We start from the raw sequence: 71377 nt of genomic DNA on the forward strand, positions 1-71377 counted from the left end.
CTCAACTCGACCACATGCACATATTTTACAGCACACACACTGACACACCGACTCACACACACACACACACACATGCGAACACAAAGTCACTCATACAAACGACTGGCAACCCTTTTAAAAAGTAACGGTAAACGCAACCATTTATTACATTTACCCACATGGGAGAAGCAGAGAGAAGGTCTGAGTTGAAGCGACTGAGAGTGCGAGAGAGAGAGAAAGAGAGATGGAGCGCTGGCAACAGTGAACGGGCACGAGTGCGAGCGAGAGCGCACAGGGCAGGCCAAAAGGATATGACGTTTTGCTTTTCACTTGGCAAGTGAGTGGAAATTTGTTTCATTATAATTATTTTCCACAATTGGACATATTAGTATGGTTGCGTCGACGTCGACGCCGACGGCGACGTCCATGGTGACAGCGCAGTCGCCGTAACAGCTTTATGCTGCGCGACGCCATTTTTGCAATTTAACTGTGCAAATAAACGCAGCCAAGTGAAAGAAATGTTTGCAGCCAGACACAGGACTGCGACGGAGGGCCAGCTATGTGGAGAGCGCTGGAGAAAGCGCTTCACGTCACTAGCGCTGTCCTTGTTGCACGCATTGCGCTACACGCAGCTATGCGCATGCCCAACATAACAGCGCCGTGGTGAGTTCAGGGCAACTGCCCCCGCAGTTGGGCTGCCTCGCTTCAGCTCGCTTTTGGGGTAGTTTCTTATTGATTTCGGCCATTTACTTGCCCCTAACGCCACGGCCTATGTATGCGAGCCAGGTATATAAACGGGAGCTGCGTGCTGGGAATGACAAAACATAAAGTTATAATAATTTTTCTTTCCGCTTAATTGTGCCCCTGCGCAGCAGACAGATAGCCAGTGTCAGGACATTTGTGTGCTCCATCTCAGTCTGCCTCTCTCTCTCTCGCTCTCGCATGCTGTGACCTGGCTATTGGCACTTTTAATTTGATGCTTTTATGTACCACGTTGAGATGCGCCTCGCTCCTGCTCCCGCCATTGTATTAGCTTCAGCTTTTGCTCTTCCAGTTGCTGTTTATGTATAGCTATAGCCGCTATATAGTCTGAGACCGGGTCTGGCTGAGAGCAGCTGGAGCTGGAGCTGGAGCTGTGTCCATGTGCGTGCGCGCCAGCCTTTGCCACGGCGAGAGCGTAGGAAATACAGCAATTAGAGCCATATTAACCGTAATTAAATTTAATTGTTTAATTAAGCGCGAAAAGTGAGGAAGGCATTTTGTGATTTTGCAATGGCGTCACTCGTTGCCCACTCCACACCTCTTATATATATATATATAATTATATATATATATATGTATTACATGCAATAGGTATGTCTGTGTGTTTGTTATGTGCCCAGATGTGGGTGGCTCTGTGCGTGCGTTGAGCTTTGCGTGTTTTAGCCGTCGACTGTCTCTGGCCCCGGGTCTGCCGTTTGGTGTTGATGTAACAAATAGCCATGTGATTTGATGCGACGGCTTTGATAGCCAGCCAATTAAGCATTCAAACGTTAATTTCATCAGTCGGCATTAGTTGGGTGGCTGGCTGATGGTGCTGCTGGTGCTGGTTCCAAGCCGCTGATTACTGTTGTCCGCATAATGCGCTGCACAAACTGTTCCACCTGCTTACGAACTGGCTAAGCACTAGCTTACAAAGTAATGGCAGATACTAAATCTCTAGCCACAGACATAATAAGTGTGAAGTGTTTATTATTTTAAAGGTCTCTAAATTATTTTCGTATTCATTATTTTAGTATATTCTGCAGCTTTTATAATCTGCTAACAAAAATATTGAAAAATATTGTCGACGAATTTTTAGTTTCCCCATATATATGTAATATCAGATTCTGAGTTATATAAAAATATTAAATATTTGGCATATATAATTTTAATAATTTTCTTGCTTAAACAATTTTTTATAAAAAAAAATTAAAAAGTTTTCCCATCCATAATCTACAGCAGACTCAAGATTAATGATATGTGACCAAGGCAAACATGGAAACTGAGTAGACCAGTTGATAGCAGTAGGGTTGCATCTGCTTTAGAAAGTAAAGTCCCTTATCACATGCATATTAGGATGTCCCATCTGCTTGTGGGATCTGGGGCACCCACATGCAGATCGATTAATAATGGAAATAAGCAGACTCTCATGGCGGCCATATCGCTGCATCGGGCATGTGAACGGTTTCTGGAATTCTAGAATAACTTGCAATAATGTCGTGTAAAATTAGCATCAATCAAATGCAGGTGCAGACGAGAACAAACGCTGCACGACAAACTGGCAGGCAAATCTCAAAGTAGCCTGACGGCAAGCAGATGTCAAGTGGCCCGCATGGCCGCATGGCGGCTGCGGCGGTCAGAAATGTCAACCACATCGTTGACATCTTAATAATGATGAATTAATGGGCAAACAAGTCGAATGACAACAACAATGCATACAAAAACGGGCATTTCATAATTTTCCTATTTTTCTATTAGAGGAAAATGCCATTGCGGCTTGGGAAAAACCGAAAATGTGCTCAGGAATCTATTTGGGCATTGATTGAGAGCAGCAGCATCAATTACAAGCACCCAGCGACAGCAGACAGCGACTCTCGACTGTTGGCTCTCGGGCATCCAGTTTGCGGTCGGGCCACAGCCAATGTCCGTAGCGATATCGAAGCAGCCGATGGCTGCCAACAAATTCAGAAATATCACTTAATTTTTCACATGTAGCTGTTGCAGTTGCTCTGCCAGAGGCTGTGGCAGCCAAAGGCAAGCGTTCTTCCATGGCTGCATAAATCATGCGATGCGAACATGTCAAAGGTGCAGCAAGGATTTGAATGCCCCAGCCAGCGAGTCGGGCAGTCAGCCAGTCAGCCAGTCAGGCAGTCAGCCGGAGCGAGAGATGAAAATATGAAGCCATTGTTGGGGCCGCATTTCCATATAAAATCGAAGCCAATAGCATGGCCATGGCCAAAGGGGGCGGCACGGCGTGGCCCGGCTCGGTTTGGACTGCTTCGGTTCGGCTTGGTTTTATTATGCATGCGGCTAATGTAGTCATCGTTGCGACCGGACATATGCAAACTGGCCGAGCGAAGCAAATAAGAAACCCATCAGAATTTCTCACTCCGGCCAGGCGCTACGACAAATAAATATTTTAACTCACAATAACAAAGGGCAAAGCGAGCAGCAATGGGACAACATTGGATGCAGATGCCCTGCCAAAAAGCTAAAAACCACTGAGCCCCAGCCCCGAGGGTTGTCAGAGTCAACAAAATGTTAAGTGATACGATCTCCTTTATTAAGGAAATTCTTTAGAAAGATCTAATAAAACGTTTATCAATATAATTTGGGTCTAGATGAGAGAGAGAGCTCAAGCAAAGAAAGCGCCCCTTGTTCTATATATTTAAAGGAACTTGAATAAAATGAATATAAGTACTTGATTAAACAGCCCTCGCATAGCAGCTCGCTGCTCTCTCATCGCTCCTTCTCTCTCACTCTCTCATAGAGCAGCTCAGGAGATGCGAGTGCAGCGCAGTGCAGCCGCCAAATCTGGCCATCATTTGTTTAAATATGCGCCTGCAATTCACAGTAAGAACAACAACAACAGCAAGAGGAGGCAACAGCGAGGCAACAACGACAACATTCGAAGTTGCACGTTTAACAATTCAATTTATTTGCAACATCAAAATTTAACGAACATGAAATTGCGAGAATTTTAAGATTTTCAGCAGAAACAAACGAGCGACACGATCCTGTTGACTGTCTGAATGTCTCCGGCTCCGTCTCCGTCGCAGTCACAGTTTCAGTTTCAGTTTCAGTTTTCTATAGCCCCACGCCCCACCCGCAAGCTCCTCCGGCTCCGCCGGCTCTCCTGCCCCTTATGCGATCATCATTCGGTGAGCTGTGTATTTGCTCTTGGTTTTGTTTGTCGCGCGCTTTTGTTCTTTTGTGTCTTTGTGTCGTGGGGTTTGTTTAGCTGGTTTATTTGGCCGGCCCGATCTTTGGGACTCTATGGCCATGGCTAAGCGCTTGGGCCCCGGTACTGGCTGCGGGTGCAAAGAGTCAACAATTTAGCATTCAAAGAAATATTTTAAATTAAAATTTCTGAAATTTTCGTCAATAAGCCAACGAGAAGACAATGCAACAAACATTCTGTTTCCCAAAAAAAAACCCACGGCTCTTGGATTTGCCAGGCTCTTTAAGCCTTTAAATACTTGCACATATTTGTAGCTGTTGTAGTTGCTGCAGTGGCTGATTTATTGGCCAGCAATAAGCATATACAGTGGGCACCTATAAAAGCGGCCTCTAATTGGCCAAGGATCTGCTCACAACAATCTTTGAATAAACTGCTTTCAGCCATAATTTAACGTTAAATATCAATTTCTATGCAGGGCTAACAAATTTCTTCCATGACTTAACCATTTCGATCCCACGCTCGACCTTTTCGATTTGCCATAATAACTAACGCCTTGAGGCTATATTGTTTTATAGGTCCTGCTGCTGGCTGGTGGCTGCTGCTCATCAGATTCATCAGATTCAATATTTACGTTTCTCATCATCATGAGTTTGCCATTGAATATGATTTCTTCTATTCATTTTTTGTGTTGTTTGGCTAATAGGCTAATCACACATCAAAAAGCGAGGCACAAAACAACAAACACACACAAAGAGAGAGAGAGAGAGTAAGGCAAGGATCAGGACGAATCGAAATCAACCCCTAAGTGTTGCCCATGTGAAAGTCAACAAGGCTAAGCGGATTAGCGCTTGTAACTATGACAGGCAGCAGGCGCTGAGGCAGGAGTTGGACCTGGCAGGACTTTGCCCAGGATTACAGTAACTTTCTGTAATTGCTTGTTGCTATAAGCGGCGTTGCCTGAAGCGACTTTTGGATTATTTGTGTGTGCGGCACGCGGCAAATATAAATTAACAAAGTTCGTGAGAGAACGCTACAGGGAAAGGCGCAGATCGGGTGAGAGCTGGACGCAGCCACAGCGGAATTCTCAGCTCAATTGCATATTTGACTTGGCTGAGAATTGTCAGCGCATTGATTTGCATATTTGCATGTCGTCTTGAATGCTGCTTTCCTGGCCAAGTCTGCGATCCTCGTCTGCTTGCAAATTGAAATGTCAAGCCTTCCGCTGAGCGCTTTATGACAAGCAGCTTAGCGACGTCTTTGACTTTGGCAGCGGCCCGTTGAGTGACTGATATATCTGCATAAAGCCGTCGATGTTGATGTCCATCTCGCTGTCGTTGTCGTTGTCGTTGTCGTTTTCGTTGTCGAACGTCGACGTCAACGCATCCCATCGAAACGCATCGCACACTAAATTAACATTCGCAGGCGCTTGTCGGGCAGGCAAATGTTATTGCAAATGCAAATTACCTACGCCCGAAACCAGTTGTCAGCTACCAAGGATATGAAACCGGACTGCATTCAAATCCACACTTTTAATAAGGCTCAACGCGTGCCAGGACGCCAAATGGCCATCCAGAAGCTCCATCCGCCAACACAACTTGATCCTTTTCACTGCCAGCGCTTAATTTACATAATAAAAATTTTCACTGTTTTTTTATGAGTCATTCACACACACACACATCAAGTTCACGTTCCAAGCACAGCTTGAAAAATTGCGAATTAATGTAAATCACAGCGGCAAAAATTGTTCATGGCTCCATCGCCATTTTTATGAGCTCACTGCAAAATTGACACTTCAGGCCCTAAACGCCTGCACAATAACAATAAAAAGACATTGGTAAATAAGCAATAAATAGACCTAGTTCTGCAGATACCCTGTACATTTATTTAGACAGTGTAAAGCTGATTTATCAGATATCAACTTCAAAGAAAACTTTTTGGCTTAATTGCTGAGCCCATAAAACTAATGCAAAATATGCTCCTATGCCTGCAATAAAAAAGATAGCGAATATATATCAATAGCTACAACTAGATCTTATAGCTTAAGATTATATATTAATAAACAACTTTTCATGCCCCAATAGTTGACTCTTATACCCTGTAATTTAAATCGAGTATCGCATGCCAGAGGAGAGCTGCCAGCGGCTGCCGGCGCTGCCTTCAATATGTTTCGAACATTTTTGCATGATGTCGTAAGTTGAGCCGATAAACAAAACCGACAACTCGCATCCTCAGCAAGGACAAAGCGGCCACAAGACGCAGGCAAAACTTTGTCCTTACTCATGCGCCATTTTGTTTGCTTGCGGTTGGTTGTGTGTGCCACTTGTGCCTCTTGTTGCCTTGCCTTGCCTCTATTGCCAGTTATGTAAACGGAAAATGACAAACGAATTAGTTATTGACAACAACAGGAAACAAAAAAAGTTTGCGTTCGTGCAAAATTTCCGCTGACAATTGCAAAAAACAAACAAAAAATCGAAGTCCATTTGACGTTGCAATGTTGGTTAGATGTTAACATGTGCTAATGATGCCGGATGTCAATGTGTGTGTGCGGGCGTGTGTGGGTGTCTGTCAGGTGTTGTCAGAGGCATGTGAAAATGTTGACACTTTCGTCAATAACAACGAATTATGGCTTATGAAATTACTGAAATTAGCGCATTCTCGACTCTGAACTGCTGAAAGACCTCTACAGAACTTGTTTGGTAAGGTGTCAAGTCTTACTGTGAACTGATCTTGCTGACTCAATAGACTGAGTAAAATGAAGAGTAAAGTTTGACATGATTATCTCAGTGTATGGCAGTTAAATGACTTAGTGAACTGAGACGATGTGAGTTTAACTTGCATAGAAACAGCTCGATCGACAATGAAACTTCTATTTATATGGTTTAGTAATAGAAAATAATATGAGAGCATTTGGAAAATTCCATTGCAGAAATTCCCCTTAAAACTTAGTTTAAAATACAAATTGCATTAGGTATATTTATTCAAGGTTTTTCATGCAACAAAGTTGATTTGAACTGTGATTTTAGTATCATTTCCGTATACGAATCAAATTATAGCAAGCGCCGTTAGCGTCACCAAGTCGAACTCTGTGCCCCCGTCCAAGTCACGTGTCAGCAGTCAGTCAGGCCCTTGGAAAGCGCTTGGGAACGTTGGCTGGATGTGCGCTTATGATCATTCATCAAGCTAAATGTCACTGGGACACGTTTTTTCACGTGCCTTTTGACAGGCGTTCGCCGTTTGGCATTTGCCCAGACCTTAAGCCTCTTAGGACAGGTCCTTCGGGTCAGTTTGTCGATATAGCAAAAGCCTTTAATTGTATTTAGGCGCGATTGACATTTATAGCTGATTGTTCAATTGATTGATGGCCAATTGCAGTGATTGAAGGATCTAAGAAATCATTTCCAAGTTGCTGAAACCAAGCTCTTGGCTTAAGCCTAGTTATCTAGCAGAAAAGTGATATAAAAAATCAGATTTATTACTCGATGAATCTCATTTTAGACAAATATCATATGATAGCTAAATAAATTTGAAGACGGGCCTAATCTTCAAGTATTTCCTCGGCCTGTGGCTTAAAACACAATGCGCCCACAAAGGACACCGACTTGTAATCCGCAGGAAGTACAGGACATCAAAGAGGCCTGCTGCTGCCCGCATAGCCTGCTCTGCGCCTAATTAAATATTGACAAATCAATTTGAGTTAAACGATTTGTGCGCAGCTGGCAACACGAGGGCAGAGACATTAGCGATATCCGACGAGCCGACGAGCTGGGCAAACAAAGCTGCGATTCGTTAGCGACTTGATTTCATTTTAATCGATTTCAATTCCATTCGAGTCTCGGCCATTTGAACAGCCATTTTTTCTCGCATGCCAGCCAGAACGACTGCGCAGCCAATGAAAAACCTTTTCACATGCAAATTTTCGGCAAGCAAACATCACGTAGAGCCATCATCAATAAGGCGGCAGCTGCAAGTGGAGAGTGGAGCGTGGAGAGGTGAACGTTTTGATTGCCATGCGATTGGCATGTGATTTTTATAGTACGCCCGTAGCAACTGCTTTGCATTTCATTTTGCATTTGAATTTGATTTGATAAATTTTATGCTGATTGGAAAACGCTGCTAAATGCGTCCCCAGGTGCGGCCCGGTCCGGGGCATTTAATTTGATTTCTCGCTCCACCATTATTTTCCAAGGTGGCCCATTATTGACTAGTAATGTGAACGGGGAATGCGTACAGCAATGCCAAGCACTCGGGACCCCATCAACGGCAAACAATGCTGCCTGATGAATGCATGCTGCGCATGCAGCACCATCAAATTGGCGTCCCAGGCTCAGGCATAGCCCAGGCTCTGTGGCGTCCCACAAATTGCCGTGCGCCTGATGCGCTGATGCGCTGATGTCTTCATAACACACATAGCTGGCCAACTGGCTAACTGGCTAACTGGCTGCGATGCTGTTTACCAGTCCATATACAGAGCTCAATTCGATTGCGTTTTCGTTAAATGTAAAATTTATACGCCCCACGTCAATTGTGACAGTTCACTCACTCACATTGCAGCCAGCAGCGACAGGCGATTCATTGAATGGCCAAACAGACTGAGAGCCCAAACTGGCCAGCGCATTTGTGAATATCGACCATACAGTACAGGATCGCTAAGTGGAATATCTAATGAAAAGTCTCTGCGTATATCAAAGGCTTTCTTAACAGAAGTCTTCAGTGTTGGGCAATGATAGCAGTTAGTGTGAGTGTTATCTACTGTAGCACAGCAATAGAAAGCATCTGTGGTCTTCCCTGCTTAGGCAGCATTCACTGTAGCATAGCCACACAATGCATGCATTATGACCATTCTAGTTCTTATCCTTGCCCTTGTGCTCTGTCCGGGTCTAGTCTCTCGTCTGTCCTCTGTCGTCTGTCGTCTTTTGTAGAATTTCGCATGCAAGAGGAAATTGAATTGAAATTCACAAAATATCACAAAAAAGGAGCTCGTTATGTGCGCTGCTGAGGCGCCGTCCAGCATCTTAGCCTAAGGTTTCAAAGTCAATTGCAAAAATTAGCGCAGTTCAGACACCCCTTTCAATGGCGTCGGCCTTGTTGTTGTTGTTGTTGTTGCCTGTGCCAAACTGTAAAAGTATCAAATTACACATCCGGCGGAAACAGCGTCGACGCGGCATCGGCTTGCTGTCACAGTCGCGACATCGCTGTCGTCCTGCGGCACTTTCATTTTGTTATCGGACATCCTAGCGGCAAGGCGGCATCGATTTCTGTAAAATTTTTAAGCACTGCCGTCTGCGGTTTTTGGCGCATGATACCAGTCGGAGAGCGTAATCCCCATGTGACACTCGCCCTGACAGCCAGCATATTGGGCGCGGCCGCTGATGCATTGTCCTGCGTCGCTGTCGTCCAACCACTAAATGACTATAAAGTAGCAACTTCCGCGACTGTTGCGCAAAATCATTCAATTTCCGTTCGGGCACACTCCCTGCTGCCTGCTGCCTGATAGCTGATGCCTGATGGCTGTCCACTCCGGCAGCAGCAGCGCGTGCATGTTTGCGCATCATAATCGAGGGTGTGATTTGTCCTTTTCTGCGTTTGCCTTTTTGCCAGCATCCTTATGAAACATTACCGCAATTTAGTTGCCTTTTTCGCCCTGTCCACCCGCTGACGTGCCTCCATGTCGTTGGCTGCGAAAAATTTGAATAATTTTTATTACGTGGCGCGTTATGAATTTTTGATGAGCTCTCTGTCCCACAGTGCTGCTGCTGCTGCTGTTGTTCGTGTTCTGATTGTTGTTGTTGTTGTTGTCAGAGGGCGTGTGGCCAGTTATCCTTCACTAAGCCAAGTGACAGTGGCACAATTTATTAGATTCTCAGCCTCATTGTGGGCTGCGTTGCCTTTCTTCATTTTTTCCTTTTTCTTTTTTTTATGTGTGTGTCCCCAGCACCGGCGACGGCATCGTCAGCATCAGCATCAGCAGCAGCGTCTGTGCTGCAAGTTTCCGGTACGTGCGAGTCGGTGGCAAGCTGCGTTGCAGGGTCAGGGTGAGCCGTGCTGAACTGGGCGTGCTGTGTAATAAAAGCAAATAAAATATTCTTTAATATGCGACACTCGCCGTAGTCATCCCTCGCCCTCGCCCTCGCCCTGCCGGCAGCCATCCTGTCGGACTGTGTGTGCAATTTGCATATATATTGGCTCGACAAGCATTAATATGTGTAATCCCGTAATTTTTTAATTAAATCAAATTGTTTTCTTTTTTTATTACAGCCCAGCTATCAGCCGTGTGACTTGCGCTGTGAGCGCTTTCATGCACTATATTAATAACAGATTTATCATATTGCAAAAGGCGACTTTTAGCCACATTTAATCATTGTCGAAACTATCCAATGCAAGCAGCTTTACTCTCTTTACTGTGGCTTAATGCATATTTAATAAAATTTACCTAGTCAACTGAGTACACTATGCTTGGCTCAAACACCATTATTATTTAAGACTCCCATCTAGAGTCGTGGCAGCTTAGCTTTCCCTCAGCTAAACATGAAATTTGTGGCTTGATCAGTAGTGCAGGCAGCACATGCCAAGTTTAGAGATTTTAGCTATAAATACAGAGTACTTCACTTGCAGATTTAGTTTTCTAAAAAATTGATATAAAATTGATATGATATGAAAATATCTCATAAACATGCTTCAAGTCTCTAGTTGGCCTGAGAAATCTTGCATAGATATATCGAATGTTCTTTTTTAGTCTGAGTCACTGCCTGATTTGATCAACTGTTAATCAACCTTTAAACTATTTTAATTTTATAAATAAAATCTCAGCTCTCACATTTTAACAACTGTAAACTTTATTAAAACTGATCATTCAAAATTCTTGAATTCTTGATTGAAACAGATTTGTGACTAGTTAAGCAGCCCGTATTCACGAAGCTACCCCCATCGCGAGCAGAGGCATCAGTGCCAGAGCTATCATAACTATAGCTATGCTAACTATGCGTAACTGTAATAATTTTTGGGTCTACCCATAAGCCAACGGCGTGCGTCATTGGCGTTGCCTTCCGGATTTGAAACGATTAAGTGATTCCATGCACACTGCATGATAATTGGATTAATATGCGCTGACAGCGGAACCCAGCCCAGCCCAGTCGAGACAGCCAACAGGATGATGGGCATGCAACCACCAAGGTGGGCGGCGGGAGGTGGGGTGCGGCTGGTCGGAACTGGAGAGGCGGGCAGTTGCCCTGGCTAAATGGCAAATTATAAGACTGGCGCTGTGGGAGAATGTAGGGGTTATTAAGTAGATCAAGCCAGGGCCTCGTTATCGTCAGCATCAAAATCACATATACTCGCTTTGTATGCCATATATCATGGCATCATAATCATGGGAGCGCCACTGCTGAAGGGTGGAACGAAGGCATAAACAAACTTGCCTTTGGCTTGACTTTGCCTGCGGCTACGGGTGGTTGACGTTAACCCTCAAATTGTGCTGCTAACCCTCGGCTTTTGTTGCTGTAAACCAATTTAAGCAGCCCTCTCGTGGGCGGAGAAGCATATTCCAAGTGCCATCACAATGCTTATGCTGTGAAGTCGGGATTACGATATGATGAAGTTGTATTGTATACGTAAACATTTGAATGCATGCATCCGCACCCTTTGCTGTGATTGCCTGAGCCAATTATGAACGAGACGGAAGAATTTCGATTTGAGAATATCTTAAGCAGCGCAGCTCGGCTAGCTTTGGGCTCAACAATTTGTCAGCCGAAATGTGAGCGGTAAATAAGCAAATAGCTCGGCATTTTGGTCAAACAACTGTTTGGCCACTTAGCTGTCCATTACCAAGCGCAGCCGCTGGATAAACAAATTAAATTGATTTGCTTGCCGGGCCACAGAAGCCGCTTCCGAAGTGCCTGCCCATCGTCATATTTGGCTTGGTGCTGGCGGCGGTGCGATCAAAACCAAAACCAAAAAAAAGTGAACAAACCGAAATTATTTGACAATCGATTGGAGGCTAGCGCGAGCAAAGCCGAAGCAGCTAAGTGCTGAGCCAGAGGCCCATCACTGATCAATGGCTGCCTAATTGATAAAGCAAACCGTATGAAAATTAGCGGCCAACTTAAAGAAAGAGCTCGTTTAGCCGACGATTTTCTTATGATTAATATATTTGCACAATGCCTGACTGCGATCCTACGCAGTCGAGCGCTCAATTGCCCAAAGGCGGCAACGATTTTAACACCTCCTCAGCTCGGATCAGCTGCGCGCATTAAGATGAGCTGCACAAGTGGGAAGCTGGCCAGCGTCATCTTGTTGTTGCGGCCATCTGTGTGTCTGTGTGTTGGTTGTTGGCTCCTCATTAGTGGGTCTTGCCGTACCTCATCTCAGCGTTTGAACTGGCCGCAACGCGCTCTTTAGACACTTGTTGTCTAATTACCAAAGCCACCCGCAATGGCACGTCTGGCGTTCTCTTTTGGCCAGTTGTAAGTGTGGCACTGGGTGAAATCGTCGCCGAGCCAAGCGAAAGCCAAAGTTTCTCTTCGCGCCTTCACGTTAATCGGCGCTGGCTTTGATGCTCCGGCTGCCACTACGGCTGCTGGGCTTATATCATGAATCTAACCGTTTGCTTGTTCAGCTTTTGGTCTCAGCTTGTTTTCTGGCTACGCAAAAGGTTCGATCTGGCTACGATAATGATCTGGCGCAATAAAATTGAAATGCGTCTGTTAATCGTTTCCAGATACATAATAATTTGCTGATCGAACATGCTCAACCCCAAACGATGCCCAGCCTCAGCCAATGGCGATCTGCGCTGGAGATCGCAATTCTTCTGATCTTCGCATATCGATCACTGTGCTTGGGTAACTCTGCCCAACGAACGAGATACGCAAAAATCACAGCGTTAGCTTTAAGATCGGCCCTAGACGAAGCTGGGATGCTCTTGACACTGGGCTTATAAATACATTTTTATGTGGAGCAAACAGAAGTTAAGCATATAACTATATAAAAACGAAATTTCTTCATTTAGAGAACGAGATCAACTGCATTCTGAATGCCTTAAGCAAAGGACATCAAGTCAAGTGCGATCGTTCTTTGAAAATGTAGAGCATCGAGTCCAATAAATCTTTGGCTTGGCGCATTTCTTCTTCTTGATACCGCTAAGCACAGTCAAATCGAAATGCTAAAAGAGCTATTGTTCGGGTAAAAGGGCCGCCAAAAACAAGAAGAAGAAGCAGAAGACAAACCCAAAAATGAAGACAAATTCGGACAAAGGGGCGACTGAGGAGGAGCTCAGCTTGATAAGCATCGGCGGCGCAAGCTGCGCGCGCTGATCTCAAGCGATCTGCAGCGATCCTTTTTAACGATGCCACAGCCAATATTTATGGCAGAGCTCGACATAAAAAATGTCAAACGGGCAACTTGAAGGCGAACTGCAGAGCAGCGTCTGCTTAGCTAGAAATTAGAGCAATTAGCTCTAGCCGCTGCTCTAGCCCCTGCACTTGGCGCGTCGTTCATAAAAAAGCAACTAATCAGCGTTGACGTGATGGACACAAATATATACATATACATATATACTATGCTTACATATATATATTTATATATGCAGTAAATTGAGAAAGGAAAATAAATACTTATTTAGAAAAAGAAAAAATATAAGGCTGTACTGCTGATTGCTGCTGTGACCTTTTGTGTCTGCTCTGCGGCTACTGTGGGCGTGCTGGATGCAAGTCGTAGCTTGTAAACAATTTTCATTATCAGATGATTACGTAATTTATAGAGCCAGGAGCTACCTGTGCGCGCGTTCTTGATCTGCTCGAAGCGATAACCAGCGGGCGACGAGGCATATGAACAGCTACAGCCACACACACACACACATAGTTATTCTATGCTCAGCATAAATGTCAAAGGGCATTTAATGAAGTTATTTAACGCTGCGTCCCAGACCGAGCTGAAGAGGCGGTCCCAGAGGCTACCGTTTGAGGACGAGAAACCGGGCGAAGGCGTATTGCGCCTGCGACTGCGATCAAGTCTGCTGATCATAATCTGTGGAGTTTTGGCCCGATGTCTGGTTTGCATTGGGCCAAACTGGTTGGGCAATAAAACGCTTGCTATAACGAGCAACAAAATTTGTAACGATTCAATTTAAGGCTATGTACAAGCGTCGGCAAAAGATGAAATAGGCAAATAGACGCAAGTCCCCAATGGCGCAGCACCTCCTCGCCCCTCCGCCCCCAACTAAAGCTCAAGGCAGAGCTGCAGACACGGAGCCGTTTTGTATGTTGGGCGCATGTTGAGACCCGGCAAACGGTTCAATTCAATAAAATTTATGAAGACATGACTGACAATTGTAGTCCCGACGTCGGCAACGAGCACAGGCCCAACCCAGCCCAGCCCAGTTTAGCTCAGCTCAGCTCAGCATTGCGCTGAGTTCGACGTTCGAGCTCTCATCCTTTTTAAAATAGTTTGACGCCTACTTGCCCATTGAGGGGATACCTAGCAATAGCAACAATAACAACAACTTAACAACTCAATTGAAGTAGCTTGCTCAATTTCGGACTTGACATTTGCCCGCAAATATTTCAAATTAATTAAGCGAGAAATTTGGTAGCCTGTTGCGGCGGCAATTCATAAAAGGACGAAAAGGTCCTTTCGTGTACAACAAGATGTGCACTGATTTCTTATACCTGTCGGCAGAGAATTGGGTGTGGCCGGGCCATAAATATGGCAAAGGATTTGAGCATTTTTGGCCGGTGCTACAGCTACCCCGGCCATTGATAGACTCGCTCCGATAATCGCCATATCGCAAGTGTTATCTATTGTGCCCGCTCGGAGCTCGTCGAGCCCTGTTGTGCGTGTGGGAAATTTCTGCGTCTTTTGTTGCCGCAACTCTGTCATAAAATTTCACATAAAACTAGCTGCTACGGCAGTCGACAGTTAGGTAAGGCGTTCGGGTGGTCTGCCAACTAATTCAATGTAATATTAGCTCGACAGTCTTCAAGTCTTATGATAACTAACTCGTATAATATGCAATTAGTTCCTCTTTGTACTCTTGCTTCTTCTGATAACTTTATGTTTATCAGTTTTATTGGGTATATCTGCTATGCTAAATGCCTTCTTCGATTCTAATTCGAAAAAAATATTCCTACCACATGCTTTTTATTCCGCCTTAGCTATATGAAGAGTTATTGCAATTGTCTTTGTTTTCGAGCTCAGATATTATCTAGTTATTAGAGCCTCTTCCCATACTTCTAGACCACAGACAGTATTAGATATTGCCTTGTTTCCAGACTCAACAGCTGAAGAAGAAGGCTTCTATTAACTCAGCTCATGCTGATGCTAATCATTTATGTATATATGTATATTGTTAGGGCATGCAGAAGTCTCCTACCCTTTCACTTTATAGATGGATATATGGAGAAGAAACAAGCGAGCAATATTTGTATAATCGTAGTTTGATTATTTGCATTCAATTTAGTTATGGAATATCAAAGTATTAGATTTTACTCGTCGTCCACTCTTCCGTGGTATCCTCATAGACAGGTGTTGAGGGTAATCCTGTTGTTCTGCCGCTTAGGCAGCTATTTAAGGCCTCGTATGTAGATGTCGTACTCTCGACATAGGTTCTCTCCGCGTTGTTGATGCAAACGGTCTTAGCTGAGCTAAGCTTTTGATACTGTCCCTCCATAGCAGTCTTTACTGCAGTGGCATTTGCCGAAAGGCCGTACATGGTCTTCGACTCATCAGTGCCCTTCAGATAGTATTTAAGTTAAGCTTCGTCCACTAAGTCCCGGAGTTATGTACTCACCACTTCAGCGTAGCACTCGAAGGCCTGAACGGAGCTCACTATTGAGGCGCAGTTGGCAATCCGGTTGCAGCAAGAGTTGCCCTTGTCCGCAAGCTGCTCACGTGGCTGCTGCCAGTTGGCGTTTTCTACGGCGACTTGGTTTTCGTATTGGGTGATGCACGAGTTATATTGAAGCTCGTATTGGTTCGCGATGCTGTCCAGCGCTGACTTGTAGTATGGAAAGCAGTATGGACCATTCGACGGATTCTGCGCAGTCAGCACCTCCGTCTGATGCTGCAAACGTTCGATCTTAGGTATCTTGGGTATTTCTAGTTTGGCAGCCGCCATTACGGCCAAGCCGAGGAGCACCAGTAGACAGCCAGTCGACGACATTGCAAAGTTCTAGGCAAACTTAATACAGATTTGGAAAGCCTCCGCTTTTTATAAGGCAGACGTCTGGATCTTGAGCAGCAATTAAAGCTGCGACACCTCTTTCATGTTCCCCGAATCGTCAGCCAATCTTCAAATTTTATCAGACATGCTTTTTAATTTCATATAATTAGTAGCTGTAGCCATGTTGAGTGTTTCGTTTGCTGAAATTTGTAGCCGTAATTGCTTTATAATTGATTTCAATTAATCTTGTCAAAGAAAGACTTTGCTCTTTTCTCTTATCGTTCAATTCAGCTCACGGAAGTAATCAATGATATTTTCAATTCAGGCAATTCAATTACAATTTATACATATACATATACATAAGTACAATTGTGTGAAACATTTGTGGATTATTTTTGCTTTATTTACAAATGATTTCAGCTCATCATATTCAATATGAATATTAATTTTGAGCGAGTGCAAAATATTTGTAAGCTAAAGTTATAATTTAGAACTAGACTAGGAAAATGTTTTGGTTACACAAGCCAGCCAACAGAGTTTCAATTAAACACAAAATACTTTTGTTTAAAAATATGCTGTCCAATATTTGGAAATATGAAAAACAAGAGTAATGAATTGCAATAAAAATTCATCTAAACGAAATACGTATATTAAGATGCATTCAGCAGGCAATATTCCCATAAGACTCAGCCACAGAAGAACACGCAAAGGACTCAAGAGGATGTGCCCAATCGCTTCTTCAAGTTCACTTCATCTCAATATTGAAATAAGCCCTCACCACATCCAAAAGCCTTTTTTACAAGAGCAAACATATTTAGTTTTATAACTCAGCGTTCAATAGGCTTTACTCTGGTAAAAAAAACATTTACAAATGCAAACAATAATAATAATAATTGTAATAATAATAATAATAATAATAATAAAATAAATTTTAACCTAAAAAGATTACCTGAAATTAAATTTGACGCTTCAAATTTTATTTATAAATGTCAAATAGACTCTTAACAATTACTAAGTCTTTTCAAGACACGACGAGGCGTTCGCTCCGCACTCTCCCAACTGGTCTTTTGCCATTTGAGCAGTGTCCTTACGATCACTCACTGTTCGCCCAAGCTCCGTTCTCTAATAGTCCTCTCTTCACGAATGCAGATGGCTTGCCAGCAGGCCTGAGCTACCATTGAGACCTGCTCCACACCTTAGCTAGATCAAATTTTTTATGGCAGATTGTACAATTCAAAATAAATATTTTTTATTCATAAATTTTTATTTATATATTTAAATTTATAATTTTTAAAAGTAATTAAAATCAAATCCTTTTAGCTTGAAAAATGATTTATTTCTGATAATTTCAAAAACTTGTATTCCTTAGGCTTAAAGCCTCTCAGTTGACTGTTGCGCATCAAAAGTATACTTCAAAGTGAAAACCCCTTGAATCAAATGGGTAAATAGACTCTTTTATGAATTGATATAAGAATAATGTTTGTTGAATGCATTTTTATTTAAAAATTTGATGTCATTTTCCCCTTAATCAGTAACGCTCGTTGTGTAGTATTCCAACGTCGTTGGGTACTCGGTAGTAGTATCAGTAGTTGGAGGATTGGGAATGTCATAGCCCAGAAGGCAACTATTCAATTGGCCATAGACCCGAGTCGTGTCCTCAACATAGGTCCTCTCCGCATTGTTAACGCACACGGTCTTCACAGTGTTACTCTGAACATAGTCCGCCTTGACGTTGGCAGCCAAGTTTGTAGCGTTGGCAGACAGCGCATAGAAGTTCTTCGAATCTTCGGCAGCCTGAAAGATCGATTGAATTTGATCAATGTGTAATTTTGATAATGAACAAATGTTATGCTCACCTGAGTGGAGGCGCAAGTGAAGGCTGTGTAGGAATTCGACCAGCCATTGCAGTAACTTAGAGCATCGCAGGACTGAGAGACAGTCGACTCTAGCTCCAGGCGGGCAGGTTTATAGTGATTCTCAATACTCTTGCTGCATGCTTCATAGGCTGAGATGCATTTCTCGTACGCCACCTCGTAGTTGTTCGTGATTTGGTTCAATTGAGGATTGTAGATGGTGAAGCAAGGCGTTGATTTAGCCTGATGCGATTCGGCCAGAACCAGGCTCTCGCTATGAAGCTGTCGAATATTTTCGTCGACTACCAGCGGCGCCTGCAGCCTGCGAGCCAGCACAAGGCTGGTGCTCAGACCCAGCAGAAGCACGGTTAGCTTTAGACACATCTTTACAAGGATATTGATATTGATATTGAAACGAATCGCTACGATTCGTCGCCACAGAATCACTTCTCAAATGCCCAAAATGTTGCCTCTATTTATATCTCAGACTCTTGACACTTACTCCATTATCTTTTAATTATTGATGTCGATGTGTTAACAAAGGTAGCTTCGTTTTTCTAAGTGTAAACTTTCTTATCAATGTGTTTTGTTTTTGTCCAATACACTTGAGAACTTAATTGATTACAGATGTATAAAGCAAAGCTATATCTCTCTTATACAAATGATTGACCTTACTCTGAGCTAGTCTTAGTCAGGTCAATGATATGCCAGCTCACATGAATATGTTTTGAATAGCTGAATACGTTTAACACAAGGATGTTTTTCCTCTCATCGGCTCTCATTTGCAACTTTCAGATCATAATCAAAGAGCCAAATAGCAACGACTAAATGATTTAGCATTTAAGCCCGCACACCCTAAGCTTTTCGATTATAACTATGTGAAGCCTAATTGTGCATAGTTTGTGCTAGGACTCTAAACGAGTATAACGAAGTCGATGTCATCCGTCCGCAAGATTTCTCACTTGTATTTCTCCGGTACTCATTGTTTACACGAAAAATAATCGCTCGGGTACATGGAATACCTGTTATCTTTAAGCTTCAGCAAATCAGTAAGTGAGCTGCAACCGGATGTGTTCGACTAGGAAATACCGTCACTCATCTGTATGTACACAGTAATAACTAACATATAATTTGCAGAGCTTGAAACTTGTTGTATAACAAAGGTCAACATATTCGACAGAAAAATTTGGTTTGTTTTAATATTTCAAGTTTATGTTGCATATAACATTTTAAGAAATAATTTCATTGTTATCTATGTTCATTGATATACATTTGTCACTAATTTTTCCCATTAGCCTAGGGTAACGCAACTAACCAATATCAATAAATTTGACGTTACTATAACTTGATACCACAGGCTGACGTCATCCTTAAGTATCGTCAAGTTGTCTGCCTGATAATAGAGATAACAATTTATTTGCAGCGTATAGTTCACTCAGGTTTAAGAGCTTTGAGACATAGTTGAAAAAATGTTAATAATTTGGAGAAAGCCATAGATTTTATATGATATTCTTGAACACATTTATTATGGCTTTAAGACTTTTCGGCTCTCACTTTTAAGATCTCTGCATATTTAACATAGATATTAACTGATGACTGTGTGATATAAGCTAAATGTCCAAGTGAACAAATTAACAAAATATGTTGAACGTAACGGCTGATGATCTAGTGAGCCATTGCAACTCCGATAATATAGATATATAACTACATTAGCAAACACGAACGACATTCTTGCTTCTTCTACAATATAAAAGAGGCTTATAAGGCTATAAAACTGAGTTGGTTGTGGCATAATCGAGCACTCTCGATTTAAATATTCAGAAACTAATTTTAAATACAACAATTTTGTAGCTGTTATTGAATCATGTAAGAGATTTTGGGTACATTGCGTATACTTCAGAAAGCCTTGTTGCCTCGACCACAAAGCACTCCCCTAATCCTTAATCTCAACTGCAAATTGTGAAACACTTAACAAATTTACATTTTAATATAGATTTATTGATGAAACTATTTACTTATTATTTACTTAATAATCTTCACGTAAATTTCCATAATTAATTTATCAATATTCGCAATTCAGCGCCCTGAGGTTGCTTTGGTTACTGCGCTTGATTTGGGTACTAGGGAGGATGTTGATCGTGTTGTTGTAGAGGTTGTCGAGGCTGTTGTTGGCTCGTTCAGCTCACCATCCAAGCACTTCTGCAGCTCGGAATAGGTGTTGTCGGTGCTCTCCCAAAAGACGCGCTCGGCATAGTTGACACAGAACTCAGCGATGGACTCAGCGGCGCGGTACAACTCTCTGATGATGCCACCATATTCAGCGGCATCCGACGACAGAGAGAACAGTATTTTCGAATATTCGGAGCCCTATGGCAAGAGTAGAGAGAGATAGAGGAGTTTGAGTGGGGTCAAATGCTTGGGTTTTTAAGTGAACTCACTGTCCTGGCGTAGCAGTTAAAGGCATTCAAATAATTCTCGTTGGTGTCGCACTTGAGGAGCGCATCACAGGTTTCCTTAGCGATCCTGGCACTGTTTTCTCGAGGCTCGTAGAATTTACCGTCAATTGCGTCACACTCCGCCTTGTAGGTGTCCGCACACTTGTTGTAGTCAGCCTCGTACTGATCCGAAATGGCCTTCAAGATGGGCAGGTAGCGGTTGAAGCAGTACTGCTGCAGTGCCGGATCGCCAATGCCCACTCCACTTGACTGGAGCATAAAGTCCATAAGGCTGCGATTCGCGTTGACCTGGGGCTTCAGTGGCATCAAGGCCAGAGCTGTGCCGATTGTCAGCAACAAGGGAACTGCTTTCCACAACATTATTTCTCGATGAGCTACTAATCGGAAGTGTTATGTCCAAGTGTCGCCAACTGCTTTTATTCGCCCTAAGAGAATTTCGTTTGCTTTTATACTTGTCAAAGATTCAATTTCAAGTTATCAATACGGTTCTTTTTGTGCTCTTATCAAATCGAGATATCAACTGCGATAGATTCATGCGAGGATGGCGTTGTATATATTCAGGAAATACTACAATACTCTCTTGACCAAGCCACTAAATCTGCAGCCATAAAGTTGTCGTATATTACAAATAATCTAATAATAGTTTAGCTCGGTCTGATAGTTGCACGCATGACCATTTCGCTCTTAATTTGTGCTATAAAAACACCAGATTAAACAATCACTGACGATTATAGTCCACAATGCTGACATCATTATTTTTTTTCGTACTTTCACAGTACTAGAAGGCACTACTCGATGAATTGCTGTCAAGCGGCTAGTTTCATAAAGTTTTTACTGCTTAATCTATATCTCATTTATTTATGATTTCATATTGAAGTTTTGAGCGTGTTTCTGGGTTCTCAAAATTTATCACGCACTTCCGAAATGGACTTTCAGAAAAAATATGTAGACTTATGAAATCTCTTAACAATTTAGAAGATGCTGATGAATCAGCAGCAGCCTCATCCAAACCTGAGGGTGGACTCTAAGCACAATATTCTAAACTCAACCAAAACATGTAAGTGAGCTCCTAATTGAGACCTAAATCTATAACTCGATTTTCTTATATTCATAATATAATTGCTGCTGCCGCAGCAGGCAAAGGCATCAGCATGCAACATTGTGTGGCCAACGCATTTCGCAAGAATTACTCAGCGGTCATGGCGCAGAAATCCTTGTTGGTATTCAACGTTGGCAACTGCCTGCTGACAGAGACAGACTGAAGCACAAAGTTCACCATTCTATGGGGCTTCAGTGGGAGCTTGTCCAGGACTGATATTATTACTTCTTGATGAGTTAATTAATATGGCTTGCCTGCAGTAAATATTCTTAAGGTTGGCTTTGTTGACATGCCGAAGCTTACATAATATATTGATTGATCAACTAATCGTTAAGCTCATAAAATTGTAGTAGACAATTTAGATAGATAATAGCTTATTGCAGAGTTTCCCGGCTTATCAAAATGCTTTCTGTTTCATTTAATAACAAACAGCATTTTCTTTGGCCACTTACACAAGTTCGATGGATATTATGAATTTACGGTCTGCTTTCAACTCTTAGCCTAAGCTTTCACACAAATATTTGTATTTTTTATTAAGTTTCTTTTAATTTAAAAATAATTTTTTAGCTATGATTGTTAAAAATTACGTATTGTAATTAATCCCAATTTAGCTGACCTAGTTGTAATATTTTCAGACATAGTGATATAATTTGAGTATTCGACTTGAATGAACTTTTCTATTACATATTCATAACGAGAAAAAGTAGTAAGGATAATATAATCAAACGTTAAAAAATGAACAATCTAATGCAAAATAAGAACAAGTATAAAGATATTACATATTTTATTTCATTTAACAATAATTTGCTTATAAAAACAGTTTAAATTCTGATCTATTTCACTACTTAATTAATGTGTTTAAATATTAATACATATGTATTCTGAGTTCATTTATTTCCATTTTAAGTCTTACGTCTCATTAATTGAAAAAGGCGCCAAGTAGCGCCACCTCTCGGATAGCTGGTAAAACCAAACAATATATTAACCGATATATCGATATTTTACATTGCATTGGTGTTGCTCGTTTAAAAAATCGACATTAATATCAATAAGCGACATTATTAATATCGAATCTATGTATCGATATAAATAAAGTATCAACGTCAGTCGCTGCTCGTTTGTGGTTGTTTTTTTTTTCTAATCAAAACATATATTTATTTTGCGTTATAAAAATATTACGTTTACAAGATTCAATAAGTGATTTACTTCCGGCCCATTCGGGAATTTCATTTGATGACGCACAAATCAAACAAAGCAAATTTTCGTTAAGCTGCCAAGACACACACACAGATACACGCAAAGTTAGTGCAAGAACAGGCAAAGAATCGGAAGCGAAAAATAAAAAAAAAACAAGAGGTGAAATTTAACTGGTGCGTTTTGAAATGCTTAATATTTTTACATTAGTATTAGTGAATCTTGCTGTCTTGTAAATAAAAAGAATAGGGCGTGTAAATGTTTTTGAAACTTGTATGTTTCGTTATATGCGTTTCCTCGTGTTGTCTGCCCCCTGCATGGAGCTCTCCACTGCGCACAAATAAACTCACTTAGTGGTGGGAGCCATTGTGAATTTAAAGGCATTATACGAACTGTAACTTTAAAATACCGTTGGTGACTGTCAAAAGCAATATTCAGGTTGCGATTTAAATCGTAGGTGCTTCAACTACACTCCTGCTGGACATTCAGCTGCATTGCGCTTAAGAAACTTAAAGTAAAGAAATACTCAGTTAACAAACTTCTATTTTCAACGATCTGAAAAGAAAAATTTTGCATTTCTAATTGGTCAGCGCTTAGTTGTGGTTCAGTGTGTTGTTCTGATGTAAACAATGCAACGCGCGCTTTTTGTTATTGTGCTCGTCACTAGACGTGTCGGCGCGCTCCTAAATTGTAATGTTTTACATTTGACTCTAAAATAAATGCTCTAAACACGACAACAATAACACCAAAAGCAATGTTGAGCTAACACCTACGCTGAACAGTAGCTGAAAGGCGTGTGGGCGTGCCAGTTCGGACCTGCGCTAAATTTAGCAACTGAGCCCGCGTCTTTGATAAATCGATGTGCGAGAGGAGTCGAAAGCTAACCGCGGCACCGCTAACTGCAACAACAGCAACAACACGATTAAAAGAGCGCAGCTGCATTAAGTCAAGTGTAGGCGGTTAAAGGCTCAATACGCATCCTTGATTCCGTATGATTGTGTGAGTGTGTGTGCATGTGTATGCGTGTGATATTCCGTTAATGTGTGTATGTGTGTGTGTGTCGGGTGCCCAGTTTTTATAGATTTTTTGCATGCTTCTCGGCGAATTGTTTTAACTCATTCAGGTGTCTCTCTGTCCTCTCCACAGCAAGATACGTGAAAGGCGCGACTGGACCGAAAGTAATTCCAACTAGTACACACACATTATGTTCAATAGATATGGGAGGATTCCTGGATAAGCCAAAAACAGCAAAGCACAATGAACAAGGTGAAGGCAACAAGTTGCTCTTTGGCGTTAGCTCGATGCAGGGCTGGCGCTGTGAAATGGAAGACGCGTATTATGCTGAAGCCCGCTTAGGCAATGCTTTGGAAGGTTGGAGCTTTTTTGCGGTTTTCGATGGTCATGCGGGTTGTAAGGTGTCGGAGCATTGTGCCAAGCATTTGCTGGACAGCATCATCACTACAGACGAGTTCAAGAGTGGAGATCATGTAAAGGGAATACGAACAGGTTTTCTGCGCATTGACGAGGTAATGCGACAGCTGCCGGAGTTTACCCAAGAGGAGGAGAAATGCGGCGGCACCACGGCCGTCTGTGCATTCATCAGCTCAACGCAGGTGTATATAGCCAATTGTGGAGATTCACGCGCGGTGTTGTGTCGCCAGGGTGTGCCAGTGTTTGCTACGCAGGATCACAAGCCCATTCTGCCCGAAGAGAAGGAGCGTATTCACAATGCTGGCGGCAGTGTTATGATTAAACGTGTCAATGGAACGCTTGCTGTATCTCGTGCTCTAGGCGATTACGACTTTAAGAATGTGAAGGAGAAAGGCCAGTGCGAGCAGTTGGTCTCCCCGGAACCGGAAATCTTTTGCCAAAGCCGCCAAGACACCGACGAGTTCTTAGTGCTCGCCTGTGATGGCATCTGGGATGTGATGAGCAACGAAGATGTATGCAGTTTCATATACTCCAGGCTAAAAGTGACCTCAGACCTGGTGAACATTGCCAACCAGGTGGTTGACACCTGTTTGCACAAGGTACGTCATCAGCCAATTTTTTTCATAAAATCAATATCTATATCTCTCGTTTTTCTCTGCTTGAAACTACAGGGCAGTCGTGATAACATGAGCATCATAATAATTGCTTTCCCCGGAGCACCAAAGCCAACTGAAGAAGCTAAAGAGGCTGAGCGACGGTTGGAGAAACAAATTGAGAAGATCGCAAGAGGTTGTCTAAGTCGTCTACTCTGTTTATAACTAATCGTAAACCTAACGATAGTCGTGACACAATTGTGTTTATGTATCTTTGTCGTCGATCCTCTACCCTCGACGCGTCCATCGACCTGATACAGGCGACTCAAACGAATACATTGTACCTTACGTAATTCATACAAAGATAGCCCCAACAAAACGTTGGCATAGATTAGTAGATTATAATTATACACTCTCATAAATACATACGTATATGTATTTATATAGCTAGATAGATAATTGAACAAATCGAGACCGTAATGCAAGCACACTTGCAAAAAGATGTTCCTTCCACGTGGCACTTGAAACGAAAACTCAAAAACGAAATCAAAATCAGACAAAACAATTGCTATACCCATTGCCAATACCCATTCCGATGCATACATACGTATACACTTAGGCATACATAACACTATGTATATCCTATCGATAATGCATAGCAAATAACTTTATAGCGTGTTAGTTTGTCATATCTACAACTTCCACTGGCTGTGCGTGTGGCCGAGTGACTGACCTTGTTTGAATGTGCGTGTGTGTATGTTACAGTATTATTTATTTATTTATACCTCATATGTATCAAAGTGTTTGTGTGCTACAGCAACTGCCAAAGCGTTCCAAGTGAGCAAACTCCTTGTAGCTGAACAACCAAAAACCCTGCCCAATTTGACCCAATATATCATATTCATATATATATATAGTCATGTAGTAATATCATAAGCTTATTAGCAATTATTGATAAACCTTCCCGTTGTGAACTGTAGTTGAGGCCCCGTCAGCCAGTGTAAATATGCTTGTATATAATCCAATATCAAAAAAAAAAAACCCCCATACATTGTGTTAAACAGAATACTAGAAACTAGAATACCTAACCCCAATATTTGATACAATTTTTAATATAACTCGATCAAAACCAATTAGATTAAATTATTGCCGGCAGTTTATTAACACTTTTACAAGCCAATTGAGAGCTAATAGCAAATACTCAAATTTATTACTAGAAACAACAAGTATTAGTGATCAGCTCGTGTATACCAAGACACTGAGTAGGAGCATCATCGAAATGAAATGTGCATGTAATTTCGTTTGTAGTTGAATTGAGGGAATTGATTTAGATGAATTATTGATTTAGAGCTGCGCTAGGTTCAAGCTCAAGTATTAGTCATATACATAAATATGTAGAATATTTTCTAGTTGATATACGCAATTGATCTTAGGTAGTTCGCAGTATTCATAACACCAAAGTGAATTTTGAGAAACGTCCTTACGACCATGTTCAAGTACAGACGTCAACTTTATATGTATATGTACGATGTAGACAATTACTTTGCGTAACTGATACTGATATTGTATATGGTTTACAATTAGCCTAACCCACGCTCCACAAATGATTACGATTTGTCTTGTATACCAAAAAGTAGTATTAAGTACAACCAAAGGAGAAGCTAGTCAAACCAAATGTCCAGACAAATTACTTAGTCTAGGGTAAACATATTTAATGCTGGGCCTTAGGGCATCTGTATACGTATCAGATGAACCCAAAAGAATACAAAACCAAAAAAAAAAATAAGAAAAAAGAAAAATTGTAAACCTTATGCTCACCAATTGTTGTGCTTGTTGTCAACGTAAACAGTTTACTTTAAAATTTGAATTTAGATAAATGCGATTGATGCGGCGCAGCGAAGCTAACCATAATCAGGTCGAACATCACTTCGATATGCTGAGACAATTGTACCTAAGTACTATAGCAATCATTCATAATTGAAATCGCTTGCTCACGTAGCGGCGTTTACTATAGAAAATCATAATGGAATACCCACAAAAACTAATGAAATACGTTTATTTTTTCGCTGCTAAGTCAAAATATAACTTGAAATGAAAGATTCGAAAACCAATAAACCAAAAGTGTTTGTTTGCTGTGTTGTTCAGTTTCCAGTTTCCGTTTGATAAACATTCGCTGCTTGCCACGTCCTCTCCTCCGCCAACACGCAACACAAACAAAACAACAACTCGCACGATTCATGTGATCGAAATCCAAATTAATTTCTTTTCATTTCAATTTGTTCCTTTTTTTTTTCCTTGTTTTTTTTTTTTTGCACAACGATTTCAACAATGCGCAGCATTTTCAATTTGTAAACTTTATCATTTATTTATTTAGAAAGTGATTTATGAAACCTTCTTCAGTTGTTGTTCGTTTGTTGGTTTGTTTGTTTGTTTAAAGGATCAGTCGAAACTAATGACTAATGATTTTTTTCAAGTATTCTTTCTACGAAATTTGTTAAAGTAAATTTAGGAGCGCGTTCGTTGTTCTTGTTTTATTGTCGTTAATCGCGCATCGTGCTATAAATCGTACTCTTATAATGTACACAATCAATATGAAAATGGGCGTGTCATGTCAATGCCAGAAAACAGAAAGCCAAACAAATTTTATGATGAGTGAGCATAAGGTAAGGCACATAGATCCCACAACACACAAATGAAAAAGTAAATGATATATGCATGCTCTTAAGATAAATCCAATTATTATACATGTTATCCAATCACTTTTACCATTCGATATTTTCAAATGTTTGTTGTACACTGAATGCTGTAAACAGTTTTCTCATAAACAATACCCAATGCAAAGATTATATCCAAAAGGGGGCAAGGCAGAGCACTGCCACTCTTCGTTTCTTCTTGTGTTTTTTTTAGTGTACTCCCTTTTGACCTTTTGAAGCGCCAATTTTTGCGACACCCCAATTTATTGTATTATTTAAGATTCCGACGCTAACAAATCAGGTCGATGGAATTCAAAAAACAAACATTTAGTTCTCTTGTGTTTTATCCGATAAACAAAACCACATTCTATCGACCTGAATTAATTTGCCAAGCCTCACGTTCAGTTTGTTGCTCAATTTTTGCCGGCCCTCGCTGTTGCAACATATTTCGTGTTCTATTTTTATGAATTGTAATTTTGCTTTTGCGTAGCTTTAATATGTATATAAACAATTCGTATTTAATTGTACATACAAATTTCATAAACAACAAGAGCCTTACGTATTAAGTTCGAATCAGCAAACCTTTCGCAACAGCTACTTAACTATTTGCATATTTCTGGCATTCTTACAGAGGAGATTGAGAGTAATCAGGTCACGGAGTATGTGGAGCTGTTAAAGTGTCTCCAAATCAAAGATCACATTGTAGGTCTTCCACCCGGCGGCGGCTTGCAGTCCAAGTATGTATTCCTAAATAAGCGTAATTGATCTATAGAGTGTTAATTGATTGCTTTTATTCATTTCCAGATATCACGTTATTGAGCGCACATTCAAGGAGGTGTTTCCAGAGAGTCCATGTGAAGTACGAAATATTTTCTACAACATTTAAAATCACTTGCAATTGCTGCCTTTGCTACGCATCTTGCTTATTAATGCTTATTCATTTTCATTTTGCTTTTAAGTTTTGCTGTAATTTTTTTAATTTTCTAGCTTATTGCTTAACATGCTCAGTTTCTCTTCACTTTATCTCTATGCTCTACTTTCGCATCTATCACCTGATCCAATGATCTGAAATCACAGTTGTTTATTCTAAGAATGAGGCTGCATCCCAACTAATAGTTTAACAAATCGAAAGCTCTTTACGTATTCTCTTTCTTTTATTTCTAGCTGTATGCATATGATGAGCTATGAATTTTTTAATGCTAAATATTGTTAATTTCTAAATCAACAACAACAGCAACAACAACAAAAACAACAACAACCAAAACCAATACAAACAACCATCCAACAAGAGAGCAATTGAAATTGAAATTGAAATTGAAACCCCTTAAATTCATAAACATTAACTGTAAGGCGAACGCCACTTTGTCGTTTCCGTCTCTTGGTTTTTACATAGTTAACAACCTATTGTAAGATTTACAGCACCCAAATCAAACTAAAACTAAAAAAAAAAACTAAATTAAACAGAACAGAAAATAACCATAAATCAAACAAGCGCTCTGCATGTCCGCTTGTTGCTCTACCCCCGCATGCTCATCCAAAAACAATAATAAATAAAGTAATAATAATAATCGTAATGCAAAAACTTCCATCAACTCTCTACTCCACACGCTTCATGTAAGCCCGCGCCCCAGCTGTGCTTATATTTTTGATCATTTCCCACCTGTCTCCCAACACGTAATAATTTCTTATTTTTCGTTATTCTTGCAGAGTCCAACGCATTAAATTGCAATTCAAACAGTCAACAAATGCAACAACAACAATAACAATAGAAACATACACACACACACACGCACTTACACTTACACACACACACGCACTTACACTTCCACAAACACACACACACACACACACACAAACGCCACACCAAAACCGTTTTCTACTTTGATAAAAAAAGAACATATGGAAAAACCTACTAATAATAGAAATAGCCATTATTATATAGTATATATGAAAGCCAGTCCTAAACACAACTACAAGAACCTTGTATTACATAGATCATACTTATAGAAAAGGGCGAACCTAAGCAGACCTCTCAGAGCTAAAAACGGATAACTAACAACAACGAGAAAATAAAATAAATAAATGAAATTAACTAACAGAACCGGGGTTGGCTCTAAGCTAACGCAAAAATACAAACGTTGACAGCTTTGGTCATCCAATCAAACTACCTTATTACTATATATATATATAAACTGAAGATACAGTTAGACAGTTACAACACACAAGCTATACTACCTACTACTACTACCACTCTATGTTGGCCAGCGCTCTATCAACCTATCGTTCCGTCTCCATCTCAAACAAAACATTCATACGCATACTGTTAACTCGTCTTTGTTGCCCGCCTCCGAACTGTAGAAAAAGTTCATCTGTGTAAAATTTTACCAAAAAAAAAAAAACAAAACATGAAATAAATATAAAAAACAAGTATGAAAGCTTTAGTCGTGGTGCCCGACTGCCCTGACCCCAGTCCCATCTGCGTCTTTTAATATTTTCAATAGTTTTTATCGAGTATTCGAAAAAAGCATCAACATACCAACACCGCCGCTTCACAATTAAAATATAAAAAAGAACAAAAAACGTCGATTCTCAGCCTGGTCGCGGAGCTAAAACTTGTCGTTAACGATCGCCGCCTCTACCAACAACACCACTTATAGAAAGAAATTTGAACTTAAGTAGCAGCTGATAACTCAAGTACAATTCAATCGCAATTTCGATTCTTGGAATAGAAAAGAATACATGCATTTGAATTAATGTATAGGAAAAATGCGTGCTCTTGGCGCTGCTTGACATATGATCTAGATATTCCATTGGATTCGTAAAAGTGCAAACTCTTTGACTTATTGCCCATATTTCCAACTGAATTTAAATTTTAAGAATTTGGGGAAATTTTGAGCCGGTATCCAAAATCCATCAAAAATCAAAATTGTAGAAAATATACAGCAACCCAATTACAATTTTGAGGTTCTAACGCTTAAATCGAACGAGATATATTTTAATAACTGAATCGATGCGTTCACACGGATCATACGAACAGACACTCGGACAAGGCTCAATCGACTCGGCTGGTCATCCTGATTACTTATATATATATATACTTCTACATTAGCATAAAACCCATATACCCTGATTTCCCATTTTTAATTGCATCAGGATATAAAAATAAATAACTGAAATTAACTAGCAGAACCGGGGTTGGCTTTAAGCACAAACGCTGACAGCTTTGGTCATCCAATCAAACTACCCTATTACTATGTATTAACTGAAGATACAGTTAGACAGTTACAACACACAGGTTATACTTACCTACTACTAATTCCCTATGTTGGTCAGCGCTCTATCAACCTATCGTTCCGTCTCCATCTCAAAGAAAGCATTCACACGCATACTGTTTACTCGTCTTTGTTGCCCGCCTCCGAACTGTAGAAAAAGTTCATCTGTGTAAAATTTTACCAAAAAAACAATATTTATATATATATATATAAAAATGAAAGAAAATAAAAAGAAAACCTATATTAGCCCTGTCTAAGGAATTCGCTCGGGTGATGATGTCTGTACAAGAAGTTTTTATTTTAATTTTCAAATTGTGTATTAATATATTGATTCCGAGATGAAACGGACTTTTGTAAGCTGTATAATGTTTGTTACTAAAGGATCATTTTTGTTCATTATTTTTATATATGTATATGAGAGATATCCACTTTAAACACAAAGCAAAATAAGTAACGAAAAATTAAACTTGTAATGGAAAACAAAAACTATTATTCTGTAAGAAGTGTGCAAACTGAAATACTAAGAAACTTAAACAAACCTGAAAATATGAAAATGAAAAAAAAATAACGCCCGAGTTTGTAGTAAATGTTGAAAAAAAAAAACAATTCTTGCACTTATTCACATCGTTCAGTCGGAGTTGAACTGCACAGTGTACCAGTCGTATCACCTCCAAACGCGACAGGTGTTGTCCTTGGAGGCAGTTAATATTGCGTCGCCTGCGTAGCTGTAGGCGCAGCTGAACACCTCCGACTCATGGCCAGTCAGCACCTGGGAGCACTGGCCCGTCTCGGTGAGCCATAGGCGTGCGGTGTTGTCCGCCGAGGCGGTAAGTAGCATGCAGCCACTGGGACTGAAGCACACCTTGTTCACCTCGTCGCTGTGGCCGGCCATCAGCGACAGCATCTCGAACGGCTCCAAGCTCCAGACGCGCGCCGTGCAGTCGCTACTGCAGGTGGCCAACTGTTTGCCGGCCGCGTCAAAGCTCAGGTCAAGCACTTCGTCGCTGTGCGTCGATACCAAATGCAACTCCTGGTCCAGGCGACGCACATCCCAGATGCGTGCGGTGCGGTCCAGGCTGCCGGTAGCAATCAGCGAGCTGCTGAAATTCCACACACAGTTCGACAACTCTGCAGTGTGTCCACGCAGCTGATGGCAGCAGCTGTGCGGGCAATTCAAGTGGCAACATTAAAAACATTGATAACTTATGAATGACATGCCCACCTCTTGCTGCGTGTGTCCCAAATGGCAGCTGTGTGGTCAAAAGAGCCAGTCAACAGCATCTGGCCGTCGCGAGAGTAGCGTGCCGCTATCACCTCGGCGCCGTGGTGATTCAGCTGTTGTAGCTCCTGCGCCGTTTCCGCATCGAAGATGCGTGCCTTGCCGTCAATGGAGGCCGTTGCAACGTCTTGGTCGTGCGCTGGATTAAATTCGGCAGCCACCACCTCCGCTGTATGGCCATACAGCGTGCTCTGGCACTGGCCAGTGCTTGCTGACCAAATCTTGGCGGTGCCATCAAAGGAGCCCGTAATGATCTTGTCACTGAACAGGCCAAGCGTTATACATTGTCTAACATATGCTCTCAGACTTACCAGCGCGGCGTGTTGAAGCCCACAGAGAAGACTACATTGTCATGGCCGTGGAGCATGTGCTGCACTAGGCCGGTGCTGGTGTTGATCACATGGCAGGTGCGGTCGTAGCTGCCTGTCAAGCACCGCTCACCGCTGCGATCAAAGCACACGTTGGTCAGCGGCAGAATGTGCGAGTTGTAGCATTTGTGCAGATAGAACTTTTTTTTGACCGGTTCCCGTAGCTTCGCTTGCAACTTCTCAATTGCTTGTTTCAGGGCGCTGAACATGTTCTGGGAGCTGGAAGCCTTGCAGTTGGCGGGCAGACACAATGGAGCATTTGATGTGCAGGCATCGCTTGCACCTTCCTCTGACTCCCTCACCTGTAGTTCCTCGAACAAAATTCTATCCGCCAGTTGCTCCACATTTGTTCTGTGGAGTGTTACGTTTCTCAATGGAGGACTATGCATTATGCTGGCTACTTACTTGGCATCCAAGTCAAGCAAATCGAAGTGACGCAGCCGTTCACCGCCCTTAGGTGATCGATAACTTAAGGCCAAGCCTATCGAAATATTATTTCAGCTGCAGTTACACAGGTGTCAAATTGCTTAAGACTCACCTGGTGGATAATAGCGCAGAAAAATTTTATTGGCGCTCATTTCGCAGCTGTTGTCTATCAGACGACTGTCGGAATTCCCTTGCCGCGACGAATTGCTGCGCTTGCTGACCTGCTTTAATTTGTTGCGCGTTGCCTTGTCAGCCTCGTCGGTAGAGAAGCTTAAGGTAGGCAACTAGTTTGGTCGATTCTTTGGATATTGTAGGTCTGGGTTGGTGCGTGGGTGTCTCAAGCCTTGCAGTGTAGTGTGCTGTGTGTGTATGACACCATCAAATTCGGTCTTTTATTATATCAATTTACAGTTATTATAGTAGAGGTTATGGCTGTAGTCAACTCCCTTACGTCGTTACGTTTGGGTGTCCGCCATTGTGATAAATTCAGTTTTGAAGTGCTTGTAAAAGCTTTCATGCAACGGCTCTTTAGCCTGCTTAATATAAATGACAAATGGCGGCGCTAAAACAAAACGAAATGGCCGTCAGGTGTCGCCATCGAAATGGTTTGTGTCTCCGCTAAGCAAGTCAAATAATGAATAAAATTGCAAAAAGTTGTTTAAATAGTTGGCATATCTAAATATTATGACAAACATATATTGTAGACTTAGCATTGAAATGAAAACAATTAAACTCTTAATTTATTATTAAATTCTAGCCTTGGGTGCTTATATGACCACAACAATTTGTTTAGCGGTTGTTCATATCTATAAAACCTAATTAGCTTGTTTAATTCAATTGGCCCCAGAGGCCAATTGTTGGCAGCACCTGTTCACAATGCTAGACGGAATTAACATATACCTATAGGTTAACATGTATATATACATAGATATAGATACAGTTATATTTCGACACCACACACAGAACAGAGAGACAGACACTGGAGCCCGCAATGAAGGCAATTAGATTGTCTTACCTTTCTCGTGCCTCGTTTCGACATTTTCACTAATTTAATTTGCTTGGTAATCACTGAGACGTGGAAGTCCGGGCGCTGGGAGGGCAGCAATGTCCATTAGGCTAATACACGAGCGCAGATAGCGAGAGATGAAAGAAGTGTGCGAGCGTGGGCGAGCGAGTCAACACCAAAATGACCATAGCCAATAATGATAACAAATTATTAGATACTTATTATCACACCCAACACCCAAAGTTGTGCCACCGAACACAACTGAAACGGACAGTCCGTGGCGAACAATCGCACAACAAAGGGCAAAGCAGCGGCTAGTGAGAGGAAGACAATGGAAAATATAATGCGAAGCGAAAATTGCTTATTTATAATGAAGCATCATTGATTATACCATCGACGACCACAGCTCACAGCACACAGTGCACAGTGCACAGTTCAGAGTACGAAAATGAAAGCCAGATGCTGAGTGCATAAACCTGGAACAGCGTCTCATGATGGGGCCAGCAATGTCGTTGCTGTGCGCGAACAACAGCAGCAGCTGTGGCCACAAATCATGTCTTCATTTGGCGACTTATTTCGTTAGGGCTTATGCTAGTTGGGGACGAAGATGGATACGGAAATGACCGTCGTCGAGAACTTGAATGGATGTGAAATCAATTTAAAAACGCTCACGTAAACAAAACAACGCAAAGCAGGCCCCGAGGCTAGGCAGACACTGAGCATCAAGCAGATTTAAATTTATGCTCAATAAACTTTTGTTGATTTCCGGCAAGCCAGCTGCCTGCCAGTACTTGAGCCCAACGTGTGTGGATGAGTCTCAAAAAAATGCGGTGCTGCATAAATTAAAGAGCCACGCGCCCACCCTCCCCTCACACAGACAGCCCCACAGCGACTGCTACCTTTATCCACAAAAATGATTATTGTCGATTTTATATGTGTGTTTTTTCGAGCTGGGTCCTAGCGACCCATCCTCTCGCTGCCAGATTCGTTTCGGTTAAGCAAATTATGTTTAAATGGCATAAACTTTTACGCTGACGACGAGCTGCCTTGCCGGGCCGCTAGAGAAACAGCTCGAGGCTTAAATGCAGATTTTCGAACGGACACTCAGAATGTTATTAATCCATAAACAGATTGTCGACTTTTATCGTGTTGCTTCTTTTTGATAGCACAACGATTTCTGGTTGTTTTGTAACGGGTATATGAATTGCAAATTTGATATATTTTGGATGCATTTATCATACTGCTTCTAGACTGCATAGTCATATATATAGAAATATTCGTATGTTATTCATATAGTAAAATATGTATCGAGGTTGTGCCACGGCTTATCAACTCAGTTTGACTGCAATGGCCCAGAGGGCTTGTACTCTTCAGTCTGACATACCCCATCTAAAGCTGACCGAGTGCTAGGTATAATTGGCAAAGCGCACCCGTGATCCATGTGCTCGTAATTATATTTGACTCCGTTTTGCAAGCTTGCTGGCTCTGGAAATTGAGTGAGTCCGTGCAGGAGCACTCAGCTGCCTGACTCTGCCCAACCACACTACACTGCGCAACGCCTTAAATAGCAGCTACGACAGTCAATAAATTCCTCTGTTTGCCGGGATTCATTTATGTATTAATACAACTAAGTTAATCAGTTCAGCTCATCTGCAATATTTATATATCTTAAGATGCTACAAAGATGCGCACTTAATCGGGCATCTTGACGCACATTGACAAGAATCTGTTGCCGCTTGCCAGAGCCCATTATTCATGTAGTATTTCTCGGCCGAGTCGTTTAACAGTTTATGACTTTGATAAATTAAATTGGGCATGGCCGGTTGCAAATACACGCATACATTTAGGCCCGGCCATGACCCCCGGGGCGTATGAATATACATATCAACGCCTACAATGGCTGCGGTTCAGGGGAACTTTTAAGCTCAAGACTGGCGCAGTCGTAAAGCCTTAAAGCCGTTTATGGTCAATTGAAATGCAGACGCATCGAAATGTTATAAAATTTAATAATATCAGCTTCAGACTCAAAGTAAGAGTCCAATTCTGACTTCGACCCAGCCAAAGTGTATGCCAAACTTGTAGGTGTGTCTCTGTGTGTGTGTGTGTATGTGTGTGGGCGAGTGTATTTCGAGGCTTGCTTTGTGTTTTATTAAGAGGAAAAAGCAGACGCCGCAGTAGGAACAACTGCCAGCAAGGAAGGTAGCCCAGTAGCAACATTTTGTGCGGCTTTGCGGCCACATCAAGTATACGCACCATAAATCAGAGCAGCGACCCAAACCGCTCACAACATGCTCAATGACGTATTGAATGCATTAAACTCTGTCTTAAATTGCGCTCCGGCCGTTTGCCATAACTTTAAGTGGTGCTTAAAATGAATTATGCATTGCCGGTGTTATTATATACGAGTTCATCTGTGGGAATTTGTATCTTAGCCCGCATACCTGAGCCAATCGGCCGCACATTGGGCACTGATTGGAGCCCAGACTGAGCTCCGTAGCAGATAACATTTTATATATTTATACGTATTTGACTTCCTACGGCTCTTATCCATTTCTTTTCTATTTCCAGCGTGATGCAATTACATATTTCATACCATTCTAATGGCTGTCAACAGATTTTCAACAGTCAAACATTTGCATAGTACACATTAGGCAAGGCACGGGCACAGGCACAGACACAGACACAGGTAAGCTGATAATCACATTTTAGCATTTTTATCACATTATTATTAATGGAGCATTCAGCATTTTGGCCAACCCTAAACCGCTTAAAACACATGACACACTGACTGTGTTGCCAGCTGATTGCTTTCATGAAAAATTCACTTAATGTCCTTTTGGGGCATGCAAGTCAAAATGAGCGTTAAATTTATGCAAACAAGTGCCAAATATAAATAATCAACTCATGGCTGTAGTTGTGTAAATAAACATGCCTCTGTGTGTGTGTGTGTAAATTTAGTTTTGCTCGAACTGCCTAGATTTAGCTGTAATTAAAAGGCTTTAATTTTCAGATTTTACTCAAATTATGTTGTGTAGTTCAGCTGCTGTGGCTGTGCCTTAGTTGTGCACTGGCCAGCCACAAATTACACGAAGTCAAGAACTTGAGTTGCAAATGCTTTACGCTGTGCACATCCGAAATGCATTGCTAATAAAATTATTAATATTGCTTTGGCTTGCACAATGCTTTGGCAGAGGTCCGTTTAGTGCCCGAGTGGGCAGGCGGAAGCCGCTATAAGTATAATAACTACTTAGTGAAACAATATACAATTCTATGGCAAAAATATGAATTTAATTAACATTAAGTGCGACCATAATTTACTTTTGCACCTGCGCCGTCGAGCGCAGCTTTATAAAATTGTCCAGTTAACTGCATATTACGTATACGCAGCGCTGGCAAAAGGACTAACGACCATAGCCATGTTGCTGTAGCTGCGTAGCTGTTATTGCCGGCACGAGTTTGGCACACTTGTGTTTATGAGCAAAGTTTTTGGTTTGGCCAAAAGGGCGAGAACTTGCCTCAGCCACTGAGCACAATATTTTGAAAACTTGAGATTTCTGACTCGTGATTGAATGCAATGAAATCTTTGGAACGCTAACAATACGACTGCTGCAATGCAGTGCAGTCAATTAAAATTTATTACACATACGAAGAACTATGGCGGGCCCAAAGTCCAGCTGCTGAAACGGTTTCTGTTCATTTTCAATTTGTTTAATGGGTCACTTGGGCATGCGGACCAAAGTTTTCATGAGCTGGCAAACAAGCCATAAAAGCAAATAGCCAGCGACGGCGGCATAGACGCCGCGCTGACTGCAGAGTCTCTGCCCAGCCGATTGGGCAACCGCAAAAACGCACGCGTCCGACCACCTGCACGTTTATGTGCGGCATGCAGCCCGGCCACGCCCCCACAACACCAATCACATGGCAAATGTACGCACATATATGTTGTAATATACTGTAATAGCAAAATGTAGACATTGTTGGCTTTCGTGCCATGTGATATTCGAGAAAGATAATCGCGGTAATCCAATGATATCACACACACACACACATACAGGGTAGACATACACACACAGACTCGCTGAAAAGAGTGTGCTTAGTTTCACTCCGCGCTGCCTATTTGGCCCACGTCTAAGTCTGCCTTTGGCAGTTGTGTGTGGAATAAGCTTAACTTAACGTGTGTGCTACACGCTGTTTGCTTAGCAGTCGCGCTTTGCGTTTTCCCTGGGCACACAAATGGCGCCCCCAGCAGCAGCGAATCAAGTAAATCTTCTTTTCAAGCCGTTGTAAAAATATGGAAAAGAGAGCAGCTAAGACGCTGCCCGTCTGTGGCTGTTTATGCTTAAAGGATGTAAGTGATATCGAGCGCTGTGTGCTAACGAGTCTATTTGTTTGTCCATTCATGCATATCTTCCTCAATATATGTAGTTAATTTATGCCAGTGAAGTGATTGGCCTTCCATGTGAAACGTTTTTCATTGCTTTTCATTTGATTGCGAAACGAAGACCGAATTGCAGCTAGTTGAAATAATCGTTGTTTAATAACTTTTGTTGCTTCGCCTGTGTGCAGTTCGGTTGGCATTTAAAAATAAATAAATGCAGAGATAAGAGCGGCACGCAGCTAAAACATCTACAAAAATATTTATCAAACGAATCGCGGCGAATTGTTGAATTGTCGACAGAGCCCCAGCCGCGAAATGTGATTTGTGTGCGATGTAACGCATTTGGTGCGCTTATAAATTATTTTAGCACTCATTGCAATTTAGATGAAATCGTGTTTAAAAAACGATTTCTCTTATTTAAAGCTGCCTGCAAGGTAAAAAATACATTTTTTATTTCTCCAACTGAGCGGAAGGACGTGTGTGTGTGAGCTGGATATATATGGCTGCCTGAGTGTGTATGTGTGTGTGTGTATATGTGTGTGTGGGCATACTGCCATGCAACATACTCACACCAACACACCTTAATTGCTCACCATATGAAGACAAACAGAAAGTTTCGCGAGTAAAGTTGTTCACTCTAAAAAACGCGAGATAAAGTTTGGCCATGTAGAAAAGTTCTTGTATTTGCACAGTCGCGGGCATATACTAAAGTTACATATCACATTTTTAGTTACAGTCACTTTAATATGCTGCTTAATTGCATCAATCATGAAATGGAGCACAATTGAAAACAAAAAGAAAACATTTTAAATATTTACTTTTTAGCTGCAAAAGGAGATTAGAATGGTTCATAATAGTCGTTTATGGTAAATCACATTATATAATATATAATTTATATATACATAATATATATATATATATATATATATATATATATATATATATATATATATATATATATATATATATATATATATATATATATATATATATATATATATATATATATATATATATATATATATATATATATATATATATATATATATATATATAAATATATATATATGCATACATACTAGACCTTTCTTTCATAGGTTCATGTTACTTAGTTAAGATAACAAAGGCCACATCTTACCCATTTATACGTTATAGATTCTTCCTCTATGAGTTATTTATGCTGCTCAATATTGTCAGTGCCCATTTCGTATTTATCCGCTTTTTCAATGATTTTATAAACTACCAATTTCAGCTCTGTGCTTGAATTTCTTAATTAAAGGATAAATTATCGTCGATGGCATTTAAATACAGCTTTTGGCTTGCTAATCGGTTATCCGCAATATAATTTATACTTGGACATGTGCCGACCTCGACTGTGTTGCAGTGTGTAGCTGCGCCCTGTTCACATTACTGTTATTTTGGAATATTTATGGCGTATCATCAAACAAGTAGCAAAGCAGGCTGAGGACCACCAAGGGCGCCACCTAGCGCTGATAACGTGCAACTCGGTCGTGCTGGCACGTTAATTGAAATACGTGGGCCCCAGGTGGGGCGAGGCATTTATCCGTTCTCGAGCTACGGCTAAAGTTTCGGTTACTTGGCCAATGTGTGAGTGTGTGTGTGAGAGTGTGTGAGTGTGTGCGCTCTGATGTGCATGTGGGCTGTGCACATGTGGGTTGCGTTGGCTGCCTGTTGCCCGGAACGGTATGTATTGGCAACACGTTGAATTACATAATTTAAAGTTTTAGCAGCTGCATAATCCCCGACTGAGGTTGCAGCTACGCTTCAACAAGTGCCGCAAATACTACGCTAGCCACGCCCACACACGACCCATGCCCATATTATTAGATCAACACAGCCTGCGTCGCTGGAGCAAACTTTGCCACTACCAAAGTTGTGTGTGGCACATGCCAAACGTAAAAGTTGGAAATTAAATTCCTTGGACAAATACACACGCACACACATGGAAACAACAAACACACACATACACACAGTTAGACGCGCGCAAGTATGCCAGGAGCTGCAGCTGACTCACTAGTTGCGGCAGGACCTGATCGCCTTGCCCAGCCCTTGCGGCGCTGCAACCTCATCAATATGGGGAGTGTGCAAGTGGTTGCTTATAATATGCAAATGTAATCAGTGCCTACATTTTTTTACGTTCCTCGATGAGCGGTCGTCGCCACATGTGCGTGGGTGTGTGTGCGCTGGCAGATTCTGTGCGTGCTTTCGTGTTTTATGTCTGCATGCATTTGTTTATGTGCGTTTTATGTTCCATGGACTTTGTATGCAGCCTTTGGCCGGGCAGCGAGCAAACACCTCACACGGATTTATGTTTCAGGATTTGGCCGGAACTCAGTTCCACAGTTGAGCCAGTTATCCAAGACCACAGCCACACACACAATGCTGTACGTGGCCGCAGGACACGCCACTTGGAAACTCATTGGCGATTCCTTAGCCAGGGCAACAATCTAGAAAAACAGCAGATGAAAAGGGACGTCAACATGCAAATTGCTTTATAAAAAGCATCCGTGTTGCTTTTCCCTTTGCTGCCCGTTGCAGTTGAGCTAACCTTTGAGCGGCTGATCAAAGACGCAAAGTTTCACTTCTTTTTTGCATTATGCTGTATCTTTGATTGGATTTGTAGCAAGCTAGTTGCTCCTGGCATAGAACTTGTGCATCTGATAGTTGTGAAAACTCAAAGTACACACAAAACAAAGACGAAGAAATTAAATGAAAAATATAATAAACTCAGATAGGCACTGGTTGCCTTTTGTATTCAGGTAGACTTCATTTAGCATTAAAATGTTACGCACTTTGTGCTGCCCCTCAGTGCAAAAGGCATATCTCATTATAGTTACCAGCGTTGGCTGTCCAAAAGGTAAAAGGCTGACGTTCGTCTTGCGTAGGTTAATTAAAAAGCTTGGCAGCTACACAGATTTTCAATATTACAGGTGGACCGAAGGGTTTTCAGCTGAAAAGCAATAAGCCACCGAAAAGCAATAATTCAGGACATGCACTTTGCAGGCACATATTAAGTTCTTTGCCATTCGCTTGGCTCTTCACTGACTCGTCAAATGCTGTTTGCAACTGTTGCATGTTGCCTCAGTGAAAAAAAAAAACGAAGTGAATCAGTTTGACAACTGTGGAGCTGTCTTTGTGTGTGTGATGAGTGTGTGTGTGATGTGTGTGTGTACGTGCACATGTCGAACAGAAATCAGTCAACAGTTCCTCCTGGCCGCCATGGACGAGCGACGAGCCTGACTCCGCCACGACTCCGCCTTTTTATTAAACATGCAAAATTGTTTTTCCGTCAGAAACACATGCACCCTCACATGAACACAGGCGCACACATGTTGATTCACATACTACACACTACAATTTTGGCGCAGAAATTCAAAATGCATAACTGTGGAGGGGAGTCATTGGAGCCTGTCGAATGTATGTCTGAGCTGAGCATTTCAAAAACAGTTTCGGTTGGCTTTCCGCTGCCAATTTTAATCAATTCGACAACAACAATTACTACTCTGCTGGGAACTATCATTTACTACTGTTTTACCTGCTCTCATCGTGAGTTGCCATTCATTAGAAATGCTCTCGGCCATTTGGCCATGCAGCATCTGCAGCTGCTTCTGAATTTTGGCATCTGCAATTAGGCTTCAAGCTTGGTGGACTGAATGTTAATTTTTGGCGCAGCAATACTGCAGCGGCATAGCGCTCGAGCTGTGTACTTTACCCTTATCTATTCGAACTCTTGTTTGCCTTGACTCATGCCACAAAACAGGACTATTTTCTAATACCAAATAAATTCATATTTAGACTTGGCCAATTGCGGCAATAGCTGCGCCTTAAAATAAATTAAATATGGAAAATTAATTTCTGTTCAACTGCCTCAGCGAAAGGCAAAGATTTGTGCTTGCAGACACAGAAGTTCCATTAATATGACTGACTTTATCATATTTGCTGACGATATTGAGTCCAAATATTTAAGTCTTTTTTCTTTTGATGTAAATAAACAAACATACAGTATCAAAGGTAGCATGGGGTTATTGAAAAGCTCAATGAATATTTTGTAATAAGCAGAGCTGCCAACAACAAGCCAATAAGGCAGTACCCGTAGGTAGAGAGCAGGTATCGAGCGCTTTGACATCTACGCATGCTGCAAGTGCCTTTTGCATTTTCAGCTTCCCCACAAACTGTTGCATGCTGCGCATGCAATGAGGAAAAACAGAATTTTGATGAACTTCCGAATACGTTTGACAACTGTCGAGAGGCATCTGCGTGTGTGTCTATAAACTCCCCAACTACATGTATTGAACGGAAATCAGTTTACAGTTCCTCCTGGCCACCGTTGATGAGCGATAAGCCATCCATGCTGCGCCGTTTTTCATTTAATATGCAAAATTGTTTTTCCGCCAGCTCGAATACACGAATACACATGTCGGTTCACGTACTGCGAGCTCGGCGTGAATACACGACAACGGACAATGGAGCAGTGAGACTTGCTCACCTGTCTTTCTCTCTCCATTTGACATGAGCTGTTTGGCTATTCCATGCCTAGGCATTTCAGAGTCAGTTGCGCTTTGGATTCACCGACAACGCTAATCAAGTCGGCAACAAAAGCAGCTACTATGCTGCAAGCGACAGTAACCAAATATCCCTCTTGTTTATCCTCGGCCACTATGCGCTGCCATCTATTGAAATTGCTCGAGGCCATTTGGCATTTGCTGGCATGCGGCGCTCACTATTTGCATGTCAGAATCTGAGCTTAGACTGAAATACAAACTTGACTTGATAATAATAAACAGCTGGCTTACTTTGAGTATGGGTATGCTCAGATATGTCTATGCCTCTTTGCTAGCTCTGTCTCTACTAAAGTTTACTCAGTATTTAAGCTAGAGTTTCCACAACTGCAAAATAAGGCTTGGATGCTCAACATATTTCTTAAGACTATATTACTCTACTGTGAAATAAAATGAGAATTATAGATTTCTTATGTAAATGTTTGAATAAACTTCTAATGAATTCTCACTTTATATTTAAGCCAAAGCAGCTCCAGCTGACAATAACCCTAAAAATAGTTGCGCTGAAATTTACTCTGCAAATAACTTTTTATTGCAGAAAAAATGGTATGATGGTGTGTGTGTATGTGTGTGTGTACCTGTCGCTTGCTGTAGTTGAATGCTTCAGCTTAATTGGAAATGTATGCCCTGTTGAATTCGCATACAAGCCGAGTGCATAAATATTATTGAAAGCAAGCCGAGTCATTGAGTTGAGCCGTGTCGGGGCACTTGACACTTACACCACACACACACACACACTCTCTCCTCGTCACACACACCTGAAAAAGCCAATTTATGATGATCATCATGATTACCATCATCATCCCCGTCAATAACAACAAGAACAAGAACAACACCTAGATCATTGACTCATTCACATCGCGCTGACTGGGCAAATACTTTGACGTCGCGATTTTCTTGCTAATCAAAATTGTGTGCAAAAAATAGAGGATGACGAAAAAAAAACCTGAAGCCGAAAATAAATTTGAAATGGAAAAATGGCAGTCATGTGATGTGCTATGCAGAGTCGAACTCGTAGACGTTGGTGGCTCTAATTGCCATGGCAGCTCGTTAGCTTGAAGTGCCGACCCTGGCAGGGTCGGACTGGGTCGCCGTTTGGCTAATGGCTAATGCCATTGGCCGCAGGTGAAACGTCCACTTGTCGACGCATCAAAGCCGAAGCACAAAATTGGCTGTTCAGGTAAACAAGACGCAGAATTATTAAATGAACCGCAAAACTGTTCAGCTAACCAAGCAGCTGCAGTCGGGTGGAGTCGAGTCAAGTCGAGTGAAGGGCCGTCCACTTTTGGTCGAGATGAATATCTAAATATGGGCATTGAATATGATATCGCTGCCAACTGGAAAGGCACACAAATTGCTGGCCACATTCATGAAAAGTTTAAAGCCCAACGCACATTAGACTCGATTTTTATCTTTCACTCTTCCATCTATTTGCTTCGCTTCGTTTCTATGCTAATTCTCACTTAAGGCACAACTTTCCATTGCCAGCATTTTTATTATGTCATACAAAGCGCGTCCAGCCGCAGCATAATAGTGTATGTATATATATTTATATATATCTATATATATATATATATATATATATATATATATATATATATATATATATTTATATATATATAGTCCTGCTTTCTTTTCCAGCCAATAAAAAGTTTGCCTAGCAAAAAAAGCGTTGCCTTGTTGCGAGCTGGTGGCAACAGTAGGAAATCATTTTGGAGCACTAAAGTACATTGCATTCCCTGCATTAGTCAGAGTTAAATATAGACTAATACTACTTATTTATATCAAAAGATATCTTCTTAAAACAAATAGAATAGAGATTTTAATAAAAGCGTAAAATATTTATATGTGAGCTGCGTAAGCTAACATAATCATTTGGAAAAGGGTATTAGATGAAAGCCCACAGCCTTATATTTAGTTTTGTGAGACACTCTCAATATGCCCTGCGGCGCCTTTGCCCTTCGCTCTCGAACGCCACAGTCTCTGCTAGGAGCAGCTCCCGTTCCTGCGCCTGCTTGGCAATCGTCGCAATTTGTATTATGCGCCTCAGCGCCTTTGCACTTAATGCCTTATTTGTATTTAATCGAGGCTTCCGTTTTATTGGCATCCGCCTCAGCCCCGCTGCTAGCGAATTTGCTGCTCAGCTCGCAGTTATATTCAATGAAGTTCGAGCAGCGCTGCCAACAGACTGCTCGCAGACTCAGCTAGAAATACATTCACAGATAAATGAAAATGACACAATTTCCCGCTGCTGCTGTCGCTTTTGGGGTCTGCGGCTCTGCTGATTGCTGTCCCGTTGTGCGCTACACTTGAGCGGCATTTGAATAGCCAAGTAAGCAGGCCAAAGGTCGAAATGCGCATGGGAAAACTGTAGCGTATTCGATTTGTCCGTCAGGACCGAACAGGTTAGCCAACGCCTCGAGGCATGTGAGCCACATTTTGTGTCTTACGTATGACTTACGAAATTATTATGTGCGATAATGCCAAGGAAACGAAGCTTGGGCCGGTTGGTTGCGATACCCATCTGCTGGGCAGTTTAAAGTTTTCGCATTTGTCGTGCGGCACCTACATAGGCTGTGCCACATGGCACGGAAATTGCGGCAGACAAAGGGCAATAGCAACAGAAACTGAAACATAAACAGAAACAAAAACAAACAGAGACGTTAGCCAGGAATGTGGTGTTATGGTCGGAACGGAAATACAAAGAAGCCCGGCCAGACGAGCCGCCTTGCGGTATGCAATAAAAAAACAAATGTAACGCAAAATGTTATTACGCATACGCCATGTGCGCTTGTGTCTATATGTGTGCGTGGGTGTCGCAAACTTAATGTCTGTCTTCCAGTCCTGCTTTCTGCTTGCTTCATCCTCGCACACACTGCCATTGGCACGCGGACCACCCTCGCCTTTTAAAATGCCATTGTTTGCAGCTGCGCTTGACTGCCCCCGTTACCCGCTCCCCGCCCCCGCACTGACCTTATGATCAACTGCTTTGGCAGCCGTTAAAGCTGCTTGGCCTCGTTCTTGTGTGTTTCGTTCTACAAAATGTCAAGCCCTTAAATCCCAGTAGATTTAACTTGCGCTACTATAAATACATTGACCGAACTGATAGCCATAATGAGGCGCTGGCTACATTAATATTTCATTTAGAAACCAGATAAAAAGTTCAGCGCCATTGGCATTCACTATAAATATTAGTTTGACTCTGTTCGGCTATTATTTTAGTTTTAATGAACGGCTCAAAATGGAAATTAAAATTATGTATTTCTTACATCATTTCTAGACAATTGTTAAAACGAAAAATTTCCAAATAAATATGCAATAAAAAGCAGATGGAAAAAGTTATCCACAGGAAAATGTATTTTGCGTATAAGTACAATAATCAAATTTTATGACAGAGCAATGAACATTTTTAATTTTGTTGAGTAGCAGCATTAGATATAACTATTTTATCTGAAATCGATAAATCGATGAGCTTTTAGTGAAGAGCGAGAAGTCAATAGCAATGCTGACTGAATGTGGCTTGATACTAGATCAAAACATTTGAACTCTCTGTTCTTAGAGCATAGTCTAGCCACTAGTCTCTTTAGTTTATTCCTCAATAGAAAAAAACTTTTTATAAAAATAAAGTGAGGAGAAGTGAAGTTGACTTTGGTTAACGTTGATTGTTCGCTTTCAGCTAGTAGCTTCTACTTGGCGCTGTTTGATATTCAAATGAGCTGGGCTCACTTGCCGCACTTAAATCAGTCTCTCCTTTATCTTTGTTTAATTCAGCTCAACGTCAACAGCTCTCGCTTCTTGCAACTGCATATTATTATAGGTATAAGGATAGGTGTCTTATTGAATATGCTCTAACTACTTGAGCCGATACCACGAAGGTCTTTAGTCAAACCAAAAGTAAAGCAAAACGTAAAGTTAAGTATTACTGAATCATAGGGAACTAAAGCAATCCGTGCAGTCCTTTGCTTTACAACCCGCTTATCAAATTTGTATTTGCCTTGGACTGTGAACTGATTACATAAAATATAACAAATAAAATTCATTCATTCTATTTTGCAGATGCTGCCAACTCAACGTTTACGTCTGGGAACTACGTCTACTTTATTGAATATAATATAAAATAACCTTTAATTCTCAACTGAGCTATGTGGTCAGATGAGTTCAACAAATGCATTTAATTCGTCAATTATAATTAAAATGTTTCTATATGAATTTTGTTCTCTTCTGCTTTACTGGGCTCTGCCAATTTGTATGACTAATGCCGGTCAAGGTCTCGGAATCAAATATTTGAATAGTTGGCATATCCACTCGGAAACATTTAACCCAACCGTTGCCACTGCCGTTTGTTTAGGGGCTATCAATCACGTATTGTGCCTAGCGAACCGGCAAATTTCCAGCAAATTTCTACTTCTGGACCAACTCAGAACATACATAAAAACTTGCTGCTTAATAAATCACCAAAGGAAATGACGACAGCAACTGTCTGTCGATTCAGACCGTAGCTTCAATTCAAAACGAGTCTGCGGCCAGCAACTGCTTGAATACAGAAATACCTCTTTCAAGTCTATTGAAGCAGCGGAGTATATTAGAAACTAAGCACTTCAAATCTATAAAGTATCCATGACTGCTTACATTTTGAGTATATTAATTTGCGTGATCAAAGGTGAGGCACTTAAGGATGATGTCACGGGGGCAATATGAATGAACTTTTGAAACTATTTAAAGATCTTGACATATGATTACTTTTCAGGTGAATATCAATCACTTTCTTAATGAATATTAATTACTTCTTAACTTAAAGTTTATGCTAATACAAATTTACTAATTTCCATGAAAACGAACAATTCAAGCGTCTTCAAATTTACTTTAAAATTAGGGAAATACCAATTGGCCTACTTGCCACAAGCTAATACCCCCTTTAAACCTTAGGAGTGCGAGAGACTGCTTTGTTTTTGGTGTTTTTGGCGTTTTTGGCTACCCCAACAACACTTGGAGTCAAGAGCACATTTCAGTCGACTTACGTTGGCTGTTGCTCATATTGCAAAGTGGTTTTAGGTAACAAGACGTCTGCTACAGAATTGAGTTGACCAGGCATGGGCACACTGACACACACTCACATAGACCCTCTTGGCATTAGCACCATTAATTTTGTAGGCTGTTCCGTGCCACCCATTTCTCCTTTGCAGAGTGTCGAATGGCTCTGGGTGTTTGTTTTGTTTTTGTCTCTCACTTGCTGGCAACAGACGATGGGAGAAATGGCTAAGTAAAAGCGTTTCAGTTGCAAGCAGCAGATAGTGGTCTGGCGGGACACATTTATGAAGCAAGTGCCACATCAAGTTGCAGCCGCAACAGATTTCAACTTTTTATCTGAATCTGACTTCAGTAACAAGCTAAAGCCACAGACAGATATTTCAGCACAAAGTGGTTTAGTTGCTGGGCTCGAGCCTGAGCTGCTTTTAATTTATATGACCAAAAAAATGTGTGTTTACACACACACGCACACGGACGTAGCCATAAATTTTCTTGCCTTTTCACAGAGTTGTCATTTGCTGTGAGTTGATGTGGCGTATACGTAATGCTACCTGAAGGCGTAGGCTCAACCAGTATGCCCGAAAAGCTGCCATAGCTAACTGTGAGTGGCATCCCATTGTAAGTTACAAACAGGAATGATACATAATTTCAAGCTTCTAAGCCTAGTAGAGCAACTTTTATATAATAAACCAATAAGAGACAATAATTTCGGGCAGGGGCAGCCGAACAACTGGATAACTGAATTGCGCGTGGCAAACAACAATGCACAAACACAAAAGCAAAAGCATTCTCATACACATAATTTCTCATTGAGCTGATGCGAATGTAATCCCCATGTTGGACTAAGTGGAGCACTGGCTAAACACAAGGACCACTTTCACTCGGTTGGCCAGCAGACACAATAACAGCGCAAAGAATGTGCTCCGCTCCGTGCCATGGTCGGCACTGTGTGGTTTGTATTGTGTCCATGTCTCCGGAAGCGCATTGTCAGCTCCATTAATGTTGATTATACGTTAATGTAAAGGATCTCCAACTGGTAGTCGCAACGCGCCATCGGGGCGAAAAGGGGGAAATGTGTTTCGGCGGCGACGGCGGCGGCGGTGACCGCAATGCAATTTTCCAGTGCTTTGCAACGACGGGACTTAAAGTATCGGCGAAAAGCGAAAAGTTTTGTGCAAAGTTTTAATTTGCATTTCAGATGTACCGGCCAGGTGGTCGGGCTGCGTAGTCGGAACCCCAGGGATAATTATAATGCCATTAGCGTGTTTAGTTCACAATCAGGCTTAACTGGTAAAGCCCGAGCCACTAGCCCCTCACAAATTGGCTGCTGCGTGCTTATCCAGCTGGTCTAAGCTGCTTCACTGATTTTTTTCTTCCTTTTATCAGTTTTACGAGCAACGTCTCTTGCCATGCAAATTCAAATGGAATGCTAAATGTTTATTTACGCAGCAAAAGCTGTCAAGTGACTGGGCGTGGCACTGGCCTCAACTATTTTGTCGCATTTTGCATATTGCAAATTGCCGAGCGGAGCTGCCAGGCAACAATTTCGCTGCTCCACTGCAAAGCAATTTCAGCCCAGTGGAGTATGCCATTTTCTCCGAGTTGCTGTTGGCTGATTCCTTAAGGTCAATTTAAGGACATTGCAGAAGACTGCACTGCTGCTCTATGCTGTTTTAAATAGAGCAAAGAGATTTAGAGAGCAATGGAAATAACTCACAGAATCATTTCGACATAAATCTGAATCTGAATTAGAAGTCTATGAAAGTGACTCTAATGCTAACGAAAACTCGAAGGATTTTCTAGTTATATAATTATATATGTTTGACTGAATGAATCGAAAATGTAAGACTTAAATAAAGACTTAAACTCATATTTCTTGAGCGAAATTTAAGTCACAGCCTGTGCCAAGAAATAACAAATAAATGTGTTAGTTGCTTGTGAGAAATGCGACCTTTGCTTGAAGCTCAAGGATACTTGTTTATTGCACTTCATGCCAAGAACAAACTCTGACTGCCGTCTGAGCTCAGAGTTGGCAGAGAGACAAACTTAATAATTCGCTCGCCACGCACCAGAAATCTTCCAGTCGATTTGCACTCGTATCTCTGTCGTTGCCAAATTTCGTGGCCAAAGCCTCAGCTTACCTGCCAATCCGGATTGGGTGTGGAAGCAGCATTTGCCATAACGCATCACTAAACGGGCTGAACAAAAATAAATTTCCCAAGATGCAAATGAAACTGGCTGCTGCTATATGAGTGAGTTTTTCTCTTTTATTATTATTTTTTTTTTTTTTTAGTGTTATTATTTTCTTACCCCTCGCTTGCACACTGTTAAAATTAGCAAGTGATGCGGCAGCCGACGACGAACTGTTGATTCAACTCGGCGCTGTAAGCTCAGCGATGATAGAGTCTCAATATAACCAGCGCCACCTTATCATTGGAGCATTTCACAGAAAAGCCACATGGCTAGCGGGTTACCTCGTTGGCAGTTCGTTTGTCTGGCTGGTTTTGGAGCTGGTTTTGGTTCAGGTTTTGGCCCATTGGCTGCCAACGCCTGTGCCAGTGGCTGGGTCTGATCTGGCAGAGACGTTGCCGCACATGGATTCATTCAACTTTACGCTAATATCACATGCTTTGATTACAGCAGCGTGAAATTTTATTGATTGGCCAGCTAACGTCGCTTCAATGATGAGCCAGGCCGTTAGGTGTATAAGGACAAGCCGCTGGCTGTTCGTGTATTGATAACGATGCTCTCTGCAGTTGTCTAGGCTAAGCTGAAAGATGTTCTATAGCAAAATCGAATCATCTCTGAGTAGAGTAAAACTATTCTTTAAGCTTTCGATATATTTTAAAACTTCTATTGAATTAACTCATTTTAAGATATTTGATTCGTAAATTTATTGCATTATATATTATAACAAGCCAACGCTAACTATGCTTTCCAGTATAAAATAAAGTTTGATATTATGAGAAAGGGGAATTTAAGAATTTTTAGTTATTTAAATAATAAGCCATAAATAAAAATGCAATGATAATACTTATAGTTTATGTACGAGGTATCAGTGATATACACGTTTAATTAAAAATATATAAACAAACATTTTAAAAAAATTTTTTGATGTACATATGCTGCCAACATATCGATCAAACTCTGTGCGCATCATCTGAGCATTAACTGTGCAAAACATCCAAGCATTCAATTTCACTCACAATGTCCTTCACACTGAATGCATATGTGTATTGAGTGTAAGTATGCATGTATGTGTGTGTGTGTGTGTGTGTGCTTGTGACAGGAGTTGCCGCCTTCGCGACCATATTAACTGCCGCTGCTGGCGTTTGGGGAAGTGGGCCACTGGCACTGGCTACCGGCCTTTTGCTACGGGCACTGTGTGAGTAGTTTTATCCATGGAGCCCCCGTCTGACAGTTCCAGATTTTTTGTGTTTTGTGCTTCTTCTTCCTTGAATGCTGTTCCATAGTCTGATTGCTTACAATGTGCGCTCTCATTTCTGCCGTTGTCCTTGCTCGTCCTCGATTTCTTTTAAAAAATACGAAAATCCCTCGCAAAAGCAGAAAAATGCCGTTGTCGCTTAAATTCAATTGAAATCGCTTCAGCTTCAATGGCAGACGAACGACAGGCAATCTGTCGAGTCTCTCTGATTGAATAAAGCGCGAATGCGCGAAATACGGCTTGCTGGATAAATGCTGAGACGCACCATGATTGAACGCTGCCATGCGATACGAGCGCGATACGCACACAATATGCCTTAAACATAATGATAATTTCATATGAATTAAAGAACGCATAAGTCCTGCAAATGATTGCCAGTTAGCAGCGTTATCCTGATCAATAAAATATATACTTGTATTACTATTATTATTATTATATTATATAATTATTAATATATCATGTATTATCATATTAGCCATTCATTATATGCATTATATAGCTTTGGTCTGGCAAGACTCTACATAATTTACAACGCAAAAAGAAACACACAAAATTACTTTTAACTACCTGAAAACATAAATACATGGCTGTATAGCTATAAAATGTATTGTCACATGTAAATGTCCCTCTGAACATACATAAATTCATTATTATATACTTGAAAATATTTATTTACCTTATGTTTTTTTATAATTATATTATATATCCATAAATAACAAGTGTTTGCAAACCAAGATCTAACTATTAACACTTAAGTCCAGGAAAAATTCCTTTTATCTAAATATATATGAGATATCACTGAGTGTTGCATATATACATACATAGTCAATAACTATTATCAGTTCAAGATTTTGTTTATTTGAAACGATCTAAATCGTGTTAAATGTCAGGGTACAAAGTAGGTAAGTAAATTGAATAAATAAACTTGCCCTAACGTTTTACAGCATATTGAAATATATATGTATGTATAGAAAATATTAAAGCACGTTTAATTAGCAATAAGCTGCATAGAATACCAAAAATATCACAATTCCCAATCAGTATCTACATATTTAGATTACATTGTTGATTAGACCAATTATGATAACAATTTGGCAAACATTTTTATGGCGCGGGTCGATATGCCGGTAATGACTGCCTGAACAACGCGACAACAAAGCAGATAAAGTACAGATGTGCTTATATCTGTGTATTCGCATGCAAGTAACATACGATATAAACAAGGGAAATTACGAATATGCCTTCATATATATACAGATGTGTTGTTAATTATGACGGTGTGTGTATCTAAATTAGTTACATTCTCTTTGACTTAAGTCGTACGGCAGAATGATTGAACAAATAGCACAGCTGTTCAGTGTTTAACAACACCGTCTTGACCAAAGAGAGAGAGAGAGAGAGCGAGAGAGAGAGGGAAAGAGTGCTTGAAAAGAGCTAGCCACAGAGAGACAAAAACGACCAGCAGGGCTGTCATCTGCTTCGACACACACTTTGTGGTGTTACCTTCAATGCCTGAGAATAATTTTTAAGACATGTTTACAAATGTTAGATAAAAAAATGTATCTAAAAGTTTTACTCAATGTATTTAAATAATTAAAAAGTATTTTTATTATATGCAAAATTTACCAGCAATTTTCCGTCGACTGTGCAAGCTGTCGACAACCCTTTTTTCTCTCGCGCCGTCGCTGTACACGTCATCAGCTGAGCAGCAACGGCATAAAATGCAATTTATTATTGTTGTACAGTGGTTTTGCTCTCCATTGCAATTGCGACACTTTAATTTGTGTAGATTCTGTCGCACAACAAACTGCAATTTGGGGCAGGCAATAGTGCAACACGTGAACTAATTGTGAAGCCAAAAATAGAAGCGTTCTGTGACGACACACACTCGCCCGTGACATTGATTCACATTCACAAAGAGCCAAAGAGAAAGCAGCTGTTAGCTGTTGGCTGTGGGCTGTTGGTTGGAAAAAAACGGTCTGTGAGCAAAAGCAAAAATAAAACGAGGAAGTGTCTGAATGTATGTAGCCACCCGCCGCCAGTATCAGCTGCTCGCTCTGGTCGTACGCAAAATTTATTATTAATTTAGCTAAGGCAGGCATTTGCACAAAGTTAAATATTTTCGCACATTCCCAACAATAACATCGACAAGAACGGAGCTAAATTGCAAAAGCTTGGTGAGTGCAGCGATAGCAACGAACGCAACTGGAAACTGTAAGCTGGAATTGAGAGCATAGCAATAGAGGGCAGAGTGCATTTAATCAAATCATTTTGTGTTGTGTAATCAGAAAGTGAACGGAAAATTCGCTGCCAAAATGTCTGATAAAGAGTCCAGCAAAAAGGTGACACCCCCAAAGGGTATGAAATATCTGATTGGAGGTGCTAGTGGAATGGGAGCCACTATGTGCGTGCAGCCACTGGATCTTGTCAAGAACAGAATGCAAATTTCCGGAGCGGGTAGCGGAAAAAAGGAATTCCGCAATTCCTTCCACTGCATTCAAATGGTGATCAGCCGTGAAGGACCCCTTGCCCTATACCAGGGTATTTCAGCGGCGTTGCTTAGGCAAGCGACTTACACCACTGGGCGCCTAGGTGTGTACACTTACCTCAATGAGGAATATCGGTCTCGCTTCAGCCGCGATCCCAACGTGGTAGCGAGCATGGTCATGGGAATTATAGCCGGCGCAGCAGGTGCGTTCATTGGCACACCGGCAGAAGTGGCTCTTATTCGTATGACCTCCGATGGACGCTTGCCGCCGGAAGAGCGACGTAACTATAAGAATGTGGGCAATGCACTGGCCCGTATTACGCGCGAAGAGGGATTGACCGCGTTGTGGCGCGGCTGTTTGCCCACAGTTGGTCGCGCCATGGTGGTTAATATGACCCAATTGGCTAGCTACTCTCAATTCAAGACCTACTTCCGAACGGGGCCACTCCAAATGGAAGAAGGCATCAAATTGCACTTCTTTGCCAGCATGCTTAGCGGCCTGCTAACCACGATAACATCCATGCCGCTGGATATTGCCAAGACTCGCATCCAAAACATGAAGGTTGTCGACGGAAAACAAGAATATAAGGGCACAACAGATGTTCTGCTCCGGGTGGCACGCCACGAGGGAATCTTTTCGCTGTGGAAGGGCTTCACGCCCTACTACTTCCGCCTGGGCCCGCACACTGTGCTTACCTTCATACTGATGGAGCAGATGAATACCGCCTTCAACAAGTACGTCCTTGGCGGGGAGAAACGTGGATCCTCAATATAAGAAGAGTCGTCTAATTGTAGCGGGCTAAGTGATGTCGTTAAAGGTTTCCCGCAAATCCTTTCACTACTAGCCAATACGTTCGAAGGCTTAGCTGCATATTCCAAGCAACTCCCCAAACGATGATGGGCAGTAAACACGATGATCACAGCAAATATATGGATCTATATACACCCATATATATCTGTTAAACGACAATATAATATAAGTGGGGCATTTAAATGTCGGAAATTCCGTTGACAATATAAAATATTTAATGATTGTTGTTAAATCTTTTCTATACAAATATTTATGTAAATCGTAATATAGAGCCCTAAGTAAAAAGTCTCTTCTGAATAAAGCACAATAATAGAAGCATTATATTCCCCAATCTAGCAACTCGTATTACTTGATTGGTGCTCAACTGCCAGCACGAACTGCCTGCGTGCTATCAATGTCAACAGACTCCTCGTCGAAGCTAACAGTACTGCATATTAAATATCTTGTCTCACCTGAAAACATATGCCATCCCACCCACATATGCTGCTCTTAAATAACACAAATCATATGGTTAGTGGCTAATTCCGTCAACATGCGTTATCACCAGCCATGTTACCTAATGGTACAGTGCTCAAAATATTGAAGTTCTGGCATACCAAGTGGCAGATTTCCCTTCACATCGTTGGCATTTGCTTTCATTGATAACGGTAGAGATAAGCCCAGTCAAGAGGGCAACTAGACCGTGCGTAAGGTTAGTTCCAGATAGTCGAAAAAGCAAACAGGTATGAATACTCTGCTTGATATTTCTTTTCTTTTGATTTAGCTGAGGCATTACGGCAATTCTCTGAATCAACATATCAAGTGGACCTTTAATATAACAATTCTTTTCATTATTAATTTGATATGATTTTGATTGAATATGATTTTTTCATTTGAATTTGAAATAATATTTATTACACGCAAGCCATAAAGATTTTTGGATATTTTACTTGAGTAACATTTGATTCGCCATATGAACTAAGCTTTAATTTTCCATAAATTTCATACTCAAACTTCTATTGCTGCAAGTTCACACATCAGAAAGCATATCAGATGGCACTACTTGAAGATGACAGTGTCATATAAACTCCTATTTCGTATACACTCAAATATATTGTTTATTTTAGTGTTAGTTTAGCTCGAATAGTATAGCGTATGCGTACTATACTAGAGACTATACTCTTCAATATGACAATATATATTATGATGTTAAAGAGTAGACAACAGTCTCGTATGCTTTTATTTTTTTTTAGACTTGTTAACTGAGGCGTTACGATTTTTAAGATGTGGCAATGAGAAAATAAAACAAAACTGAAAATAAAAGAAAAAGAAGCTATCGTTGGCCACAAGCAAACATCGCATTTTATATTCAGTTTATTGGTCTGTGAGGCTGCAGGGGGCAGCGACTTGGCTTGGGCTGTTCCTGCTACCAAATACTATTTGCGTAATAAAATCTTTGGCTTTCGGGAGTGAGCGTGCCTCGGCCACAACCTCTTCAGCTATAACAAATCAAAAGTTTATCTCATAAATAAATGAATATAAAAAGCTTATGACTAGCGGGCACACTGAAGCGAGCTGCTCGTTTCATTAAACGCTTGCTTCTTGTTGCAACAGCCAGTTTGGGTTGGCTCCCACTTTAAATTCACAAGATGTTATCCTGGCGACCAAATTTAAGTTCAGCTACGCTGGGGCCCAATTAAACTCTTTTTCAAACTGCTCTTTCGCTTAAGCCTGAGGGTTGAGGGTTGAGTTTTCTAATTTAAAATTATCTTCGATAATATTCTTTACATTTAAGTAGAATATATTGAGCACTTCCCACAGTCTTTCCTGACATTGATTTTTATTTCTTTGTAATTTGTGTTCTTTAATAAAAACTTCACCAAGAGACTAACACTCAGCGGAATTGCGTTTAGCTTCACTTGAATCTATGTAATTATAATTTGGTTAACACACCAATCTCATAAACTCACACTCATTGCTTAAAAACTTAGATTTTGACGCAGAAGCTTATCATCATTAACGCATGAGGAAACCTGCAGCATTTGCCATGAAGCTAAAAAGTTGTTGAAGTGAAATGTGCAAAGAAGTCAATATTGATTAGTACAAGAGGGAACTTCAATCTTTAACTAATGAACTTCAACTCGTGTTCAGTTCAGATTAGCTGTGAAAACTAAAGTTTAAGTTGTCTTTCTGTTTTGTTTCTTCAGCATATTTGAGTTTCGACCATTTGGGACAAAAGTCAGCAATATAAATATACGTAAATATGAATATATATATCTTTTAAGGCAGGTAGAACAAAAATTTGATATAAAATATGATTTTCATTCTTAATTTAAATATAGAAAAATCCTTAGTGCATATGTTTTTATCTTGAAGTAAAGTTGGAAGCAGATACTAAAATATTTTGATTGCATTTGCAATAGCCAAGAACCTCTGCGTCAAATGTATATGACAAAAGATATGCCAAATCTGCCGAGCTATTAGCATCTGTGTCAAGTGCTCTAAAATGTGTCATTTCCATTTCCATCAGCTCTCTTATAGTTACCGAAATAAGTTTTCAAGGCTAAACAAAAAGAGACATATACAGCTATGGCTGGATATCCGAGGCAACCTCTGTCTGCCACTCAAATACACTTGCATTAAACCCATTTGAGTATACAAATTAACATCTTAATTAACTTGATTTGGTGAATGCGAATTCTGTTTGAAATTCGATGGAATCGATTTAGGCCGTAGTGCAGCGGGAAAACGAGCCGAACATCAATAAAGCAGCGGCTGAAAATTTAGCCCGAGTCCTGCAGGACGCAGATGTTTTGGATACAGGCGTCGAATGCGCGGCAATGGCTCATAACTCATCGCGTTCAGTTAACTGTTTGGTTTACCAGTGGGCGGAGGCGGCTGCCGGATTTGGTAGCTATCTAAAGTTGCCAATGCTGCCCATTTGGGGCTGTATTGTTTTTGTGGTGCTCGTTTTCGTAACGTTAATTGCAATACGATGCTCGGCGGCCCTGGGCGCCAAACTAATTGCTTTCGCGAAATATTTGAAGCGCAGAACTTTTTACTTTAAATTTATGAACATATTTAGCAATGACAGCACCTCCGTATGCCACCGAGTGTTCTATTACATAGACTGGTCATGAGCAACGGAAGCGCCATGCTTACCTACTTTATGAACGCACGACAAACGCGCCATGTCGGCAGCAAAAACCGGAAGCGGAAATGCAGAACAACTGCTTTGTCGTTCTGCTGTTGTGTTTTGTTAGCTGTCGTTGCTTGTTGTCTACTCTGAGGTTTGTTTTGCCAATTCTTTGCGACGCTCTGCTCTTTTTTACCCATGTTCACAAGGGAGTGCGCCAGCAACCCAACCCAAATTTCCTTAGCTCTGTCAGTTTTCCCATTAGTCGTGTACATAACGTTAAACTAGCGCTCAAGATTTAGTTCAGCAAACTTGAAAGTAGAGAAGAGCATGCTACAAACTTTTGCTAGTGAGTGAAAACTTTTAAATTGATTAGTAACTGCTGTGGGGTAACCCACGTTGGCTGCCGTCCCAGTCAGCCCCGCCCACTAATGAACGACTGGCTGCATTTCAATTAGCCATTCCCGTACAAAAAGCTCATAGCCCGTGTTTAATATTTATATTAATTTGCAGCAAAAGTTCAGTTGGGAATGTGGGTTCAAATGTCGCCTGTATGTCAGCTCCATTAGCGTCGGACATCCCCAACTACTCAGTCAGTGAGACATCAGCGATATTGAGATATTGACCTACTAAACATACGAACTATCCACTGAAAACTGGTATATATTATTTTTCTTGAAGGTTGAGACCTCACATATCTATCGCATGCCTTGCCTGTAGTTTTGCAGTGCTCTAACTATTGAAGTTGTGGCATTCCTTTATTGATAACTACGCAGTGGTAAACCCTGTCATAAGGGCAACTAGATGTGCGTAAGCTTAGTTCCAGATGGTTGAATTAGATACAAAGGCAAACAGGTGTCTTTTGTGTTAGTATCTGGGCATCGCTTTAGTTCTCTTTTATGTACATTTCCTTTGATAGTTCTGAGGCATTATGGCGATTCGCTGAGTCAACATATTTCCCTTGGACCACAAATGCAACAATTTGAATACATTCATTTTGCCTTTTTCATTTGAACATAATAAAATGTATAATATAAATAAACTTTACTATAATATTTTCTTTTGGGACTTTTACTTCTGTTATTAAGTATGTGACATATAGGGAAGTACTTAAGAAAGTATTTCTTAACATACAAAATGAACTGCTTGAAAAGTATCATAAGAACCAGTGGACAGGGCTTTCAATGTTTATAGAATTTGTAACTTTGCCTACTCAAACTTAAAGACCAGAAATTATATCAGTAGGCATTACTTCAGATTGAAAGTGTCATATAAACTTCATAATTAATTTATAATTATATTTACTATTACTATTGTTTATGTTACTGTTAGTCAAGATTGAATTACTATGCAGACTACATTAACTTTTTATATATTACTGAATATATTATCACCTGGAAGAGTATGCAGCAGTCTCAGGGAGCACTCACAGAACAATTCCTTATGCTCTTTTTTAAGTTTGTTAACTGAGGCGTTCCGTTTCTAAAGATGTGGCAATGAGAAATATGCCAAAACTGAAAATAAAAGAAAAGGAAGCTATCGTTGGCCACAAGCAAACATCGCATTTTATATTCAGCTTATTGGTCTGTGAGGCTGCAGGGGGCAGCGACTTGGCTTGGACTGTTCCTGCTGCCAAATACTATTTGCGTAATAAAATCTTTGGCTTTCGGGAGTGAGCGTGCCTCGGCCACAACCTCTTCAGCTATAACAAATCAAAAGTTTATCTCATAAATAAATGAATATAAAAAGCTTATGACTAGCGGGCACACTGAAGCGAGCTACTCGTTTCATTAAACGCTTGCTTCTTGTTGCAACAGCCAGTTTGGGTTGGCTCTCACTTAAAATTCACAAGATGTTATCCTAGCTGGTAGCCTTAAGACGTTGGCTGTCCAAGTTTCGGTTTAGCTACACTGGGGCCTAATTAAACTCTTTTTTAAACTGGCATTAAACTCAAGGCTGAGGGACATGTTTAAGTTTTCTTATTTAAAACGTTCTTCGATAATAGAAATTACATATTTTTTGTGGTCTTGCTTCGAGAATGAGGTCAAACTTTGGCTTAAAAATATAAATATGAAGCTTTAATATCTACTTATTGAAGTTGAAAAAGATAAGCTTCGAGTTATTGAATAAACTGTAATTCCACTTATAGTACCTTGTCCCCTTTCAGAAGAGCATTAATATTGATAAAAATTGCCTTTAATTAACCACTCTGATGAAAAATTATGAATAAAAGGAATCAGAATTCAGTTTGTTGTTGTTATATTGGTTTCAATTGAATTCACAATAAATATTTGCGCTAAATTAATTTTTTACTATTTTAATTCGATTGAATTCAGTGCAGTTTGACTGGCATTTCAGTGAATTAAATATGCTTTGAATTGATAATTTTGTCGTTTTTATATTGTCAATGCAGTGCGGATTTTCAAAGCATTCAAAGGGATTATAAAAGTAGACAGAGGAGCATAAAATGTGCGGAAAACTGTTAATGAAATGATTTTATTTTAAAAGCATTTAACATGCAAATCGAACTCCCTAACCTTTCTGCGTGGATATACATTTTAAATATATTTTTGGTGTACCCGTTCAGCAAGTATGAAGAAAACGACACAGTATTGCTATCGCAATTATTTTTGTAATATGCAAACTTTTCAAATTAATTGCTCTTCAGCAAATATTCGCATTTGAATTGTGCGAATTCTATTTGAGTTTATTTTCTGTAATATTGACGCCGTCAAAGTGGTCTGGCCTACATGGGCTTAGCAGCGTATGAGCATTGGCTTTGCTATGTGGCACAGTTGTGTCAGTTCTCAGTTGTCGACTGTCATTTGTCAGTTGTCATTAGTCAAGTTGGTTAGCTGAGGCAACCAATTTCATCCACAGATCCGCACAACTTTAGCCCGATAGCAAATGAACTTTTTTATTGAGTGGTAAACTTTTCAACATGGGCACTTTCTATTAATGCGTCCTCGGTACCTCATTTAGCTAAAAATAAATAAAAAAGAAAAAATATTTACCCTTTTTTCACCAGTCCTCTTAACTTTCAATTCCCATTGTTTTAACTTTTGCTTTGATTTTACTGCGCTGGCTGGATTGACTGTCTGCGAAATTGTAAAGGGGAAAAGTTCTCCATTGACAGTCGCCTCCATCCCAGGCCCTTGCCTTGGCTTTTAATCCTGGCGGATGCCGCCCCGCTGTCGCTCGGGCTCTTCATATACCTGTGACATATAAAAGTGACTTAATTTATTTTTATTACACTGCAACATCGCTTTCATAGAATGCACTTTAATTTATTTAATTGAATTTAATTTGCAGCGAATTGCAAAAGCTATTTCACTGTTTGCGTGCGTGTGTGTGTGATTTCCTTTATTTATTTATCTGGCTTTCTGCTGTTTTTGAGCTGGTCCGGATTTATTAAAGCATTTAAGCTAAGACATGCAATTTGGCATCAAAGCGGCAAGCTCTGCGGCAATTGGGAGTAGCAGTGTCAATGTCACTGTTAAAGCTGTGGCTGCCCTTTGCTTCCGTTGTTGTCGTTGTTCTTGATGCTGCTGGCATCGGACCAGGACATTGACGTGATTACCATGGGATGCCAGTGCAACAGCGGGTGGTCTCTCTGGCCGCTACTCCAGCTGTCGTTTGGCAAGCTGAATGAGCCTGTAATTTGTACTTGCACTCATGAACAATCGCTTCCCCTGCCTAAGTCTGTATACGAGTGTGTGTGCGAGTGTGCGTGAAGTTATTCAACACAAAGTGCGGAAAAAATGTCGAGGCAAATTCACTGGGACTGGGCTCGCTCCCAGCCAAGGTCAGCCCAAGGATAACGCATATTTACGTGTCGCTCCTCCCACCCCACACCCGACACTTTGGCGAGCTGCTCCCTGTGATATTTCATGCTTTTGTTTTGCTGCCTCTCACGCACTCACACGCACGCACCCTCCATGTATGTGCGTTTATCTGTATATTATGCTTTGTTGTTGTTGTTGCTGGCTTTTTTTTTTTTTGTATTTTCAATTTTGTACATATATTGCAGAAGGCAGAAGGAAATGGCGCATGTTTGTGTTTGTCCTGATGCTGGCGATAATCCACTGATGTCATTTATTTGGCTCGCTGCGTCGACGCCTTAACTGATGCAATCCCCCGCATTACCTGCTGCCAGCCTGCTGGCCAGGCCAGACGTTTATAAGCTTATATCTCTATCAACAGCTTGAAGCTGCGAGAATTGCTCACTGACGCAAAGGAAAGTTCACGCTTCAATTGAAAATTGCGTGCGTGATATTTAGAACAATGTGTTGCCATCGCAGCAGTCCCAAAAATAAAAAATAAAAATAAAAAAAAAATAAAAATAAAAAAAAATAGAAAAGGCCAACTCCCATAACAATAACAACTCAACAACTTTCAACATATTGATACAAGGGCTGATGTCCCTAATACTCCCTTGAAAATATACCCTAACACAATGTATTCATATCATCCGCTTAAGGCATTTGTCTATGTATATGTATATATCGATTTTTATATATGCAATGAAATAGATATGCTTTCTAAATTGACGTTGATAATACTGTAAAGCGATTCTCATCAGCTGAAATAATTTACATTGAAATTGGCAAATTTGTAAGGGTATTTTAACTTCATTAGCTTTTAAAGATACCTTACGAGTTTTACACGTTAACATGTCGTCGAGCTGTGCCGTTTGGTAATCATTCGAATGGCTTCTAATAACATTGAGGTGGGCGTTTATATTTATAAATTGTTAAATATAAGCCAAGGTTTCCAGGCATAATAGAAACTGTGCAGGCATCCAACGAAAATAGCAACGCATTGTATATATTGTGTACAGATATGGAAAATCGGCCGAAAGCACACAAAATGGCTGTGCCTCAATTGGCCCATCGTGTTGAGGCAAGCCAGCAGCAAGGGGCGTAGGAGTAGCAGGCAGAAGGCAGCAGTCAACGGTATCCTGGCATCCTGGCATTCTAGCATTCTGGCATCCTGGCATCATGGCAATGCCAACTTAATGCCGACCAGACTAGCAACCGGAGAGACGTTGCAACATGGAGCGCGGCCGCACACAGTTCATTGAGTTCGACTTGCTGTTTGTTTTATTTCCAGACGCGCTTTAATGTCGTTTATATTTATACAATTTAGGCCCCCGTCATCCGAGCAAGGGCCAAGTGCAAGTGCCGCTCTGTGGGTTCACCAACATCATCTTTTGTGCTCACTCCTCTTGGCCCCAACGAACGGGTCGATAGAATTTTACAGCATGCTTTCCCTTTACGACAAGGACACAACAACCGCCAACAATAACTCCTTGGCCGTCCTTTGTGTTTGCGCATTCGACGCAGTTCATCAATTTATTTAGCATTTTTATGCCATTTCTCAACTCGAAATTGTTTAAAACGAGCTATATTGATTTAATTAACGTCTCTCAAATGGCCCTAAAGCGAATCAGAGCTGCAGTCCCAAACACACTCGCCCACTTTAGCTACATGCATATTCAATTCGACTCGGCTCCAGTCGTCGTGGACTCTAACAGCATTTTCGTGTAAGCTGTTTCTAAACCAATTTCTGTTCGAATTCTAAAAAAAAAACTTGTAACGAAAACGATTTTAAATCAAATACAAAACTATTTTAAGCACATTCTATTAAGATTGTTGAGCTTAAGAAATTAAATAAAAAATATATATATATATTTTTTAATATTTTCGTTTTCCTTTAACGTGTTTGTATTAAGTAAGCATGTTACAATATTTTACGAAAATCAAATATAAAACTAATTTGAATAAAATTTTTTAAAGTTCTTAACTTAAGAAAATTAAATAAGATATTTTTATATTTCTTAAAAATATTTTCTTTTTCCTTTAATTATCATCAGCCCATGAAATGTCTTTGTATTAAGTGAACCTTTTACAATACTTACCTGGTTAAAATATTTGGCCAAAATACTTTCATAATTGTGTCTTCCTTTCCGGCCCAGCCTCGTAAAAAGAGCAGACTGCAACTTAATTGAAAACAATAACCGTCAGTCGAGTAAGTTTGTAAATAAAATTTATCTTGATTCCGCTTCGCTGCTGGCTGGAACACATTTATAATAATAAACATGATGGGAGCAAGAACCTATTTCAATTATTTGAGACTTCAGCAAATGCCTAGAACAGCAGCTATACAAACTGTCAAAAACACATTCACTTGCCACCTACGGCCGGCCTAAATTGCGAAGATAAATGGCAAAAACATAATTAAATCAAGACCCAGCGTTGCCGCTGCCACTAGATAAGGGTGAGTTGTCCGGGCAACAAGGTTTCAAATATCAGATTTCAGATTTCAGGGACTGTTGCAGATTAGTTTAAAGTAAATGTTAAAGGCGACATGGACGGCGATAATTCGTCGTTCCTGCAGACAAGCGAACGCATTCGATTCAAATTTGTAATTAAAAACATTAAACACGTCTGTTTTAGCCATTCTCAGATGAGCTTCATACAATACATAGCCCAGGCAATAGAACAAAACAAGCGAAAACCCCAAATCCCCTCGCTAATATAGCCCCTACTCCAATATTCGCCAGGGCCCAAGGGACTAGAGAATTACGGCCGCGCATTTGGCTAAAGCCAACACCAACAAAGTCATCAGAACAATGATTGCTCTGGCCTTATATATTGGCAAACAAATTCGCTGAACAGCTGAAAAACCCGTCCAATGGCATAGCTGGAATCCAGGGACAAACACGCGTTTCGGTTCATTAACCAACCCAACAAAAGGAAAAGAGGGAAAGAAATGGCAAAATAGGAGTAGAGAGAATCGAGAGTGGAGAGTGGAGCGTGGAGAGTAGAGAAAGCGAGAAACTGTAAAGAACTAGCAGTAAAGGGAAACAAAATTACCGGCAAGCAAATAAAATGTTTTCGAGGGTTCGACGCTGCTTCAAATTCCGCTCGGGTGATAAGTTGCTCACTCCCATCCCCGCTGGATGCCGCCCCTCTCAACTGCCCCACATAAGCTGAAGATCTGTGCAGTTGGCGATTTGATAGCCCCCTCTCCCTGCGCTATGCAACGTTTCTTTTTTATTAGTTCTGCGCTTATCCGCCATTTTGACAGTCGTTATTTGGCTGATTACAGCAAGGACAATGCCCAGGCACTCCTTCAGGGGCGTACGTCCGTATGTGTGTGTGTGAGTAACAACTATTACACTATGCAACGAATTTGAGAACCGCGCACAGCAAAACCCTCTGACTGCTGAATACCCTCGCAGTTGGCAAGCCTTAGCAGTGCGTAAATGTGTTAGGCAAACAGTCGCTGATTTCATGGCCAAATGAGGCTGGGGGCCTTAATTTACTTGGTTGACTGGTCGACGGCCAGTGCTATTTTGGTCGAGTCTGTTTCAACTTTTGCCGGCTTTTGTAGATGATTAGTGCGTGGTGTTGGGTAGTTTTTGGTCTGCTGCCCGATCCCCGGTTTATTTTCTCATTAGTTAGTTGATGCACGTTGCGCGATTTGTCCCCACAATGTTAGCGATACGACCCCATTTTCGTTGGAGCACGCACTCAGCTTACACTTTATGTAGCTCAGCATAATAGGGAATTCCGGCAGATGTTTTCCGCTGGCGCTTGCCTCTTGGATGTTGGCTGCTGGCAGCTGGCGGCCGGCTGCTGGCTGCTGACTGTTGCCTATTGTTTTAGATGCGTTGTTTGCATTTCGCGCTTTGCTGACTGCATTCATCTTGGACCCCAGCTGACTGACTGACTGACTGACTGACTGGCTGGCTGACGGACTGAGTGTCTGCTTGAGCGACAGCTGCACAATGCAATCCACGAGTGGCTGGCGTAGCACTTGCAATTGCAACTCTATTGCTTGCCCCGCCAACCACCAACCACACAGATTGTTAACTGCAAACTGTAAAGTTTATGTCTGTAGTTTGGCCTTCGCCTCTCGTTGCACTCTGCACCATTGTGCGTGTGTATTCTTCTTCTTCTCCTCACAGACGCACAGAGAGTGTTACATTTCGTGCTGCAAGCCACAAAAAGTTCGTTAACAAACAAATCGCTTTAGCTGAAATTTAAATAATTCTAGCCCCGTTTCCATTCACTGTTTCAGTATTTTTGCTTTGTTTTAATTCGAATACACATGAGTACAGATACATATATACGTAGTCGTAAATACATATGGAATACAAATATGCTTTTGCTGCTTAGTTGTAATGGTTGGATCTGTCGATTGTTTTATTTGTGCCAATCTATCATAGACGTAGCTAGTTACTGGGTTGGATCTAGGTAATTACTCACTTATGTAATGTTCAATAAATTCTTACTGCTGCGCATTCATCAGATGTCTTCCCGCTCTCTCTCTATCTGTGTTTCTCTCTCACTCTATCCGTCTCTATCTCTGTCTGCTTCTCTGCGAGGCAGCGCTTAATGGCTAAATACATTTAAATACACATATACATATACACAGTTAGAGACCTAGTTAGGCTTAAATTTAGACTTAACTTTAGTTAAGGAACGTACACACATACACCCGCCCACACATACAAATATTCTCATAGACATGTATCAATTACTCTGCGAGTTATGAGCTTATGATCTACACATATTGAATATTAATAATTGCCATTTGCTTTCATATTGGTAAACATTTAGTAATATTTGTTTCATTCTCTGATTTCTTTTTGTTTTCTAAACAATGAGCACGGTTTTTCTAGACTCTCGTTCATTATTTTTCTTATGTGAGTTTCCATTAGTCTGCTATGGTGCATTAGTATGCAGTTTCCATTACAATTATTATTATTATTATAAGTTTTTGCAGCTTTTCAGTTGAGTTGCGAGCCCAACGAATATCTATATATATATATGTGTGTATGTATGCATGTATATGTTTGCTATATTAAGTATGTTTAATCTGCTTATGATCCACTTTTTATTCAACTATTGGTGTTGTATCCAGTGATTACTTAGTTTGCTTCTGCAACCAGTTTAGAAAATGTTACGCTGTTTGATAACGGCAAACAGAAAAGTCGAATGCAACAAAAACACTATAGCTAGCTTAGACTGTAAGTACAGTGGGTACTGCACAGACAGTTAACTTAATCAATTCTATATGCTGTCGAGCAGCTAACTTATGCAACTTGACTTATTTAATCTGTGACCTTGCGTCGTTTAATACATATATAAATATTTAGTTGAGTTTTGTTTTGCTTGGATTTGCTTTGCTTCGCTTGGTTTGGTTTGGTTTGGTTGTGTGCAATTAACATTTACATCAATTATAAGCTACTCCTTGCCAGCTCCGATGCCGGTTTGAAAACTTCAGCTGCATTTTCTTTGTCAACTTTGACCGCAGGGTAAATAGAGCTTGGCTTTATGAAACTCCTCTTTGACGCAAAGGCTTATTAAACTTTGCTGCCTAATCGCTTGTGCTTTTTCCTGTCTGTCAAAAGGTATTTCTTAATTAAATGCAGTTTTCGCGTTGCTACACTGCAATGGAGCCATCATAATCGAAAGCTGCTCTTAACATTTATGTATAGCTGGCCTGGCTGAAGTAACCCGATTATCAGCTCCGCTATTTTGACATTTAATTCAAGTTAAACACATATATTTATTTACTATTTGATTGGTTATATTATGCTGAGGGTAAGGTAGGTTTAAATTCTTTTGCACCCGTAATATAGTAGAGTTTGAAGAAGGAGACGAGCAAAAATGTGTTCAATTTACTAATGTTGTTTTAAGTGAAGGTCTTGCACTCATTATATGAGTATTAGCTGGAAGCAACAAATAATAGGGAAGAGAGAGAGGGAGAAAGAGATAGTGTGTGTCAGGTACGAGGACAGGTTGAGAAGGTAGCTTTCAGGTAACTGAATTTGAAGATGAGCTGAAATTTACAAGATGCACAACGCAAAGAACTTAGGACATTGTTTATATAATCTATTCATGGAAGAGCTAAGATATGACGGTAAACGTTTAACTACTTATGCAATAAACTAAAAACACGTATTCGCCCTATAAGAGACACCGAGATCGTCAAGTTATTAGCTCAATAGACATGTATAACTATGCGGATCTTATCACTAATATGGTTAAGTGCTCTAGTCGAGCTTACTTTATCGAAGTGCTCGAGGAACTCGAGCCCATGCCCGCCTGGTATTCCAGCTGCGGCGTCGTCTGCACCAGAGCCATTCCCACGCTCTCGCTGTCGCTATCGTCCTCGCTCTCCGGTACTTCGTCCGCATCATCCACATCCTCCAGAGTTGTGATCTGACTCTGAACGCTCTGGCGCAGCTCCAACGCCGCGTGCTTTGCCTCAGTCGGCGACTGCGCAGCCTCCATTAGCGATGGCGCCGAGCTGGCCGCCATGCCAGTTGCGCCCGTTGGTGAGCTGAGCGATGGGTTGGAGTCGCGCAAGCGCTTGATGCCCATCATGGGCAACGGCAGGGGCATAAAGGAGACATGATGACCCGAGCCCGACGAGTGTGATGTGCCCATTACGCTGGGCGTCAAAGCGAAGCTGGTGTGCTTCGTAGCTGGTGCAACTGTTGGGGTGTTGGCCGCGGATGCGGATGCGGATTTTATACCGCCGTCACCCAAAGTGGCATCCAGCAGCAGCGACGTCGGCCCCGAAGCTAGCGTCAGCGTGGACATCGATGTGGGTCTGCAGCTGCCAGTGCCCAGATGCAACGAGCTGGCCGAAGCAGCCGCCGCCGGTGGCGCTGTAATTGTGACAATCTTTTTGGCTGCGCTGTTCACCGCCGACGTCGAGTTGTAGTCGCCCCGCAACTGCATGCCCGAGCTGCGGCGCCGGGAGCGATGGTGGTGCCGGTGAAAGCTCTGGCAGCGCGTGCATGAGCGCTGTGAAGATGAGGGCGTGGCTGCCGTCGATGAATGGTATTGATGAGAGTTGCGGGCGCCGGCGCCGCAGTTGCTGCTGCCGCTACAAGTGCTGCAGCTGCTGGGCTGACGTCACATGAGGTTGCGGTCCAGCTGGTTGACAGAGTGGTAGCCAAAGGATGTTGAGGCGGCCACCATAGCAGCAGCAACATGACACTGTGCGAGCAAAGCACACGTGAGCAAAGAGAAAGGAAAAGGTAGAAAACGTGATATCAGTCTCGTGTAGTCAAATTTCAATTTGGGCATTTTACATACAATTTTCAGGCAGTGTTTCGTGTTTGTGGTGTGTGTGTCTGTCTGTTTATGTAGGCATGGCAAAAACAATTTGCCTTTAAGCATCGCAACAGCGGCAACAAAGATGTTCAACAACAACAATGACAGCAGTTCGAAAATGTTGCGGGTTTGCTTTCAGTTTTTATGTGCACTTCGGTGCTTTTTTCGTGTGCAGTAAAAGTCAAAGCGAAATGCATGATTGAAAAACAACAACAACAACAACAATAACAACAATGTGAACAATAGCAGCAAAATAAAACAAAGGATATAGCAATGCAACATAATAAAAGAAAAGCGTTTTATTTATTTTTTTGTTTTTTTTTTTGTTTGGCAACAGCCACAGCCACAGCCACAGCCGGAGCAGCTGTAGCCATAGCTGTGTTCGTAGCATCCAGTTGGGGGCTGCTTCCATACAACACAAAGAAAAAACACAATTTCCGAATATTAGCTGCAACATCAACATTTTAGCCCATATGCCGAGCCACGGACGAGAACCCAATTTCAATTTCATAAGCAAACTGCTCTTGTGGTTGCTTGTGGTGCACGTGTTCGTGTGGTGTGATTCCCACCGTGCTGAAGTCCTAACTGTGTGGCTTTTGTGTATTCTGTAGGCGTTGTACACAATTTCTTCTTTTTTGATAATAGATTGAACTTTCAATGCAATTACAAGCAATTGTGACCCTTTCTAATCTTCCATTTGTTCTAAGCTACTTTGATTACGTATACGCAGCGTGTTGCTCGAGCTCCTATGTGAAATATCCGGGCTAAGCATTTGCAGCACACACAGCATCAATTAGTCAACGTATAAAAGTGGGGCTACCTCAAAATGTTTTATTTTCGATTTCCAAACGAAATGGCCTCAAAGCACCCACAAAGTCCACAATAAATCATCATTTTATTTAACGATCATTATTACTGTGAGCAGACATTATGACCATGCAGTTCCACCTGCAAAGAGGCCATGCGGTTACACACCAAATTGTGTGGTTTTTTGTGTATTCCTTGTGAGTTGCAGACAGCAGTTTGTGCTCGCTTCGAGCTGGCTGCAATCACAAGCAATTGTGGCACTTTCTAATATCCGTTTTTACGTAAGCCACTTTGATTGCGCATACGCCCTGTATTACCGGCCCTAGGGCATTGCTTCAAATGGGTTTCTATGTGAACTACTTGCTAATTTAAAGCCAACTCAATGGAATAAAATACATATGCATATATAGAAATATATATATACATGTATATATATACATATATATTCTTATATTATTTTCCATTTAAACTTTTGGGCTTCTTAGAACACAAAATCCATAATAAGTAATCATCGTATTGATTGAAAGAATGGGCACAATGGCCAGACACTTTTGTAGGCAAATAAGCCATGTGGTTTATTGGACGTACGTGTGGTGCATTGTGTGTGTGCCAGCAAATTGAGTGGCTTTGGTATAGCTTTTGTGTATTTCTTGGAAATTTCGTGTTGCACTTTGTTAATTTTTCAGGCTGAAATTGATTTTCGATGCAATTAAATTGTGGCACTTTCTCATCTCCGGCTTATTGTGAACGACTTCGATTACGCATACGCAACGCGTTGCTTGGCCTTAGACAGTGTCACGCCTCAAAAGGCTGCTACAATAAAACTCAACTTTTGGCAATTTGATGTAAACGAGCAGAGCAAATATTAACAATATTTTGATTAAAGCATCGAAAGCATTTTCCTATAAAGCAATTAAAAATATTCAAAACGCACGCGAATTTTCGCATTTTATTTCTTTTTAAGTTTATTGCCAAGAGCAGAACAATCGCGTTATCTAAAGGGCGTGCCTGACTCTCAGATATAGGCGTGCCTCGGGTTAAAGGTCATTCAACTCTTGTGGTCGTAAAAACGATTTCTTTTTCGCGTCGAAATTAGTCACAGCCACGCCCTTTTCTTGTAATTTATTACTTTGTACTCTATTCGGCAGCAGACAGGATACAGGCCAGGATCAAGCTGCCAGTTATTCGGGCAGCAAATACCAGAGAGTGCAAAAGTTTCGGACATTGCAAGCATAGAGGACTGGAAAAAATTTCGTGTCAAAAATGCTCTGACTATAGAGTTATCCTGTAAATGGAGTCCTTTCAAAATACACTTAAAAAATAAAAATAAATAATAAAAAAGGAACAACTGAGTACAACAAGTGTCTATATAGGGGCTAACTGGCTTCAGGTCTTCTTTCACTCAGTCTGAGCAAGTGTCTATGCCCGTCTGGCACGTATGTAGTACAGGGTATTAGGCAGGGAGTAGGCCAAGAGTTTTTGGCTTTGTTACCCACCGCCAAGCGGCGTGGTTGCGGCCGCTTTTGGCGACTCTGTCACATAATTATAAACGTTAATTTCACGTTCACAGTCCATTAGGGATAATTGATGTTTTTGCAACATTTGTGGTAAATTACATTTTGATGTCCTGCCACGCAAGGGGACCGCACCGAGCCGAAAACAAGAACAAAACGAACAAAATACCAAAAACAAAAAAATTCTCTGCACTAACTGGCGACAAAATGTCGCCGGGCACGAATTCGCTTTAATTTAACCGTCATTTTGTGAAGCGGTCACGAATTTATTTGATTGATTGTTTTAATAATATTTTGGCTTTGGTTATTGGCAACAAAGCGCTGTCAATAATTAATGCAATTAGCAGC

At 41.0% G+C, this 71377-nt stretch overlaps 7 protein-coding genes and 1 long non-coding RNA gene across 10 annotated transcripts in view; 3 read left to right on the forward strand and 5 right to left on the reverse strand.

Moving 5' to 3' along the window:
• Positions 1 to 15368: 15368 nt before the first annotated feature.
• Positions 15369 to 16052, reverse strand: LOC111604275. Its single transcript, XM_023322275.2, has 2 exons — positions 15681 to 16052; positions 15369 to 15623 (listed from the first exon to the last, which is right to left on the reverse strand). Exons 1-2 carry the CDS (start codon positions 16050 to 16052, stop codon positions 15369 to 15371), a joined length of 627 nt encoding a protein of 208 aa, XP_023178043.2.
• Positions 16053 to 17576: 1524 nt separating this feature from the next.
• Positions 17577 to 18289, reverse strand: LOC111604269. Its single transcript, XM_023322266.2, has 2 exons — positions 17909 to 18289; positions 17577 to 17846 (listed from the first exon to the last, which is right to left on the reverse strand). The coding sequence occupies exons 1-2, from the start codon at positions 18287 to 18289 to the stop codon at positions 17577 to 17579; spliced, it is 651 nt and encodes a 216-aa protein (XP_023178034.2).
• A 1690-nt stretch (positions 18290 to 19979) lies between these two features.
• On the reverse strand, positions 19980 to 31213 carry LOC111604254. The gene is made up of 3 exons (XM_023322244.2): positions 30678 to 31213; positions 20344 to 20786; positions 19980 to 20272 (listed from the first exon to the last, which is right to left on the reverse strand). Exons 2-3 carry the CDS (start codon positions 20719 to 20721, stop codon positions 19982 to 19984), a joined length of 669 nt encoding a protein of 222 aa, XP_023178012.2. The 5' UTR covers positions 20722 to 20786; positions 30678 to 31213; the 3' UTR covers positions 19980 to 19981.
• On the forward strand, positions 22532 to 29114 carry LOC111604253 (protein phosphatase 1B). Of its 3 annotated transcripts, none has more exons than XM_023322243.2 (6): positions 22532 to 22830; positions 23801 to 24684; positions 24757 to 24874; positions 28003 to 28108; positions 28176 to 28230; positions 29079 to 29114. In XM_023322243.2, exons 2-6 carry the CDS (start codon positions 23872 to 23874, stop codon positions 29091 to 29093), a joined length of 1107 nt encoding a protein of 368 aa, XP_023178011.1. In that variant the 5' UTR covers positions 22532 to 22830; positions 23801 to 23871; the 3' UTR covers positions 29094 to 29114. The 3 variants fall into 3 exon arrangements, with proteins under 3 accessions (XP_023178011.1, XP_023178009.1, XP_023178010.1); XM_023322241.2 differs by lacking the exon at positions 29079 to 29114 and adding an exon at positions 28536 to 28953; XM_023322242.2 differs by lacking the exons at positions 22532 to 22830; positions 29079 to 29114 and adding exons at positions 23126 to 23168; positions 28536 to 28953.
• A 72-nt stretch (positions 31214 to 31285) lies between the features above and the next one.
• LOC111604252 (dynein assembly factor with WDR repeat domains 1) lies at positions 31286 to 32868 on the reverse strand. Its single transcript, XM_023322239.2, is given in 5 exon segments — positions 31286 to 31803; positions 31866 to 32218; positions 32221 to 32641; positions 32696 to 32771; positions 32829 to 32868. Coding segments are annotated over 5 exon segments (1386 nt in total). The 3' UTR covers positions 31286 to 31307.
• LOC111604255 lies at positions 31395 to 46803 on the forward strand. Its single transcript, XR_002751736.2, has 3 exons — positions 31395 to 31470; positions 36291 to 36408; positions 46737 to 46803. It is a non-coding gene; the product is annotated as an uncharacterized LOC111604255 (long non-coding RNA).
• Positions 46804 to 52834: 6031 nt separating this feature from the next.
• On the forward strand, positions 52835 to 54777 carry LOC111604264 (mitochondrial 2-oxoglutarate/malate carrier protein). The gene has a single exon (XM_023322260.2). The coding sequence runs from the start codon at positions 53469 to 53471 to the stop codon at positions 54414 to 54416; it is 948 nt and encodes a 315-aa protein (XP_023178028.1). The 5' UTR covers positions 52835 to 53468; the 3' UTR covers positions 54417 to 54777.
• Positions 54778 to 67646: 12869 nt separating this feature from the next.
• The window catches only part of LOC111604272 (dopamine receptor 2), a 26421-nt gene continuing 22690 nt past the window's right edge, over positions 67647 to 71377 (reverse strand). The window contains 1 exon segment of the mRNA XM_023322270.2: positions 67647 to 68591. Coding sequence (XP_023178038.2) covers positions 67647 to 68591 — 945 coding nt within the window.

This window comes from Drosophila hydei, unplaced genomic scaffold, assembly GCF_003285905.1.
Source record: "Drosophila hydei strain 15085-1641.00,03,60 unplaced genomic scaffold, DhydRS2 tig00008121-arrow-pilon, whole genome shotgun sequence".
Classification (NCBI taxonomy): domain Eukaryota; kingdom Metazoa; phylum Arthropoda; class Insecta; order Diptera; family Drosophilidae; genus Drosophila; species Drosophila hydei.

Bases quoted from the DNA above. Each gene is read 5' to 3' on its own strand.
- LOC111604264 (XM_023322260.2), top strand. From the start codon at position 53,469: ATGTCTGATAAAGAGTCCAGCAAAAAGGTGACACCCCCAAAGGGTATG.
- LOC111604254 (XM_023322244.2), bottom strand. From the start codon at position 20,721: ATGTTGTGGAAAGCAGTTCCCTTGTTGCTGACAATCGGCACAGCTCTG. The intron at 20,273-20,343 runs GTGAGTTCACTT...CTCTTGCCATAG, and splicing joins TTAACTGCTACGCCAGGACA to GGCTCCGAATATTCGAAAAT.
- LOC111604269 (XM_023322266.2), bottom strand. From the start codon at position 18,289: ATGTGTCTAAAGCTAACCGTGCTTCTGCTGGGTCTGAGCACCAGCCTT. The intron at 17,847-17,908 runs GTGAGCATAACA...TCGATCTTTCAG, and splicing joins TCACTTGCGCCTCCACTCAG to GCTGCCGAAGATTCGAAGAA.
- LOC111604253 (XM_023322241.2), top strand. From the start codon at position 23,872: ATGGGAGGATTCCTGGATAAGCCAAAAACAGCAAAGCACAATGAACAA. The intron at 28,109-28,175 runs GTATGTATTCCT...ATTCATTTCCAG, and splicing joins GGCGGCGGCTTGCAGTCCAA to ATATCACGTTATTGAGCGCA. The intron at 28,231-28,535 runs GTACGAAATATT...TTTTATTTCTAG, and splicing joins TTCCAGAGAGTCCATGTGAA to CTGTATGCATATGATGAGCT.
- LOC111604275 (XM_023322275.2), bottom strand. From the start codon at position 16,052: ATGTCGTCGACTGGCTGTCTACTGGTGCTCCTCGGCTTGGCCGTAATG. The intron at 15,624-15,680 runs GTGAGTACATAA...TACTATCTGAAG, and splicing joins TCGAGTGCTACGCTGAAGTG to GGCACTGATGAGTCGAAGAC.